Source organism: Cornus florida, unplaced genomic scaffold (assembly GCF_030987335.1).
Source record: "Cornus florida cultivar Cherokee Brave unplaced genomic scaffold, ASM3098733v1 CherokeeBrave_3.0.0_Hap2_Chr01, whole genome shotgun sequence".
Classification (NCBI taxonomy): domain Eukaryota; kingdom Viridiplantae; phylum Streptophyta; class Magnoliopsida; order Cornales; family Cornaceae; genus Cornus; species Cornus florida.
The window spans coordinates 48,484,377-48,556,465 of record NW_026775571.1 but is presented as its reverse complement, the minus strand read 5'-3'; the positions used below and the strand labels follow the sequence as shown (position 1 = coordinate 48,556,465).

General features: G+C 37.3%; 3 protein-coding genes and 1 pseudogene across 3 annotated transcripts; all 4 read right to left on the bottom strand.

The window, feature by feature from the left end:
- Positions 1 to 23,032: 23,032 nt before the first annotated feature.
- On the bottom strand, positions 23,033 to 35,002 carry LOC132271757 (uncharacterized; the record flags this gene model as incomplete). The annotated part of the gene is made up of 4 exons (XM_059773229.1): positions 34,199 to 35,002; positions 24,616 to 24,862; positions 23,972 to 24,510; positions 23,033 to 23,494 (listed from the first exon to the last, which is right to left on the bottom strand). Coding segments are annotated over exons 1-4 (2,052 nt in total), but the record flags the coding sequence as incomplete, so codon positions are not given.
- A 195-nt stretch (positions 35,003 to 35,197) lies between these two features.
- LOC132271754 (disease resistance protein RUN1-like) lies at positions 35,198 to 38,694 on the bottom strand. Its single transcript, XM_059773228.1, has 3 exons — positions 37,990 to 38,694; positions 35,481 to 35,571; positions 35,198 to 35,433 (listed from the first exon to the last, which is right to left on the bottom strand). Exons 1-3 carry the CDS (start codon positions 38,692 to 38,694, stop codon positions 35,198 to 35,200), a joined length of 1,032 nt encoding a protein of 343 aa, XP_059629211.1.
- A 3,712-nt stretch (positions 38,695 to 42,406) lies between these two features.
- Positions 42,407 to 43,234, bottom strand: LOC132271740 (disease resistance protein L6-like; annotated as a pseudogene).
- Positions 43,235 to 49,168: 5,934 nt separating this feature from the next.
- LOC132271733 (F-box protein At1g53790-like) lies at positions 49,169 to 49,720 on the bottom strand. Its single transcript, XM_059773206.1, has one exon. The coding sequence runs from the start codon at positions 49,718 to 49,720 to the stop codon at positions 49,169 to 49,171; it is 552 nt and encodes a 183-aa protein (XP_059629189.1).
- Positions 49,721 to 72,089: the final 22,369 nt, after the last annotated feature.

Below are 72,089 nucleotides of genomic sequence, written 5' to 3'. Positions count from 1 at the left end.
TGTCGTCGCCATGCCGCGTTCTATCGGAGTCATTAGCACCTATTTGTTTTATGTGGAGGAGAAAACGGAGGAGGGGACTACTGTATCATTGGATAGCATACTGATTGTACAGGATTTCTTGGATGTATTTCAGGAGATTCTAGGGTTGTCACCTAGTCGCAAGATCGACTTTGTTATAGACTTAGCTCCAAGCACTATGCCTATTGCTAGGGCACCCTATAGGATGGCACTAGTGGATATGCGCGAGCCGAGGGATCAAATTTAGCAGCTACTCAGTCAAGGTTTTATTCGCCGGAGTACTTCACCCTGGGGAGCACCAGTGTTATTTGTGAAGAAGAAGGATGGTTTGCTCCGTCTGTGTATAGATTATAGGGAGTTGAACAAGGTTACGATTCGTAACAAGTATCCTTTACCCAGGATTGATGATCTATTTGATCAGTTAAGGGGAGCCACATACTTCTCCAAGATTGATCTGTATTATAGATATCATCAGTTAAGGGTTAGGGAGCAGGATGTTCCTAAGATAGCATTTCTTACGAGATATGGATCTTATGAGTTCCGTGTCATGCGGGTTGGGATGACTAACACACCAGCAGTTTTCATGGACCTGATGAATTGAGTCTTCAGGGCTTATTTGGATCAGTTTGTCATTGTTTTCATTGATGATATTTTGATCTACTCTAAGTCTGAGGACGATCACGCTAGACATCTACGGATAGTCTTACAAATGCTTCGTGAGCACCAGTTGTATGCCAAGTTCGAGAAGTGTGAATTCTGGCAACGGAAGGTGAAGTTTCTGGGTCATGTGGTGTCAGAAAGGGGAATAGCGGTGGATACAGCCAAGGTTTTAGCGGTGGTTGAGTGGGGACATCTTACTTCACCTACCGAGATTCGGAGTTTTCTCGGTCTGGCAGGGTATTACAGGAGGTTCATCCAGGGGTTCTCAAAGATAGCAGGACCACTCATTCATTTGACTAAGAAGGGTGTACGGTTCGTGTGGATGAACATTGTCAGAAAGCTTTTGATGAGCTGAAGACTAAGTTGACTTTTGCACCGATTTTGTCTACTCCACAGAGCGGGATAGAGTATCTTGTCTACACGGATGCTTCGTTGCAGGGTCTTGGATGTGTTTTGATGCAGGAGGAGCGACCGATTTTTTATGGATCTCGGAAGCTTAAGCCTCATGAGCTTAATTATCCAACACATGATTTGGAATTGGCAGCTGTGGTCTTTGCCTTACGCATTTGGAGGCATTATCTGTTGGGTGAGTCCTTCAGGTTGTTTAGTGATCATAAGAGTCTGCAGTATTTGTTCACTCAGCGGGAGCTGAATATGAGACAGCGTAGATAGTTGGAGTTTGTGAAAGACTATCACTTTTCCATACAGTATCATCTAGACAAAGCGAATGTGGTGGCGGATGCACTCAGTCGCCGACCTATCGGTAGTCTTTCTGCTCTATTCGCTACTGAGTGGAATGCGTTGAGGACAGTGGATGAGTTATCGGATGCTTTCATGGCTTGTATGGTAGTTACACCTTCTATCATTCATAAGGTTTTGACGGCATAACTCACTGATCAGCAGTGCATTGATAAAGTTGCAGAGATAGCTTTCGAGGAGGTTCCATTCTACTATGTTGGGACTGATGGAGGTTTGAGGTACAAGGGACGGTTAGTGGTACCTTCTGCTGATGATTTGAGGAAAGATGTGATGACTGAGACTCACCACTCTGAGTTCTCTGTTCATCCAGGAGGAGATAAGATGTATCAGGATATGAAGCGGCAGTTTTGGTGGGCAGGTATGAAGAGGGACATTGCTCTATTTGTCATACGATGTAGTACTTGTCAGATAGTTAAGATTGATCATCAGAGGCCGCCAGGAGCTCTACAGCCATTGTCGATACCGGAGTGGAAATGGGAGAGCATTTCTATGGACTTTGTGGAAAGGTTGCCAAATTCATTCAAGGATCACAACTCTATTTGGGTTATTGTGGATAAATTGACGAAATCAGCTCATTTCTTACCTATTCACACTAACTTCACCTCAGAGCAGTTGGCAAGGTTTTACATCTTAGAGATTGTGAAGTTGTACGGCATTCCATTGTCTATTATATCAGACAGGGATTCAAGCTTTGTGTTGAGATTCTGGAAGAGTTTTCAGCAGGCTTTATGACGAGGTGAAAGCCGTTCCTACACGCCAAATTGATGTAGAGAATGTGCGGTTCAAGAAAAGCCTTTTGGGTCAAGTTTAAATTTATAAAACCCACTACCAACACTACTACTAAAGTAGCAAGAGTGAGTAAGGATCGTCCCAAGGGATTGGAGTCGTACTTGATTGTGGAATCACAATTAGGGTTAGTAGGTCGAGTGATCAAACAAATAGTTGGTTGGTTAATTAAACTAGAGAGCAACTAAATTAAACTAAGTAATTGAATGTAACAAAGAGTAAGTAAGAGAGAGAGAAATCATGGGGTTTAGAGGTCACCACCAAGCAATGCTTTTCTACACTTCTAACTAGTGACTAATGAGGGTAATGTGTGTTGCAATATTGGTGTATGAGTGTGTTTGGTTGATTCAATTAGCAGGGGTGACCAATTAAGCATACATTGTCTAATCAACATGTGAAAAGCACAATATATCTAGTAATTAAGTATATATTGTCTAAATAGCATGTGAAAAGTACAACATATCTAGCAAGTCATTAATCCTTTCATTAAGCTCATAAGCCAAATACACCACAAGTTTAGAGACATATGCTACTTGCATTCAAAAGTATGGAACATCAAACAACTAGCATGGATTGTCCTCTCATCTAACAACTATACTATCACTACACTACAATTAAGCTAATGACATGAAATTAAACTAATTAAGCTAAGGGAGAGGCATAATCCATCAAGAAATGAGCATGGACCATCTAGAAAATCACAAGAGCATTCTTTTAAGTACAATGTTTTGACAATCTCTAAATCTATAGCATTAATACACATAGACATGCATCAATAACATAAGAAATAGAGGCAAACATATAAACATCTATTTTAGCATACATAGACATATGGATAGAATGAAATGATCAATTGGAAGCATTAAATCACATAAATCATTGAATAAACAAGATCTACGTATATTAAGGTGTTAAAACATCAATTACAACACTAATCCCTCAATAATACACAAGATTAAGATATAGAAAGCATGGTTAGGGCTAACTCTAGCCCCAAGAGGATGTATAGTCACTCATGGTGATGTTGCTCCAACCCTCAAGGGCTAACTCCATGGTTGAAATCTGCTCCTTGTTCATGAAGAACTCCAATGGTGTCTCTAGCCTCCTCCTCCTCTAAGCTTGCTCTCCAAGAGAATAAACCCTAGAATTGTGTATATACTCAAAAAGTGCATCATATTCCTTTTATAGGTAGGTCAAGTGGCACACAAAATGAGCTGGGGTCATGTAAAGAATATTCTCTAATGATATATTGGATAGAGGACGGATTGCATAAGTTGGAAATTTAACTTTTTCACACTGGAGGAAGTTCGATCGATCGAACCTTAGACTTGGATCGATCGAACTGGCCGAGATCTATTGAACTTAGGCTGGATCGATCCAACTGGTTAAGCTTTCTGGGAAAAGACAAATCCAAGATATTTTGGGAGATATTTATGGGAAAAGGACAAAAGTGGTTAGTGGATGGTACAGCTGTGGATAGGATCAATCATTTGGATAAGGACAATAGTGTTCGATCTATCGAAGGGTGGTGTTGGATCGATCAAACTTTTGGACTTTATGCTTTTGGGTCAAGGCTTAGATCTATCTTAAAGTGCTGAGACCGATTATTGTTCAATCGATCGAACCTTGAACTTGGATCGATTGAACATTGCTACTTCCCACCTTTGGCTTCATTTGCTTTCTTCTTTCTCCACTTTGCTCAAGCTTAAGGGGTTTAAATACGCACTTTTCAGCGCTCATCACACCCCCAAACTTAAATATTTCTAGTCCCTAGCAATGAACTACGAAGTAAAGAAATGAAATAAACAACTATACAACTTTGAACTAGAAAATAATAAATGGATAACGCCACTTTCGTAGGGAATACGATTGCACTTAGCATATGCAACAAGCCTTTTAAACCCCTAGGTTACCCCTAGTGGACGAGTGAAGTCTCGTGAGGGTTTCCAGAAATGGTACCCACAAACATTAAGCTTATTCTTTCAAAAGAGGCACCAATATTGCAAACAAGCATTGGGACCAAGTATGCAATTTTTCAAACATTTCTGAGCAATCTCCCAAAATTTTAACATCAAGCAAGCAAGTTTGGTCCTCCCCACATCAAGAAAATAATCATGCAAATCAAAACAACTCTAGAATCCTTTTTTAGTGGACCGGCATCAAATATGTTGCTATCTAAGCCAACTAAAGAATTAATCACATCATTACCCTCAAACCAGCACACAAATCTAGTACCGATCATCAAGACAAAAATTGGACCTTTTATTAAAGCTTTATTGTTCTAGGTGTGCTTATTCTTTTCACTCGATTTTTTTTTTTTTAATTTTTTTTTTAGGATTAAAGATGGAAGCACGGTGCAATGTGTTGATCTATTAAGCTTTCTAGTGATTCATGAGATCGAGCGTTAGGTCTATGACTCCCAAACCAGACGACTTTAGGGCATTAGGCGTTCAAATACCCCTACAGACTTACAAGCTCAAATCAACTAGGCTACAAATCAAGACAACCTCCATCTAATCATTTCCCACTTCTCACCTTTTGGGTGAAGTCCTCAATTTTTTATTGCTTTTGCAACTACTTCTTCTTCATTTTTTTTTTTTTTAAATTCAATTATTAACCTAGAGTTCGGGCCCTCCATCTTTTGGCGTGAGAAGTTCAGTGCTTGATGAGGCTATAATCCCAGCTACTTAGTGAAAAGGGGTTGTTATCCACCTTTATCAAGAATGAAAGCTTTCAATGCACTACTAGCCCAATTGGCATATAATCAATTCAATAATCAACATAGCATGTACCCCACAAATGAATGCTAGTGTGCGCCTGTGCTAGTGTAGAATCCTAGAATGAATCTCAAAACAATCACAAAATCAAGATGATGTGGACCATAAATACAAACAAGATATTAATCTTTCAAAAAATTTACTCTTAAATGGCTTCCACAAGGCATACAAGGAGTATTGGACTCTCAAGTCAAGCAATTTTTAAATTTTAAGCAATATAGTCCTCTAAAGATCAAAATCATAGCTAGATATGGACCAATCATAGAAATATCCCTCAGATACACAAGTCATGCTCAAAATTTGAATTTAAAACTAACACTGTAAAGCACCATTCCCCCCAAACTTAAATGGCACAATGTCCTCAATGTGCAAAGAGAACAAAGGAAAGAGTATACCAGTGTAACTAAGGCATAGCAAGATCGGGACTGAAGTATCCGAAGTGGGTGGCATGGCCCCCCCAAACTTATGATGAATTGTGGTCCTGAAAATTGGCACTTGGATAAACTCATCAGATAACAACATGGGATAATCAGTGCACAGTGGACATGCAAGTGTAAATGGGATAAACAGATAAAGAAATGAGAGAGGTATAAGGGTGGTCCTGAAAATTGGGTAGCACTCTCTCACTGAAGTCACTGAGATGCACCTGATGGAATTAAAAGGACAGATGTATCAATAAAAACATACGACATCCATCATAGATAAAAATAACAATAAAGTGCAATACATCCAGTGTCAAAGCCGACAGACCCGGCTGCAAAAATAATAGTATCACAAGTGTAACAGACACATAACATAGATAGATGATAAGCGCCGAATATTGTATATTCAAGCGCCCTAAATTGCATTAGTTAAGTTCTTTATTTGTGTATTTTATATAGATTATCTCCAATTGTATGTTTTTGCACATTTTCAGGTTAAATTGCAAAAAGGAAGCAAAAATGATGCCTTGTGGAATTTTGAACAAAAAGGGTGCCAATTCTGAAATTCTGGAAGCAGTAGAACCTGACTTTTGTCACCCTTTTCGACCTAGCAAACTTAAGAACTGGACTTCCATCATAGCATGAAAGATTTAGAGCTCTGAATCAGCTTTCCAAATCTTTAAGCGGTTTATCATTCGGAGTTCGGAGCAGAGAGTTATGATCTTCTTACCAGAGGTGCGCAGAACTGCCTGGCAGCACTGAAGTGCTGCCTTTCTCCCCATTTTAGACTAACTAGACTTGAGAATTGGGTCTTCATCAGAACATGAAGTTTTTAAATCTCTAAATCAGCTCTCCAAATCTTCAAACAGATCATCATTCGGAGTTCGGAGCACAAAGTTATGGTCATTCTTCCACAGTGGGTTAGAGATGGGCAAGAGTTGCATGTTGCTCATTACACTAATTTCGAGTGCTCGAGGCCACCCTTCGAGTGCTCGAAATTTGGCCAGATTGCAGCTCGGAAATGAACTCCTCTTCAGCCCACTTGTGCATTGGTTTCCACATTTCCACCCTCCTTCTTTATGGAGTGGTTGGGAATATCTTTGGAGGAGAGAGAGAGCTTGGTTGAAAGATATAAGGCAACTAAGGGCCACATGCATCATATCCTACATTTTCTACAAGATTAGAGGAGAGAGAAGAGAGCAAAAGAGGTGTGTTCTTCAAGCTCCAAGAAGGTTGCACGAAAATGGCCATGAAGATGGAGCTTCTTCCTTCTTCTAGCTTAGCAATGGGTAACTAACTCTTTCTCTAGGGAGGTGATGAAGTCCCTCCCTTGTAAGCATGTCCTAGGGTAGTCTATATTGGGGGATTGCAATGTATATTTATGGTCTTTTTCATAGCTAAGAGCACTTCATTTGGTGTAATGAATGTTTATATAAGTATGGATGATTTCTTCAAGCTCATTATCTTATGTTAGGTGATGTCTTGTATTAATATTTTTGCTTGAGTTTACATGGTGAGAATGGAAACAAGGTTATGAAATGATTTAATGGCATGTTGATAGGTGACTTTGATAGACCATTACTTAGGAAATCCTTTGATGGTGTATGCTTAATCTCTAGCTCCATGTGCTTCATCATTTTGTCAAGAATTTGATAGTCTTTCATTTAAGTAAACGTGTATAAGCTACACCTTAGTTAGGTAGTCTCAACATGTTTACCTTTTTGATGGATTATACTTGTTTGAGACCTAATGTACCTCTTGATTACTTACATGGCAACTATGTGTTGCTATGTAGTTTTTGACCATCATATGTTATTTTTCCCCTAATTTGGGTCTAATCTAGCATGTGTATAGGGATGGAGGCGAATTCACTTCCTTAGTCTTCTTTGCTCATCTGTCATCTCTTAAATTCTTGCAAGTTTTTCATTAATGCATATTTCAATTCATAGTATAAGTGACAAACCAACAAAACTCTATATACCCCCTCATCATTCTAAAAGTAGTCTAGACTCTTAGGTTGCCATAGACTAGCGCAGTCCTAGTGGTTCGACTTACCCGACCAATAGCCCTATTTTACAATGATTCGTGCTATTGCGAAGGTTGATGTATAGTTGATCAACCAATCAATTTTTGGCGCCGTTGCCGGGGACTGCAAACGGTTTAGCGACAAAAGTTCTAGGGTTAATTTTAGTTTGATTGTGAATATTGTGTCTTGTGAATATTCCTTGTGTGTTTTAACTATCTTTGTGTTTTAAGTGTTGTAAGATTCTAGGGACTTGAAGCGCCGTGGGAACACTAGCAAATTGTAAGTCTAGAGGACCCCAGGTAAGTCTCTTGACTTCTAGTTTCAACTTGTAGATACAGTACATGTGTTAATTTTAAAAGTAGTTAATTTAGTTGTGAAACCCTTGTAGAGGCTATTATCTTGTTTAATTTCGTGTACAAGCATCGGTCCTTGTCGTGGCCATTTATTTTCTGTCTTGATAATTGAGGAGAAAAGGAACATCGTATGTGGAGTTGATGATAAAGATTTGTTGTGATGATGTTGTTGTGAATTGTTGATGTTTGGCCGTAGGTCACTCTCTCTACCCACACTTGACTCGCCTATTGATATAAATTCATTTGAAAGAACTCTTAGACGGAACCTTAGGGAACCCACTCTTACAAGGGATCTTGAAACTGAATTCAATACAATGGGGGATAACGTAGGAAATCCGGGGAATGAAAGGGCTGAAATTCCTAATGTAGAACCAATGACTCTTAGAGATCATTTCATTCCTACCACCTATGCTTCTCCTTCTTGCATAGTAATGCCAAACATCGATGCAGCTCAATATGAGATCAAATCAAGCACCATCCAAATGCTTCCATCATTTTATGGCTTTAATAATGAAGATCCATATAAGCATCTTGATGAGTTCCTTGAAATCTGTTCGACCATCCGGTTGAGAGGTTTTCCGGACAATGCACTTCATCTCCATCTTTTCCCATTCTCCCTAAAGGATAGGGCAAAATATTGGTTGAACTCCCTCGCTCCCAATTCCATTACTTCTTGGGCTCAATTGCAACAAGAATTCCTTAAGAAGTATTATCCGGTGAGCAAAACCAACCAAATGAGGCGTTTCATTCTAAGTTTTTCTCAAGTTGATGGAGAACAACTCCATGAGACTTGGAAGGCTACAAGATCATCTTCGAAAATGTCCTCATCATTTGATCCCAAAATGGCAATTAGTGCAAGCTTTCTATGCCGGCTTGACCGAAACCCATAGATTCATGGTTGATTCTTCTTGTGGTGGGATGTTCATGTCCAAGAGTGCGGATGAGGCTTGGACCCTACTTGAGAATTTAAGCGAAAATTCACTTCAACATAATTCTCGTAGGGCTCCGATTGCAACCATTGCAAAGAACACCAACCCTTGTCAACCAAAATCAATAAGGGAGGAATCATCTCAAGTGGATGCCATCGCTCATAAATTCTACCAATTGATGGCTCCACATCTTCCTCCTTCATTGTCTCAAAATTCGGTAAGTTCAGTTTGTGCTTCATGTACTAGTCCATTCCATCTCTCGGAAGATTGCCCCACACCGGAGCAATTTCCCAATCCCAACCAAGAGCAAGCTAATGCCATGTTCTCGCGGCCCGGGAACAATCCATATTCCAACACCTACAATCCGGGTTGGCGAGATCATCCGAATTTCTCGTGGCGGCAACAAGCCCCACAAAATTCCCAATTCCAAAACCAAGGGCGGCAAAATCAGCCCTCTTCTCAATATCAAGGTAGACCTTTCCAAGCCTCTTCAAGCTACCGTCCTCCTTACAATCCAAATGTCTCCAATCAACCTCCTGTGTGTCCAACTGATAAGATAGTAGCTGCAAACAAGCAAATGATGGAATCATTAAATAAGCAAATAATGGATGCCAACAAGCAACTCTTGACATCCTTGCAGTCTACTCTCCAAATGGTTCACTCTCATACTCAATCCATAGCTAATCTCGAAAATCAAGTGGGCCAAATAGCTAACTCGGTGAATCAATTGCTTCAAAAGGACAAGGGCAAGCTTCCCTCTCAACCTTTTGAAAATCCTAGAGGAATGCATGTGATTGATGAAACCCCTTCTCCGAGTGGGCCGACTCATGAACAAGTTCAAGCTATCATCACCCTTCGGAGTGGTAGAGTGGTTGACAACAAGGTTGATGGAGACACAAGTGAGAAAAACCCCAAGCTCTTCAAATCCAAATTCTTGTCCAAATACCATTCACGGAAATCCCACACGTCACCCCAAATGTGGAAACTACTTATGAGCCAAAAGCTCCATTTCCTCAACGTCTTCAAGAGTCGACACATTTTGGGAACAAGAATTGTAAAATTCAAGACATGTGGGAAGTTTTCAAGCAAGTGAAGATTAACTTGCCCCTCTTGGATGCTATCAAGCAAATCCCTCCCTATGCAAAATTTCTTAAAGATTTGTGCACTCAAAAGCGCACTTCTAAAAATCATTTGCCAAAAAAAGTGAGGTTGACTGAAAATGTTAGTGCTATCATTCAGCACAGCACTCCTCCGAAGTATAAGGATCCGGGTGCCCCCACAATCTCTTGCGTCATTGGTGACAGCAAAATCGAGAGGGCGCTCCTTGACTTAAGAGCTAGTATGAATTTAATTCCATATTCAGTCTACCTACAACTTGGATTGGGAGATCTTAAGCCGACTTCCGTGGTTTTGCAACTTGCCGATAGATCGGTCAATCATCCACGAGGTATTCTCGAGGACGTTATCATCAAAGTGGACAAATTTTACTTCCCGGTAGATTTTGTGGTTCTTGATACGGAACCGGTCCATGACCCAAAAAAGCACATTCCCGTGATCCTTGGTAGGCCATTTTTAGCCACGGCTAATGCATCAATTAATTGCCGAACCGGGGTGATGGACATTGCTTTTGGAAACATGCAAGTCAAACTCCACATCTTTCATGCAACTCAACATCCCTCCAATGAGGATGATTGTTTTCTTGTGGATGTCATTGATGAAGTGGTCGAAGAATCTCCCCCCTTCATTCTAAGCAAAGATCCTCTTGAAACTTGCATGTCCCATTTTGACTTCTCAAACTTTAATGTTGATCAAGCCATTCAAGAAGTCAATTCCTTGCTTGATATTAATGCTATCATGGATGTACCTCCTTGGAAAATTCCAAAAGAACCACTTCCCCAACTTTCCACCACTCCTCCGGTCCCATCATTGTTATCTCCGCCGCAACTTGAGCTTAAGCCGCTCCCGGCCCATCTCAAGTATGTGTTCCTTGGTCCAAAGCAAACCTTTCCGGTCATTATTGCCTCGGACCTTCAAAAAGACCAAGAGACCAACATTTTAGCGGTGCTCCAAGAGCATAAAGAAGCTATTGGTTGGACAGTGGCAGATTTGAAAGGAATTGACCCCTCCATTTGTATGCACCGCATTCATATGGAGGATGATGCAAAGCCTACTAGAGAGGTCCAGCGCCGGTTAAATCCAAATATGAAGGAAATGGTCATGAAAGAGGTGATCAAATTGCTAGATGCGGGAATCATCTACCCTATCTCTGATAGCAAGTGGGTGAGCCCCACACAAGTTGTCCCCAAGAAATTCGGTCTCACCGTTGTTAAAAATTCAGCGGGTGAGCTCGTGCCACAACGAACCACCACCGGGTGGCATGTGTGCATTGACTATCGGAAACTCAATTCATCAACTAGGAATGATCATTTCCCACTCCCATTTATTGATCAAATCCTAGAAAGGTTAGCCGGCCAAAGCTTCTATTGTTTTCTTGATGGTTATTCCGGCTATAACCAAGTGGTAATCGCCCCCCAAGATCAAGAGAAAACAACATTCACATGTCCCTTTGGTACTTTTGCCTATCGACGCATGCCTTTTGGTCTATGCAATGCACCGGCAATGTTCCAAAGGTGCATGATGTCCATATTCTCCGATATGGTTGAAAAGTTCTTGGAAGTTTTCATGGACGATTTTTCCGTATTTGGCTCCTCCTTTGACTCGTGTCTCAAAAATTTATCTCTTGTGCTCCAAAGATGCAAAGAGACGAATCTCATTCTTAGTTGGGAGAAAAGCCACTTCATGGTCCAAGAAGGCATTGTTTTAGGACATGTCATTTCTAAGCGGGGAATCGAGGTAGACAAGGCAAAAGTTGAGTTAATCTCTAATCTTCCTCCTCCGAATTCAGTCCGTCAAATTCGTTCTTTTCTTGGCCATGCCGGATTCTATCGTCGCTTCATCAAAGATTTTAGCAAAATCTCACGGTCCTTGTGTAATCTCTTAGCCAAGGATGTTCCGTTCAATTTTGATGACTCTTGCATGGAAGCTTTCATCAAACTTCGCACTCTCCTCTCATCCGCCCCAATCATGAAACCCCCTAATTGGTCTCTTCCCTTTGAGATCATGTGTGATGCATCCGACAATACATTAGGGGCGGTTTTGGGCCAACGTGTGGATAAACTTCCGCATGTCATTTATTATGCTAGCAAAACTCTCTGCGATGCCCAATTGAACTACACCACCACTGAAAAAGAATTGCTAGCTGTGGTGTACACCTTGGATAAATTTCGCTCTTATCTTCTTGGCTCCAAGGTCATCGTCTTTTCGGATCATGCCGCTCTTAGGCATTTGTTAGCGAAAAAAGAGACAAAACCCCGTTTAATTCGATGGATCCTCTTACTTCAAGAGTTTGACATTGAAATCCGGGACAAAAAAGGGACCGACAATGTTGTCGCCGATCATCTCTCTCGCTTACTTATTGAGAAATCTTCAGAATTCGCAGCCATCCGTGATTCCTTTCCGGATGAGCAACTTCTTCAAGTTTCACATTCTACTCTTCCATGGTTTGCGGATATTGTCAATTATCTTACGGTTGGCAAAATTCCAGCTCATTGGTCCAAACAAGAGAGGGACCGGTTTTTCTCCCAAGTCAAGCATTTCTTTTGGGAAGATCCGGAACTATTCAAGTATTGCCCGGACCAAATCATCCGGCGATGCATTCCTGAAACCGAGGCCACAAGCATTCTAAATTTTTGCCATACTCTTGCTTGTGGAGGCCATTTTAGTGCCAAAAAGACCGCTAGCAAAGTTCTTCAAAGCGGATTCTTTTGGCCTACCTTGTTTCGGGATGCATATAATTTTTGCAAATCGTGTGAACGATATCAAAAACTTGGATCCATGTCCCGAAGAGACATGATGCCCTTCACCAACATTTTAATTGTTGAAATTTTTGATGTGTGGGGGATTGACTTCATGGGACCATTTCCATCTTCATATGGCTATGAGTACATCCTTGTAGCGGTGGATTATGTGTCTAAATGGGTTGAAGCCGAGGCTACCAAAACCGATGATCATAAAGTCGTGATCCAATTCATTCAGTCCCATATCTTTAGTCGTTTTGGTAAGCCCCGAGCAATCATTAGTGATGGAGGATCTCATTTCCGAAATTGTTATCTCAAATCCGTCCTTACCAAGTACTCCATCATTCATAAGGTTGCTACACCTTACCACCCTCAAACGAGTGGTCAAGTAGAGATTTCTAACCGAGAGATTAAGCACATTTTGGAAAAAACGGTTAGACCGGACCGCAAAGATTGGTCATTAAGGCTAAACGATGCGCTTTGGGCTTACCGGACAGCTTATAAAACACCTATTGGCATGTCACCATATCGTTCACACGTGCTTATTGGGCCATAAAAAGGTTCAATTTTGATCTTAAACCAGTCGGCTCTAATCATGCGTTGCAATTAAATGAACTTGAGGAATTGTGTAATGACGCGTATGAAAGCGCAAAAATCTACAAGGCAAAGACTAAAGCTTTTCATGACAAACACATCGTCAAGAAGTCTTTTGCCCTCGGACAAAAGGTTTGGCTTTTCAATTCTCGCTTGAAACTCTTTCCTGGTAAACTCCGGTCAAGATAGGATGGTCCATACATTGTCACTACCGTCTTTCCTTATGGAGCAATCGAACTTCGTGATCCTGCAAGTGGATCACTCTTCAAGGTAAATGGCCAACGGCTTAAGCCTTGCATTGACGGCACAATCCTAACCCGAAGAGTTGAGGAAGTCCCCTTGACGGATCCAATTTATGAGGATTAGTGCCTGCTCTAACTTCGTCTAGCTATCGACATTAAATTTAGCAAAGCAAGGGAAGAAATTCTTTCGATGTTCCAAGCTTCCCTCCTTTCAATTGCCTAAGCCTTGGAATTTTTTTTGGGAAATGGCTTCGTTAAAGAAAGCCAAAATTTTGATTTTTTTGGAACGCTTTTCAATTGTGTTCTACAATTTTAGACCGGCTTCTTAGACTTTCTCAGCTCTTGTTTTCGTTCCTGGAAGTTTCCGGCTCTATCAGGCAATTGTCTCGGACTTTCGACATGGCACTCACATACATAACCTCTTATCTTCACTGCATGGTTGGATCATGGTTCCTCAAAATCATCCATGAATTGTTGAATTTGCAAAAAGCTTGAAGTGATGTGGATAGGTTTGAAAATTTTCCCAAATTGTTGCAAATTTTGAAAAATTTCCCATGTATTGGAATGGAATGAATTTGCAAAGTTAAAAAAAAAAAAAAAAAAAATGTTCCATGAAATTTTTTTCATGAAATCTTTGTTATTTTCCATGAAAAATTTCAATTTTTTCATCCATGCAACATTTCAACCTTCAAGCCAATGCATCCATGCAAATTGCAAATTGCATTATGTCTGTGCACTTCATCCAAGCACTGGAGAAATATTGCAAAATTTGAAAATTTTAAAGAATTTCCACCATCCATCCATGCAAGTACCATGCATGGCAATCCATCAAATGCATTCAACTTCCATCAAGGTTCATGAGTTCATGTATGCATGTATTCAATCCATGCATTTAATCCATGCAAGCTCCCTATATTCAAGTTGGCTGAAAACTTCACCTTGGCTGCAAATTTTGAGCACTCCCAAGCCCCATTCAAGTGCTCAAGTTTCCTTATTCTATCTGCCGAGCTTGCTTGAAGCCCTCACCTGAGCCCTCTCACTTCCCTCTTGAGTGCTTGAGCTTGCTTGAAGCTCACACCCGAACTCACTGCCAAGACTTCGAGCACTCGAAGTCCCATTTCGAGTGCTCGAAGTGTGAACCAACTTCTCTTCCTCCCTCACCCGAGCCCTCATCTCTCACAACTCACCTCACCAAACCATCACCCTTACCACCTCTCGGCATCTCACCAAACCAACCCTCACCCTTCTCCTTCAACCCACAACCCATCCCCAAGCCATGCATGCATGCATGTAAGCTCCATGCATGCATGCAACTTCAGCATCAAACCCTTCCCATGCAACCACCTGGAGAGTGCTCGAGCACTCTCCAGTAACACCAACCAAACCATGCATGCACCAAACAACTACAATCCAACACCACCCCACTCAACCTCACAACCCCTCACCTTTCGGCTTCCCTCTTCCTCTCTCTCTCTCAACCCCAGCAACCACCATGCAACCATCTTCACTCTCCACCGAACCACCCACACCTCCCCAACCAAGCATGCAAACCATGCATGCTCCATCAACCCTCACTATTCACCCTCCACCCTCGGCACCAACCAAACCAGCCTCTCTCTCCATCAAACCATCACCCTCGACATCAACATCACACACATGGTGTCTCACATCTCATACATCAACCTCACACACACATCTTACACACCATTCTTTCTCCACCCTTACCATTCACACCACTACACAACACTTCACTCTCGGCCACCTCAACTCCAACCCACCAACCTCTCACCATGCATGCCCTCAAGCACACCTCCATGCATGCACACTATGCAAGCCACCACCATCCCTCATCAACTCTCTCTCATTCCACAACCCACCATCACCAATCTACACCCCTCCAACCTTTCCCTCACTCACTGCCAAGACTTCGAGCACTTGAAGTCCCATTTCGAGTGCTCGAAGTGTGGAGCACAATACACCATCCTCAGCCGAGCCCACTGCCCCAATTTCGAGCACTCGAAGACACCCTTCGAGTGCTCGAACCAAGCTTCCCTCTCTCTTTTAAAACCAAGTCTCTCTCACTCACCCCTCTCGGCTCCAACACACCCATCTCACACCCTTCCCTCATCTTCTTCATCCCCCCATAAACCCACTCTCAATGCAACCCATAAACCATGCACCATGAAGCAACCTATAAACCCATAAACCCATGCACACCCACGCATGCCCTCAACCTCTTCCTGCCTTCCTTTTTGCTCTCGGATACACTAAAATTCAGATCTGTGTCCTCGTCATTTGTTTTTCTTTTCCTTTGTTCATTCATGGTGTTTTTACAAGGAGGATGGGCTTGTAATGTTGGAGTTTGGTTCTGTGTTGCTTGTTGTTGATGTTGCTCTATGCTAGAGCCTTGTTTGTGCACAAAATTTTTGGGCTTCATCATCCACCCCACTCATTTTCACCTTCTCCTTTTTGTGGTGCACGCCAGGTGTTCGCTGAAATTCCTCAACCAAGTCCACCTCTCTAAATGTCTCGTGCCGGTCCTTCTCGCCCTCCTAGACCCTCTGCGGGTGCCCGTGCTGTCAATCGTGAGCGACCACGTGATCCTTGGGATCGCAAACAACTCAACTATGAGCTTTCTTTTCCGCTCACGGATGCCTTTGATATTCTACCCACAACTTCATGGGCTGTAGCCGAATTGACTAACCGGCTTCTGCAGCACATTTGCGCGCCCCTTACCAGGGTTGCCTACCCCCGTGTAGTGCGCCTCTTCTACCAGAATCTCCAATGCCCTGAAGAGCCACCCATTTCTCTCACTACATCCATTGATGGCACCACCTATGCTTTCACTATGACTGACATCATTCAGGTTTCTGGTTGCCCCATTGAGTGCCCCGATGACATTGTCAATCGTAAGAATCTCCCTTTATATGAGGAGCCGGATACATTAACTGTGGAGCAGATTGCCGCTGCCATTTGCAATGTTGACGATCCTACTAGGCCCCGGTCTTTTATCCGCAAAACCAATCTTTCGGAACGCCTCTGGTTCATTGACACTGTCTTCAAGCACAATGTCTGCCCTTTGGTGCATAGCACCGAGCGTAGGGGCCTCCTTTTGCAAGCCTTATATGCCATGGACCAAGGCCAATGGTTCTCCATCCCAGAGCTCATTTGGACCACATTTATGAAGTTTTGGCATGACGCTCATAATGCACGGGTTCCGCGAGTTGAAAATTAGAAATTGCCTTTACCGTTTTTCATCACTCGGCTCCTTCAGCACAAGGGTTTCGTTGTTCCTCCCCATGAACCAAAAGGCGAAAAGATTAAAATTTTTACCAAGCGCCGGTGGATCAATGTTCTTAGCCATTCTAGTACCCCTTAGCCTGCTGCCCCCCTGTTCATCCAAGCTCCACCTCCTCCTCCTTCTGAGGATGCTTCCACCGCAGCAGTCGCTGCAAGGGTAGAGCCTCCGGTCGACTCTCACCAGGACCAGGCTTTCATCCGGGCTAGCATTGCCGGTATTCATGAGCGACTGGATCGTTTTGAGAATTCTTTGTCCGCGTACACTCGGACTCTGTATGAGACTTCTTCACGTGCCGAAGAAGATCGTCGTCTTGCTGCTGAAGACCGTCGTGTCGCAGCTGAGGAACGTCGTTTGGCTTCTGCTGAACGGCGTAAGACTCAATCTCTCCTCCATTCCATCCTCGCCCGTTTACCCTCTGGACCGTAGCTTGTTGCGAGTGTTGGACCTTATCTTTTTGTTTCATATGTAACTATTTCTCTTGTATCTTTTGTTTTCCTTTTGAACTGTAAGAATTTGCTATGTATAGGTTGCTCTAGCAGACATGATCCCTGTACAGCTCTTTTTGTAATCATGTAAACTCTTTTTGAAATGCAAATTCTTTCTTTTCTGTTAACTTTAGGTACATTCTTTTTTCTGTATTTATGCTTGTGCTATTAATGCTGTTTGTGGTTGTTTCTTTTTGTTCTTCATGATGCTCTCCAGGTTGCGCAGTCCAATTCAAGTTTGGGGGTTTTTGTATCACCATGTCGTTTCCTCCCCCTGGGTATTGTTGTTCCTTTTTATACTCTTTGTCATTTTTGTCTCTAACTTACATCCATGTCCCACATTGAGGACACTGTGTAGTTTAAGTTTGGGGGTGCATCAAAGCATTCTTGGCATAGTTTTGGTATCATATTTTTATAAAGCAATGATAGTGTAACTTGGAACTTGTCGGAGACAAAGCATATGTTTAATACCTTGTGTATAGAAGCAATTGAGAAATTTTTGAAAATAAAGAAATTTGAATTTGAAGTGATCATGCAAATACAATGTAGTCTGTATAAATGCCTCAATTAGATTTTTGCTGGATTTACACTCTTATAAGCTTCCCAATGCACAGATGCACATTGGAAACTTAACTGTGAGGCATGCAACTTGATTGACCTTGACCTTGGCCTAGTTAATCTGATTTGATGAACCTAATAGATGGATACCTTTGGCATGTATATAAAAAAAAAAAAAAAATTTGAAAAGATAACCAGTTGACGTTCGTAACCTTTCCAACTCGAGCTATTAAGCCCTAGGAGTGTCTCTACACTTAGCACCCTAAAGCCATCTGGTTTAGGATTTGTTGGCCTAACGCTTGCTACAAGGGTTGGTTAGAAAGCTTAAGGGACTTAAACATTGCACGGTCATTCAAAAAAAAAAAAAAAAAAACTAGTAATAAACATGGTTCGCTAGAGTTCGTAGCCTTTCCAACTTGAGCTATTAAGCCCTTTGGAGTGTCTCTGCACTTAACACCCTAAAGCCATCTGGTTTGGGAGTTTTTGGCCTAACGCTTGCTACATAGGTTGGTTAGAAAGCTTAAGGGACTTCAGCATTGCACAACCATTCTATGTTTCGCTTATGAGTTACAATAAATTGTCAACAAGCAACAAAAATTGTCTTGTAAATAAAACCATGCCTTAGGGACCTCATTTAAAGGGGAATTCAATGATTTGAAAACTTGTGCTTTGGAATTGGAAAAGAAAGTAAAAGCCGCATGTTGAGAATCCAATTCACATTCACTGAAGCTAGAGTTGATTTCCATTCAAGAGATGATAATTGAGTTATTTATATAGACTTTGATGTTGATGCATGTATGTGGAAATGTATTTAGCCAATTTTTGTATCAATGCTTCATATATGCAAGGTAGTTTTTCCAATGACCCCATCTCCAGTTTTTGTCTGTTTCAAGTTGTATTTGAGCTATGTATCTATTTTATTTTACCATGGTAGATATTTTTGTAGTAGCAGTCCCATGTTTGTCATTCCATTGAGTTTTGCATTTTGGTTTTGCTAAGGGACTAGCAAAATGTAAGTTTGGGGGTGTGATAAGCGCCGAATATTGTATATTCAAGCGCCCTAAATTGCATTAGTTAAGTTCTTTATTTGTGTATTTTATATAGATTATCTCCAATTGTATGTTTGTGCACATTTTCAGGTTAAATTGCAAAAAGGAAGCAAAAATGATGCCTTGTGGAATTTTGAACAAAAAGGGTGCCAATTCTGAAATTCTGGCAGCAGTAGAACCTGACTTTTGTCACCATTTTTGACCTAGCAAACTCAAGAACTAGACTTCCATCATAACATGAACAATTTAGAGCTCTGAATCATCTTTCCAAATCTTCAAGCGGTTTGTCATTCGGAGTTCGGAGCAGAGAGTTATGATCTTCTTACCAGAGGTGCGCAGAACTGCCTGGCAGCACTGAAGTGCTGCCTTTCTCCCCATTTTCGACCAACCAGACTTGAGAATTGGGTCTTCATCAAAACATGAAGTTTTTAAAGCTCTGAATCAGATCTCCAAATATTCAAACAGATCATCATTCAGAGTTTGGAGCACAAAGTTATGGTCATTCTTCCACAGTGGGTCAGAGATGGGCAAGAGTTGCATGTTGCTCATTACACTAATTTCGAGTGCTTGAGGCCACCCTTCGAGTGCTCGAAATTTGGCCAGATTGCAGCTTGGAAATGAACCCCTCTTCAGCCCACTTGTGCATTGGTTTCCACATTTCCACCCTCCTTCTTTATGGAGTGGTTGGGAATGTCTTTGGAGGAGAGAGAGAGCTTGGTTGAAAGATATAAGGCAACTAAGGGCCACATGCATCATATCCTACATTTTCTACAAGATTAGAGGAGAGAGAAGAGAGCAAAAGAGGTGTGTTCTTCAAGCTCCAAGAAGGTTGCACGAAAATGGCCATGAAGATGGAGTTTCTTCCTTCTTCTAGCTTAGCAATGGGTAACTAACTCTTTCTCTAGGGAGGTGATGAAGTCCCTCCCTTGTAAGCATGTCCTAGGGTAGTCTATATTGGGGGATTGCAATGTATATTTATGGTCTTTTTCATAGCTAAGAGCACTTCATTTGGTGTAATGAATGTTTATATAAGTATGGATGATTTCTTCAAGCTCATTATCTTATGTTAGGTGATGTCTTGTATTAATCTTTTTGCCTGAGTTTACATGGTGAGAATGGAAACAAGGTTATGAAATGATTTAATGGCATGTTGATAGGTGACTTTGATAGACCATTGCTTAGGAAATCCTTTGATGGTGTATGCTTAATCTCTAGCTCCATGTGCTTCATCATTTTGTCAAGAATTTGATAGTCTTTCATTTAAGTAAACGTGTATAAGCTACACCTTAGTTAGGTAGTCTCAACATGTTTACCCTTTTGATGGATTATACTTGTTTGAGACCTAATGTACCTCTTGATTACTTACATGGCAACTATGTGTTGCTATGTAGTTTTGACCATCATATGTTATTTTTCTCCTAATTTAGGTCTAATCTAGCATGCGTATAGGGATGGAGGCGGATTCACTTCCTTAGTCTTCTTTGCTCATCGTCATCTCTTAAATTCTTGCAAGTTTTTCATTAATGCATATTTCAATTCATAGTATAAGTGACAAACCAACAAAACTCTATATACCCCCTCATCATTCTAAAAGTAGTCTAGACTCTTAGGTTGCCAAAGACTAGCGCAGTCCCAGTGGTTTGACTTACCCGACCAATAGCCCTATTTTACAATGATTCGTGCTATTGCGAAGGTTGATGTATAGTTGATCAACCAATCAATAGTGAGCATAAAAAAATAAAGAGACTGGGAGTCTCAGGTAGAGGGAGCTCCGCGGATCTCCCTTGCTAAGTCATCAATGGCAGTCAAGATCTCCATACGGAGGTGAGAAATGTCAGCTCGGATGGCAGCCATCATATTCAGGCGAAGGGTACTAATGTCAGCTCTAAGGGCAACTAGCATATCCTCCAAACTCTGGAGGTGCTCCTCTAAGTGACATATCTGATCATGAGCCTCAGGTGTGGCTGAAGTAGAAGAATTGTCATTCTTAGTCATGGTCCACAAAAAGAAAATCTTGCAATGGGATTAAGTGCTGGAATAATGAATTGAAGGCACAATAGAAACAGGTTTGTCAAATAGGATAGACAAAACATATATGACATGAATCTATGCAAGTGATAGGATGTGAAGTATGCTAAGCAATGTAAGTATGAAATGCATCCAATGTGGAATATCACAGGCATTGGGCATAGATATGATAGCATGAAGTAAATACAAGAGCAATGAAGTCTGTGTATGAGATCTCTAAAATTTGATCGATCAGGAAAAAGAAGTGAGATCAATCATAAAAGTTGGATCGATAAAAAATAAATGAGATCGATCTCACAACTTCGATCAATCTGAGACACAAGTTTGATCGATTGAACGGTGTTCTGTGAAAAACGAAAAGTCACAGATCTGTGACTGTGGGAGCACGGGACCCACACGAACATGTTCGTGGGCCCATCAACACCACAATCATCAATCCCAATCACCCAGAATAGCTCACCCTCCCAAAAATCAATGTAATTCATTACAATGGATATGACATAAAGACGAATATAGACATAGGACATGAAAAGCTTGAAACTTCATCCATAGCCAACAATCATCATGAATATTGGAACTGATCAAATACTTAAAGCATACTGCTAACAAATCGAGGTTTGACATCAATAATGGTGTCTCAGATCTTACCTTGAAGCAAAGAGAGGAGAGATGAAATGTGAAGGGGAAGAAGATCCGAGAAGAGGAAGAGATCGACACCTGGTTCACTATGGAGATCTCGCCGGAGATGGAGGAGATGGGTGAGGTTACGGCGGCGTAGGAACTAGGGTTTGGAAATGGGGGAGAATGAGATGTTATCCTCTATTTAAAAACTGTCGCATATAAGTTCGATCGATCGAACTTCGAATGATTTTTTTTTTTTTTTTTTTCAAATAAACAATGAAAATAAAATAAAATAAAATAAAATGAAAATATTTTTGGATTTTTGAAATTTGAAAAGTCAAAACAAATCAAACAATAAAATGGAGAACTGAGATCGATCGGAACAAGAGTTCGATCGATCAGATAGAGAGCAAAAATATGCAGATTTTTGGTTCAAAATTTGGCTAAGTGTTGGAACTTGAAGATCGATCGAACTTGGAAGTTGGATCGATCGAAGAACTTTAGATCGATCTTGGAATGTTTCGATCGATCAGACAGAGAGCAAAAATATGCAGGTTGATGCAGGCTCAAAATTTTTCTAAGTGTTGAATCATGAGATCGATCGAACTTGGAAGTTGGATCGATCGAAGGTCTCTTGATCGATCTAAGAGTTAGTTCGAATGATGGGACAGAGAGGTGATTTGGATGCAGGTTTCTGCAGGTCGAAAAATTTTCTAAGTGTTGGATGCAGAGTGGAGTTTGATCGATCGAACTCAGGTTTGAGATCGATCGAACTATGCAAAATGCTCAATAATGACATGAAAACTCATGCAATTCTCACCAAAGTTCCTTTCAATGTATATGAGAACCAAAAACAAGTATCTAGAATTCGCATGAAATGAAATGAAAGATAGAAATGAGGGAGGAATACGGTTTTGACACCCTACGAATGCTTTTACTAGTCTTTAACGTCTCTAGCAAGACGTTGGGCCCTTTTAGCCTAGATCAAAGATCTTGTTATGCATCCCCTCCTTATTGGGGTGATGAATGGTTCTTTGAACTTTTCCAAACAAATGGTTCTTTGAAGAACTTGTTGGTTTAAGCTCAAAAGGAGATTTTGGTTCCTTGCCAATGCAATCTTCTATATGCTCATACACCGGGTGAACTAGATGTGCAGCTTCCAAATGTCTTTAAAAGACTTGACCCTCTACGTAAGGTTTCAACCTTTGACCATTAACTTTGAAAATGTTCCCCTTCTTCAAGTTTTTGATTTCAACCGCCCTATGAGGTGCAACAGAGATGATTTCATAAGGACCCTCCCATTTGGTTCTCAATTTCCTAGGAAAGAGTTTTAGTCTAGAGTTGAAAAGCCAAGCTTTTTGACCGGGTTCCAAAGACTTTTTCATAATATGCTTATCAGGAAAGGCTTTGGTTCGTTCGTTGTAGATTTTAGCATTACCATAAGCATTGTGTCTCAACTCTTCTAACTCACTCAATTGAAGTAGCCTATTCTTCCGGTTTTATCGAGGTCAAAATTGAGTTTTTTAACTACCCATAAGGCTTTATGCTCTAGCTCAACCGGAAGATGGCAAGGCTTTCCATATACAAGTCTATAAGGAGACATGCCAATGGGAGTCTTGTATGCCATCCGATAAGCCCATAAAGCATCATTTAGCTTTCTTGACCAATCTTTACGGGTGGTGTTAACCGTTTTCTCAAGAATATGCTTAATTTCCCGGTTAGACACTTCAACTTGCCCGCTTGTTTGAGGATGGTAGGGAGTGGCTACCTTATGAGTGATGGAGTACTTAAGAAATAAGTGCCTCAAGAATTGATTGCAAAAATATTTTCCTCCATCACTTATTATAGCCCTTGGCATACCAAAACGAGCAAAGATATTGGATTTGATGAATTGAATGACCACGGAGTGGTCATTCGTTTTGGTAGCACATGTTTCCACCCACTTGAAAACATAATCAACGGCAAGAAGAATGTATTGAAAACCATGGGACATAGGAAATGAACCCATAAAATCAATGCCCCATGTATCAAAGATCTCAACAACAAGTATATTGGTCAAGGGCATCATATCTCTTCTAGACATTGTCCCCATCTTTTGACATCTTTCACATGATTTGCAAAAATTGTAGGCATCTCTATGAATAGTGGGCCAAAAGAGCCCACTTTGAAGAACCTTCAAGGCGGTCTTCTTTGCACTAAAATGCCCACCACATGCAAGAGTATGACAAAACACTAGGACACTTGGAATTTCACTCTCTGGAATCCATCTTCTCACAATTTGATCCAGACAATATCGGTATAAGACAGGGTTTTCCCAATAGTAATTCCAGATGTTGGCAAAGAAACGATTCTTTTCGTTCTTCAACCAAGAAGTTGGTAGCTTGCCTATTGCCAAATAATTCACAATGTCGGCAAACCAAGACATTTTTCCATTAGAAATTTGAAAGAGTTGTTCATCATGAAAAGAGTCACAGATTGGTAGACTGGGGAAAGGCTCTATTGATAACCTAGAAATATGATCGGCTACCACATTTTCGGTGCCTTTCTTATCCTTGATTTCAAAATGGAATTCCCGAAGAAGCAAAATCCATCTAATTAGCCTAGGTTTTGTTTCCCTTTTTGTCAATAGATGCCTCAAGGGGGTATGATCAGAAAAAACAACAACCTTGGACCCTAAGAGATAAGAGCGAAATTTATCAAGAGCATATACTACGGCACGTAATTCTTTCTCAGTAGTGGAGTAATTCAATTGAGCTCCCGAGAAAGTTTTACTTGCATAGTATATGGCATAAGGTAGTTTACCCATTCTTTGTCCCAAAACTGCCCCCATGGCATAATCAGAAGCATCACATATGATCTCAAATGGCAATGACCAATTTGGAGGTTGCATGATAGGAGCAGATGATAACAATTCACGCAATTTATGAAAAGCGTCTAGGCATGCTTGGTCAAAGACAAAAGGAGTTTCCTTGGCAAGAAGATTGCACAAGGGTCGAGCAATTTTGCTAAAGTCTTTGATAAAACGGCTGTAAAAGCCAGCATGACCTAGAAAGGAGCGAACCTCCCTCACCGTTGAAGGTGGAGGCGATTCAGAAATAAGCTCGACCTTCGCTTTATCAACCTCTATTCCTCTCCTTGAGATAACGTGACCCAAAACAATACCCTCTTGAACCATAAAATGGCTCTTTTCCCAGCTAAGTACAAGGTTGGTTTCACGACATCTCTTAAGCACTAGATCTAAGCTTTTGAGACATGGATCAAATGAGGACCCAAAAATAGAAAAATCATCCATAAAGACCTTTAGATACTCTTCCACCATATCTGAGAAAATTGACATTATACACCTTTGGAATGTGGCGGGTGCATTGCACAAACCAAAAGGCATCCGTCTATAAGCAAATGTGCCGAATGGACATGCAAAGGTGGTTTTCTCTTGGTCTAATGGGTCGAGGGCTACTTGATTGTACCCCGAATAGCCATCAAGGAAGCAATAATATTGTTGCCCGGCCAATCTCTCTAGAATTTGATCAATGAAAGGCAAAGGGAAGTGATCCTTTCTAGTGGCAGCATTCAATTTGTGGTAATCAATGCATACACACCATGAATTGGCGGTACGCTTAGAGATTTCCTCACCCTTTGCATTCTCAACCACCGTAATCCCTGATTTTTTGGGAACTACTTGAGTTGGACTCACCCATTTGCTATCGGAGATTGGGTAAATGATTCTGGCATCTAAGAGTTTGACAACTTCCTTTTTAACTACCTCCTTCATGTTTGGATTAAGTCTCCTTTGGGCATCCCTAAAGGGTTTTACATCATCTTCTATAAGTATGCAATGCATACAAATAGAGGGGTCAATTCCCTTAAGATCCGTCATACTCCATCCTATGGCTTCCTTATTTTTTTTAAGCACACTTAAGAGAGCATCTTCTTGGTCTTTTCCAAGACTTAAAGAAATGATAACCGGAAGAGTCTCTTTTGGTCCTAAGAATGCATACTTGATATTGGAAGGTAGAGTTTTAAGCTCAAGAATTGGTGGAGAGACTAAAGATGAAACCGGTGGAGTGCTAGAGAGTGGAGGAAGAGGTTTCATTGGAGTTTTCCAAGATGAAAAATCTAAGATTGCAATAGATTCCATGAGATTGCTCACTTCATCCATTGATTTTTCATCATCAAATCCACAACTTTCATACATTTCAAGAAGGCAAGAAGCTAGAGGATCATCGGATAAAAGAGATGAAAGATTATCCTCAATTGGTTTTTTCATTACCATTGTTGGAATTGATTCCTCAACAACCTCATCTAACACATCTATAAGGCAACACTCATCTTCATCCATGGGATGTCGACTTGCATGGAAAACATTAAGTTAGATCATCATATTGCCAAAAGAGAGGTCTATAATCCCAGATCTACAATTAATTATTGCATTTGCGGTGGCAAGGAATGGTCTTCCCAAGATGATTGGGATGTGGTTGGAGGGATTAGCAACCGGTTCGGTATCAAGAACTACGAAATCAACCGAAAAGTAGAATTTATCCACCTTAACAAGAATGTCCTCAACCATGCCCCTAGGTGTTTTTACGGATCTATCGGCCATTTGAAGCACCACCGAGGTTGGCTTCAATTTATTCAACCCTAATTGGACATATACGGAGTAAGGAATCAAGTTGACACTTGCACCTAAGTCAAAAAGAGCTCTACGAATTTCATGAGTTCCAATTACACAAGAAATAGTCGGAGCACCGGGTTCTTTGAACTTAAGAGGAGTTTTTGTTGAAGAATGGAGCTCACTTGCTCCGTGAGGAACACTTTTTTAGGGCTTGGTCCCTTGCTCTTCCTCTTTTGTGTGCAAAGATCTTTCAAGAATTTTGCATAATGTGGAATTTGCTTAATGCATACTTTAGGTTGCACCGGTTCACTATCTTCCTTTGGTAGTTCAACCCTATTATCCACTTGCTTACCACTTCTCAAGGTGGTGATGGCTTGCGCTTGAGCTTGGGAAGAATACCCCGATGTAGGGTTTGCTTCCACACAAAATTGGGCCTTTGGATTCCTCTCGGGTTGACTAGGTAATTTCCCAATTTCTCTTGCATTCAATGCATTAGCTATAGTCCCAATTTGGGATTCAAGCTTTGATAGATTGAGAGTGAGAACACAACAAGTTGGTATCCTTTTCTAAACTACCCAAGGCCATTAAAACCTTGTCTTCAAACGTGGAATTACTAGAAAGTGCTTGAGGATAATGAAAGCCAACTTGGGAATCATACATTTGAGGATGTGAGAAGTTATTCATTCTTTGATGATGGAAAGAAGAAGAGACGAACCCTTGAGAAACTCTATTCCTTTTATGAGGTGGAATGTATTTTCTTTAAAGATTTTTAGCTTGATAAGGGCTTTCATTCCACAATGGAACATATGCTTTTGAATAAGGGTGAGCAAATGTGGCATTAACTTGTTCAAAGTGTTCATTAACAACATGTCCATGGGGACAATTGAAAGTAGTATGCAAAACACTTGAACATGTCATACAAGGCTCACAAAGATGAGTTGTATGATGAAAAGGAGATACATTGATAGCCGGTTATTGATTCAACAAGAATTGATTAAGTTTTTGAGAAAGATTTTTAACCTCGGCTACAATTTCCCTTGAATTTTCAATTTGACACACTGTTACACTTTTCTCTTTTTTAGTAAAACCATGATCAAGCCGAGAAGTGTAATATTTTTGCAAAGAATTTTCACTCATTTTTTCAAAAAGGTGCCAAATGTCATCTTCATATTTTTCAAAATATGAACCTCCACATGACGTATCAACTATGTCCTTTTGCATATCGGATAGGCTTTCATAGAAGTATTGGACAACTTGCCATTTTGGAATACCATGGTGTGGACACTTTCTTAGCAAGTCATTCAATCTCTCCCAAGCCTCATTCAACAACTCTCATTCCCTTTGAGAAAATTCTCTAATTGAAGCGCACATTATATTGGTTAAACTTACGGGGTAAATTTTTTTTTAAAACTCATTTTGCATTTATGCCCAAGATGTTATTGAATTCACCCCTAAAGTATTGAACCAATGCTTTGTTTTATTTTTAAGTGTGAAAGGGAAGAGGAGTAATTTAAGAACTTCCTCTGGGACATCCATGTACCTCACGGTGGAACATAGTTCAAGAAATTCATTAAGGTGCCTATATGGTTCCTCTTCATCCAAGCCATTAAAGAGTGGACACATTTGAATGGTCTCGGGCGTGATTTCATATTGATTAGCCTCAAAATTAGGCAACACAATGCAAGTAGGTGCATGGTATGCATGAAGATTATAATGATCACGAAGGACCATTGGAGGAATTGGAGCTTGAACTCCGGGGTCATGTTGACTAAGAGGTAGGTTATGCATGAAACGTGGGTCTATTAAGCCAAGATTACCCTCTAGATTTTTCATGTGAATGCCTAGAATTAATGGTATGACAAGGTCTATACAACACTACAAATGACACACAAATCACCACAAGATAAACAAGCACTCCTCCTTCGCAACAAATCAACAATCAACAAACTTCCTCCATATACAATGTTCTAATACTCCCATGCTTTGATAACAATGTAAAGGAAAGTAAATTGCCTCCACCCGGGCTCGCGATTTATCTAAGAAATTAAAAACTAGCCTCCACACGGGCAGACGATTTGACTAAGGGATTGAGTAAGAAAGTCTCATAAAGGTCCTTTAGCACTTCAACTCCAAATTTAAAGCTTAGCTTAGTAATTTTTTTTAATTTTTAGCTTTTTTCCTTACTTGCTTAGCTCCTTTGCTTGGATGGCTCCTTTGTTTACCTCCTAGCTCAATGCTCCTTGTCAAAGATGAACAAACACAATAAGTAATCTAAAGAAAAATAAAAACAAAGTAAAGACACGACCAAAAGAGTACTAATTCCTAATTGATTCCAAAAATACGACATTGCCTAATCCCCGACAACAGCACCAAAATTTGACTAGGTGAAAACTATTCCTACACACCAAATTGATGTAGTGAATGTGCGGTTTAAGAAAAGCCTTTTGGGTCAAGTTTAAATTTATAAAAACCACTACCAACACTACTACTAAAATAGCAAGAGTGAGTAGGGATCGTCCCAAGTGATTGGAGTCATACTTGATTGTGGAATCACAATTAGGGTCAGTAGGTCGAGTGATCAAACAAATGATTGGTTAGTTAATTAAACTAGAGAGCAACTAAATTAAACTAAGTAATTGAATGTAACAAAGAGTAAGTAAGAGAGAGAGAAATCTTAGGGTTTAAAGGTCACCACCAAGCAATGCTTTTCTACACTTCTAACTAATGACTAATGAGGGTAATGTGTGTTGCAATATTGGTGTGTGTGTGTGTGTGTTTGGTTGATTCAATTAGTAAGGGTGACCAATTAAGCATAAATTGTCTAATTAACATGTGAAAAGCACAATATATCTAACAATTAAGTATATATTGTCTAAATAGCATGTGAAAAGCACAACATATCTAGCAAGTCATTAATCCTTTCATTAAGCTCATAAGCCAAATACACCACAAGGTTAGAGACATATGTTACTTGCATTCAAAAGTGTGGAACATCAAACAACTAGCATAGATTGTCCTCTCATCTAACAACTATGCTATCACAACACTACAATTAAGCTAATGACATGAAATTAAACTAATTAAACTAAGGGAGAGGCATAATCCATCAAGAAATGAGCATGGACTATCTAGAAAATCACAAGAGCATTCTTTTAAGCACAATGTTTTGACAATCTCTAAATCTATAGAATTAATACACATAGACATGCATCAATAACATAAGAAATAGAGGCAAACACATGAAAATCTATTTTAGCATACATAGACATATGGATAGAATGAAATGATCAATTGGAAGTATTAAACCACATAAATCATTGAATAAACAAGATTTATGTATATCAAGGTGTCAAAACATCAATTACAACACTTATCCCTCAATAATACACAAGATTAAGATATAGAAAACATGCTTGGGGCTAACTCTAGCCCCAAGAGGATGTCTAGCCACTCATGGTGATGTTGCTCCAACCCTCAAGGGCTAATTTCATGGTTGAAATCTACTCCTTGTTGATGAAGAACTCTAATGGTGTCTCTGGCCTCCTCCTCCTCTAAGCTTGCTCTCCAAGAGAATAAACCCTAGAATTGTGTATATGCTCAAAAAGTGCATCATATTCCTTTTATAGGTAGGTCAAGTGGCACACAAAATGTGCTGGGGTCATGTAAAGAATATTCTCTAATGATTGGATAGAGGACGGATTGCACAAGCTGGAAATTTAACTTTTTCGCACTGGAGGAAGTTCGATCGATCGAACCTCGGACTTGGATTGATCGAATTGGCTGAGATCCATCGAACTTAGGCTAGATCGATCCAACTGGTTGAGCTTTTTAGGAAAAGACAAATCCGAGATATTTTGGGAGATATTTATGGGAAAAGGACAAAAGTGGTTAGTGGGTGGTACAGTTATGGATATGATCAATCATTTGGATAAGGACAAAAGTTTTCGATCGATCGAAGGGTGGTGTTAGATCAATCGAACTTTTTGACTTTATGCTTTTGGGTCAAGTCTTGGATCTATCTTAAAATATTGAGATCGATCATTGTTCGATCGATCGAACCTTGAACTTGGATCGATCAAATTTTGCTGCTTCCCACCTTTGGCTTCATTTGCTTTCTTCTTTCTCCACTTTACTCCTTTCTTTGTTTAATCCCTTAATTGCTTCAATTGAGCTCTTATGTGGCTGAGTTAGCTTATTTTCGGGATAAGTGCCTAAAAATGGAAATAATACGAAATCAATCTAAAATGGTAAAGTAAGATAGATAAAGGTACTAGAATGCCTAAGCTTAAGGGGTTTAAATACGCACTTTTCAGCGCTCATCACTTTGGGTACGGAGTTGTACCTTAGTACTGCTTATCATCCTCAAAGTGATGGACAGACTGAGCGGGTGAATCAGATTATGGAGGATATGCTTCGGTCGTGTGTTCTTGATTTCAAGGGCCACTAGGAGGATTATTTGCCACTTGTGGAGTTTACTTATAACAATAGTTTCCAGAAGACTATTGGGATGGCACCATTTGAGGCGTTATATGGCCAACTGTGTCGATCGCCTGTTTGTTGGATAGAGCTTGGTGAGAGCAGATTCTTGGGTCCTGAGTTCATCAAGGATACTTCCAAAAAGATAGCTCTTATTTGAGATTGCATGCGTACTGCCCAAAGTAGGCAAAAGAGCTATGCTGATCGTCGCACCCGTGCTTTAGAGTTTAAGGTTGGAGATCAGGTTCTACTCAAAGTATCGCCTATGAAAGGTGTCATGCACTTTGGGAAGAAAAGAAAGTTGTCACCGCGGTTTGTCAGTCCATTCATGATTATGGATCGAATTAGAGCTGTGGCTTATCGGTTGGCACTTCCAAATAACTTGGATCGCATTCACAATGTGTTCCATGTTTCCATGTTGTTGAAATTTCTGCCAGATGAGGATCGGGATCAGCATATCGATGTTGGGGAGACTGAGTTGCAGCCGGATGCGACTTATTTGGAGCCACCATGTCGTATTGTCGACCGTCGGGATCAGATCCTTCGTAACAAGGTTATCCCTTTAGTTCGTGTACAGTGGAGTCATCACAATGAGGTTGAGTCCACTTGGGAATGGGAGGATGTCATTCGCTCGCAGTTTCCTGAAATATTGGAAGAAGGTAAGAGCGAATTCCGAGGACAGAATTCCTTTTGTTAGGGGGGAAGAATGTAATACCCCTAATTTTAAAAGGATAGTCCTGGTATTTATTATATTGTTTACATTGCATTTATTTTTGTTTAATTGTTTATTTGATTATTTATTTAATTGTTGTTATTTGTTTTTTTAATTTAACTGGCGGTTTGCTTATATTTGCATTATTTGAAATTGTTTATATTTGCACAAATTGTATTGAATTAATTATTAGATAATTATTTTACTAATGTAATTTAGTTGTTTTAATTGAATTAAGTTAATTATATTTAAATTGTTTTAACGTGACTGTATGGAGGCACATATATATTTATATTAGGGTTTTATTGACACGGATGTAGCCAACTTAAGGTTGGTTTTGTATTAGAATTAGGGTTGTGCTAAAGCCTATAAATATAGTATTATACGTTGGTTTGGGGTTATATAGAAAAACCCTATTCATTGATACGTATACCGTGAGACAGAGAGATACAGAGAGTGAAAACTGGTAAGGTTGACGGAGAGGTTCAAGGATACACTGGACGGAGTGCTTTTGGATTGAACCAAGAGCACTTCAGATTTAGAACAAGAGTCTCGAACGTGGACAGAAGCTTCAGAGACAGTGGTTTAGAGTTTCAAAACTGAAACTCAAGGCAAGTCACTATTCTATTCCTTCCCTTTAATTCATGTTATGTGCATGCCTATTTAGACCCCAGGGATTAATCAAGCATTAAAATAGATTAAATTAAAGTTAATATTGATGTTGTAAGCATATTTGAATCAATTTTTAAATCATTGCATAAATCTATTTTTGTGTAAGAAGTTATTTTTGTTTAACAATCTGCTTGCACTGGTTGTAATCTTGCTTAAACTTTGTGTATTTAGGATTGAATGCATGCTTTTAATTAATTCTAGGACATCAATTGAACCCTAGAATAAGTTTTAAAAACTGTACGGTGACTTTGGACTTCGCCGGAGGCGAATAAGACGAACAGGTTAGGGGATACGGCTCTCAAAAGAGGAGAGCCGGCTCACCAAAAGGGTGGAGCCGGCTCTAGGGCTTGTAGAGCCGGATCCACATAAGGTTGAGGTGGCTCCACCTAGGGGGGAGCCTGCTCTAATGTTCTAGAGGCGGCTCCAACCCTATTTTCCTCTGGTTTTGTGATTTTTTTCAACTGTTTGGGGTTCTGTTGTGTAGTTTGGATTAATTTTAAGTTGTTTAGATTTCAGTTTATGGTCTATATAACTGTTACAAGCATGTAGAAATACTGGGAAACATGTTAATATAATTGTGTTGTAGCATGAAACAACATAGGGTTAAACAGGAAGCTTGCATGTGGAAGGTTGGACAGTTACTTTAAATTGCTTACTGAAATTTGTTTAGCAATTTATGTTTACATGATTTAATACTGTCAATCGTGTTGTAACACAATATTGAGCATAGTTGGTTACTTGAAATATTTATGCTTAATTTGGAGTGCTTGATGTGGAAATATACATAACTTTGTAAATCTATGGACTGGTTGGAGGAGTTAAATGCGTAGTTGTACTTCATTAATTTAAAGGATTGGAATAGGATTTCTAAATCTATTATTGGATGCATGATTCAGTTTTACGCATGCTAGATTGTACTTGTGCTTATTTTGGAAAGTAGTTGATAACTATTTAATTGTTTTGTCAACTATGGTAAATGGAGGATGGTGTGCACCGGTATGGGACGGTGGCATACCAGGTACAGACTAGTTCAGACACTAAGCCTACCTAATCTGGATTGAGGTTCGGATTAACAATAAAAGTTAAGTCCAACTTCTGTTGGTGTCAGGTTAGTAAATAACTGAATGACACAATCGGATTTCTGAGATGAATTGTTATACATATATCATGCCACTATATCAGATGGATGATATTCTGTATTAGGAGGACACGGACTTTATATATTTATGTTATGGTGCCATGGTATGAGCTTGAGTCTCAGGACCATGGTTAGGGTGCATATATCGCCTGGATGGATAACTGGACATAGGTGTTATTCCCTGGTAGGTCTAGGTACACATGACCACATTATGTGCGATTTGCATGGTATCTCTACTCAGGCTGAGACAGACTTATTGGACTAGCGAGCGTCCTATAGTGTGTATTATATATTTACATATGGACTATTCTAGATATTGTTGAGCCTTCCTAGGATGTATCTGCGTATCGGATTACTATATGGATTGTAGTAGAATAGGACTTGCATGTGGGCCTGACCCACTCTCTTATTTTTCAGGTATTCGTCAGTTTTGGGGTTAGAGATTGGACGTGCAGTGCAGATACAGACATTCATTCCTCCGACTGCGTAGGAGTTCTTTCTATGTTTAGCTTTAGATTTTATTTCTGTTATTTTAGTTCTATTGGAATTTTTAATAAAGGGTCCACTAGATGGATTCCCGAGTTGTTAACCTTATGGAGTTTTGGAGTATTGGATTTCAATAATTATATTTTAAGGATTTTCAATTAACATTCTTTCAGCTTATTATTATTATTATTATTATTATTTTCATCTTGTATTCTGTGTTTAATTACCTATTGATTGGTTGATATTTCCCTCGGGTTTTGGCCTGGGCCTGATCAACCCGTGTCTCGGATCCGAGGGGTATCACATTATGTCCATTCCTACCACAATAAGTGCAATGCAAAATAGTAGGCACATAAGACATATTAGCATGTGATGAATCAACAACCTTAGATTTATTTTTAGGCACATTCAAGTTAGTGGGTTTCACAAAAATAGTTTTACCCTCTTTACTACATGAAGCCTTATTAAAACTTAAGCCAATTTTGTCATTCACATTCTTACTAATATTAATCATCTCATCAAGTTTTAACTACCCAGAAGTAAATCTATTTGATTTCTCTTGTGACTTTTTCAATTCAATTTCAAGAAATTCTAATTTAGAAATAGGAGATTCATTTGCAGAATTAACTTGACTTACCTCACCTTCTAGGAATCTTATCTTTCCATGAAGATCTTCAATCTCCTTCTTTTTCCGTTCACTTTCCTTCTTCAGAGCATCTCTTTGCTTCTCAACTTCTTTCAATTCTCTAGCTTGCTTATTGAAACCTTTCTTTGTTTGAACATATGTAACATACAATTCATTGAAGGCTTTATCATAATTTTCCTTTGTTGCTTCCTTGTAACAATCTTCATCATTAGATTTTGCTATGTCATCAAAATCCAAGTCATCTGTGTCAGACAAAAACAATCTATTAGAAGCATCATTATTCACAAAAACAACAAAAGCAAGAGGTTTATCATCATCATTAGAAGAATCATCAGAAAAAGAAGCAATTTTATCTTTAGAAACTGAAACATTCATTTCTTTATCCTTCTTTTTATCTTTGGACTCTTTCCTAGCAACAAAGCTATTTTTAGGACTTGAATAAACTGTTGATGTATGACCTATACCACCACATGTCCAACATTTAATCGCAGTTCCTTTAGACTCCTCTTCTCTCCTTTTATCTTGTCTTTCACTTCCCTTAGATGGAAACTCTCTATTCCTAAACCTTGACTCTCCCCCTTTCTTAAATACATTAATCTTTTCAGACTTGATCAAAATTTTGAATTTCCTAGTTATGAGGGCAATTTCTTCATCAGACTCACTATCATACCTAACCTCAGACTTGGAAGAATCAGACTTTGAAGCTTTTAGGGCTAAGTCTTTAGGTTTTAGGGAATTTCCATAGTACTTCATCTCATAGTTCTTAATATGACCTACAACCTCATCAACTTGCATGGTAGTGATGTTTTAAGTTGCTTGCAGTATTTCAACTTTGATTCTGAACCTTTCAGGCAAAGACCTAAGAATTTTCTTGTTAATCTTCTTATCTGTCACTTTCTTTCCTAAGTTTCTAAGGCCAAACACAATATGGTTGAGTTTCATGTAAAACTCAGAAAAGGTTTCATCTTCTTCCATCTTAAAATTTTTAAATTAAAACACAAGCATCTCAATCTTTGAAGATTTGACTTCATCTGTACCCTCATGGGTAAGTGGAAGTATATCCCATGCCTCCTTTGCAATTTTACAATGAGCAATACGAGCTAACTCAGATTGGACAACATATTTGAATAAAGAAAACAAAGCTTTTATGTTTCCTTCTTGAGCATTATTCTCAGCTTGAGTCCACTCAGACTCTTCCTTTTCAATGATAACACCATCCTTTGTGACTGTAGGTTTTTTATAACCTTTTTCAATTGCAGCCCAAACATATTACCTTGAGTCATAAGAAAAGCTATCATGTTAGGTTTCCAAAAAGCATAGTTATCACCATCAAACAAAGGAGTACGTTGAATAGATCCACCTTCCTTAAGAACACTATCCATATCAAATTTTGAAAACAAAAATAGAGATTTTTTTTTTTATTAAAAAAAATCCACAAGGAACAACTCAATGTATAGAGGATGGCTCTGATACCACTTGTTGAGTGTGCGCAGCGGAATTGTTGTGGAATATATTATATGGATAGATAATCTAGAGAGATGGTAAATAGATTCAACTTGCTCTTTTATCCAATTTTGACTTATTTTAATTTTACTGAAATAAAACTAAAATAAACCACAAAGCAAAAATAAAGTGCAAGTAAAGTAAATAGAGTTCGAGATATGACACCAGGATTTTATCGAGGAAACCCTAATTGGTAGAATAGACCAATTGTAACAGGAAAAACCTCGTTGGACTTCGTAGTCCTGAGATAAACGATCCACTATGTTTGAAGCAAAGTATACCGAACTTTGACTCAGTCTCACACCCTATCGTTCTACCAAAAACCAATTGCTGACAATCCCTGGCTTTGCGACTCCCCCGTCCAACAGCTCTCGATCTCAGGCTTACTCTCGATCTCTGTAGAGGAGTTGCAGGTAGATCAGACAACACTCCACGAATGCTCTGACCCCTTCAAAGTGTGATCGCTTCACCCCTTTTCTTCTAGATCTGAATTTGACGAAGAAAGAGTGAATTCTGCTTTTTCGGAATTTCTAAATCTTCAATTATGCTTCAATTTCGATGAGATAGAGAACAACACTCCTAAATCACTCTTGTGTTTATATGTGTGCTCTCAAAAATAAAATCAGAAAAATCAAATTGATTTTCTGAATGAATAAAAAATATCTCTCAAAAGGCTCTCTCAAAGATCTGAAATTTTGTATGCAAAAGCCATGTCTAAACCAATGTGTATGACAAGGTTTATATAGAGTTTAGAAAGTCCTAATCCCTCAGAAAATATGATAAAATTCATACATAGGATTTGGAAGGAAGTTGGGGTTAAAAGGGAAACATTCAGAAGAAGGAAACTGAAGTTAGAATAGTACCAGGACTTCTTGAACCTGTTCAATAAATCTTGAACTGGTTCAAGATGGACAGACTCTAAAATCGCCACTCTAGTGAAGTTGAACCTGTTCGATAAATCTTGAACCAGTTCAAGTTGAACCTGTTCGATTATTCTTAAACCAGTTCAAGATGGATAGAATGTAAAATCTTGTTTCGAACAAAATGGAAAGTGTAGAATGTGTCCAACCTTTTTTAGAATCCTTCCTAATGTGTTGTTTTTACCTTCTTTAAAAAAAATCTCAGTTATGGTAACTTTAAACAACCCTTCCTTTTCGCAGTCGCTGTCGATCCAAATATAGTAACTTGAATTTACAACTGACTAGGACTTGTTTTGACACCGAAAGTTGCCAATAACAGAATATATATTATTTACAATCTTCCCAAAATATATATCTCACATTCTCAAAAACAACAGTTATTGGTGTTTATAGATAATTTTTGCTTTTATATATTAAAAAAAAATTAAAAATGAAGCAACTAAAGTTTAGTTATTATCTCCCAACAAAAAAATAAATAAATAAAAATGTCATTTTTTTGAGTTAAGTTGGGTTGGATTCAGGTTGGTTAATTCAAACATTCATAACTCCTTTTTTCTTTTTCTTCATCTTTAAATTCTTCTTCATTTTTATTTTTATTCTTTTTTCATTTATAACAACTCTAAATAACTAGAAATAATTGAAAGATCATGCATAACATTGTAGCCTATAACTTAATTACAAACGCTACACCAATCTATATTTACAACATGCCTACATTCCGTTGTAGCCAGGTGTACTAGTAACAAGAACATCTAAAATTCTTTTCTCAATGAGAATTTTATTTATTTATTTATTAGGTAAATACTCACCTCACAACTCTAAATAACTTAAATCGACCTTCATTTTCAATTTAAATCCGAGCTGACAGTTGTCCAAGCCCTTCATAGATGATGCTAGCAAATTCAGGCTGGTCAACAACTTAGCTCCCTAATTGGAACCTATGTGGATGCTACCATGAATATTATTTAGAGCATCTGTATTATGAGATGGAATGAAAGAGACTTAAGAAAACATTAGTCAATGCAAAAAATTTAGTGCTGTAAATTTTTACCATGCATTCTTCAAATACATACGAGGCTTCTTGTCGATTCCACAACCTGCTGCGCAGTTCTGGATTCTCAAAATCTTCTTGACGGACGATTTCTCTACCAAGATCTCTTAGTTGATCATGCATTGTCAATATATTATCATTTTCAAGTTTTACAAGAGATATGAGACAAAGAACTTTAATTTCTGTCTTTGGAAAATAACCACAGCCATCCCACATGTAAAATGGATATTTTATATCCATCCTAATAAAAAGACATGCGATATCAAGAAATATTTGTTTTGCTCATGGGTTAATACATCATAACTTACTCTCAATTTTTCCTGAACTTTATGATTTGGTATTTTCTTCAACTTCTTCAATGTATTTTCCCATACTGTTTTTGGCTTGTCAGATAGAAATGAACCTATAACCTCAAGAGCTAGAGGAAGCCCTGCAGTAACTGATACCACCTCTCTAGAGATACTATCAAAGTCTATTGGAGGAAACTTTTTCCGAAAAGCATGAATGTTGAGAAGTTGAAGAGATTGGTCTGGGTTCATAAATGGAGGTTCGTAAGTCTCATCCGCATCAAGAATATTTAAAACATGCTTGTTTCTAGTTGTAACTATAATCCTAGTTCCTGGGCTAAAACAATCACGATTTCCCACGAGCCAATCAAATTGAGACTTTTCATCCACATTGTCAAGAACAATGAAAACTTTCTTTTTGAGAAATCGATGTTTGATAGCGTCGATTCCACGGTTAACATTAGTAATGGGAGGGTGCGGTTTAAGAGTGTCGCTGAGAAGCTGGTTCTGCAAATCAATAATACCTTTATCTTTGTATTGTTTAACATTTTCCCGAACATCTGCAAGGAAGCTACAACAATTTTTAAAGTCTTGAAGGAGCTTGTTGTAGATGGACTTGGCAATAGTTATCTTGCCAATACCACCCATGCCAAGGATACCAACAATCCGTACATTATTTGAATCAACATTTAATAATCTCATCATTTCATTCAGATGATCATCCATCATAACTAAGTTCTCAATTGTAACTATGCATTTTTTGTTCAGGTTCAACGTGTTAAAAATAAATTAATACCATGCATGTTCATTGTGTATTTGGGTTTATTCATGTATTGTTATTGTACATGTATCAAGCAGGTATATGTATCAACTGTGTACATGTATCAAGTGAGTGCATGTATCATGTGTGTGGTTGAGAATTGTCTTGGAAAGTTCTAAGGTCTATGGGAAAATAGTATATATAGTGTAAGGGATTTGTTGTTAAGATATTAACACAACAAAGAATTCAATACAATACAATATTTGTTTCTCTCCTCTCTTCACTTAGAAATTATTTAGTTGGTTGAAACTATAGCCAACATAAGTGGTATCAAAGCTTGATTTCGATCAAGAATAAACTGGGCGTGAAGCTTATTGACGGGAAAAAAAAACCCGAAGAAGATCCATCGTGATGGTGACTACAGGCAATCAAAACCAAGGTGCCCATCAATCAGCACTTCCCATTTTTTATGGGGAAAATTATAATTTTTGGTATGTGAAGATGAAGATCATTTTTCTCTCATATGATTTATGGGATTATGTTGAAGATGAGTATGATGAGCCGGAGGATACAACAACTTTGACGAATGCTCAAAGACAACAATTGAAAGATCATAAGAAGAAAGATGCAAAAGCTTTAGGCTTGATTAAACAAAGAGTTGCTGATACAATCTTTCCCAGAATTATCAATGCTTCTAAAGCAAAGGAGGCATGGAATATCCTTGAGAAGGAGTATGGAGGCAGCACGAAGGTAAGAACTGTAAAACTCCAATCTTTGAGAAGAGATTTTGAAAATATGAAAATGAAAGAAATGGAGTTGTTAAAAGATTATTTTTCTAAACTTATGGAGGTGGCAAATCAAATGAAGACCTATGGGGAAGATATTTCTAATCAAAGAATTGTTGAAAAAATTCTAATTAGTTTGCCAGAAAAATATGACTCTATTGTTGCTGTTATTGAAGAGACTAAAGAGCTTGAAAACTTGAGTGTCGAAGAATTGATGGGTTTCATAAAAGCATTTGAGCAAAGGTTGAGTAGGCGCTCCGAAAAGACAATTGAAAGTGCTTTCAATCCAAGCTCAGTGTTAGTTCCAAAAATCAAGAAAAATGCCCATCAAGTTTTGATCGATCCAAAGGTGAATCTTTTAGAGGTGGAAGACACGGAAGAGGAAGAGGAAGAAATAATTTTGAGAGAAGTGGAAATATAGAGTCCACTCAACAAAATTGTGGAATTTGCAAGAGAAGTAGCTATGTTGACAAAGATTGTTGGTTCCGGGGAAAACCTCAATGTTTCAACTGTAAGAAATTTGGACATGTTAAAAAAGATTGCTGGTTGAAAACAAATCAGTAAGCTAATTTTTTCGAAGTGCAAAAAGGTGAAGCAAGCATGTTTTATGCTTGTCACTCGACATCGGAACAAAAGGATGATCTGTGGTTTCTTGATAGTAGGTGTAGTAACCACATGACCGGAGATAAAAACATATTCTTGGAGATTGATTCTTCATCCAATTCTCAAGTGAGGATGGGAAACGGTGCCTTAGTCCAAGCAAAGGGAAAAGGTACTATTGCCATAGAGACAAAAAAAAGGAAGAAAACATATTCGGGATGTGTTACTTGTTTCGGATTTGAAGCAAATTTTGTTAAGTGTTGGACAGCTTGTAGAGCATGGTTACTCCATTCATTTTGATGAGGACTCTTGCAAAATATATGACAAGGGAGGACAAAATCATATTGTGGCAGAAATCAAGATGGGGAAAAATAGAAGCTTTCCTCTCACTTTGTCATGTTAAAAAAATATGGCCTTGAAGATGGATGTTGTTGATGAGTCATGACTTTGGCATAAAAGACTTGGCCATTTGAATTTCCAAAGCTTAAAGAATTTACAAAAAAAATAGCATGGTGTATGGGCTACCAACAATACAAGAAGTTAAAGAAGTTTGTGAAGGTTGTACTCTTGGCAAGCATCACCGAGAGTCATTTCCGAAAGAGAAGGCATGGAGGGCTAAAGCACCATTGGAGCTTGTTCATACCGATGTGTGTGGACCGATGACAACACTAACTCAAGCGGGTAACAAGTATTTTATTATTTTCGTTGATGATTTTTCAAAAATGACATGGATTTATTTCATGAGACAAAAATCAGATGTGTTCTCTATTTTCAAAAAATTTCGAAAGCTTGTTGAAAGGCAAAGTGGCCATCTTATCAAAGTGTTAAGAAGTGATAGAGGTGGAGAGTACAACTCAAATGAGTTTGAAAATTTTTGTGAAGATATTGGCTTGGAGAGGCAATTAGCGGTTGAGTACACTCCACAACAAAATGGAGTGGCAGAAAGAAAAAATAGAACAATTATTGAGATGGAAAAATCAATGCTTCATGAGAAGGGGCTACCTAAATCATTTTGGGGTGAAGCCGTGTATACGGCTGTTTACTTGATGAATAGGAGTCCAACAAAAGCGGTGGAGAATAAAACTCCATTTGAAACATGGAGAGGAAAGAAGCCATCATTGAACCACTTGAAAGTTTTTGGGTGTATTTGTTTTGCTTATGTTCCAAGAGAAGTGAGGCACAAACTTGATGAAGCTAGTGAAAAATGCATCTTTGTGGGTTATAACTCAAAATCAAAGGGCTATAGACTCTTTAATTTGAAGAAGAATAAATTGATTATTTGTAGAGATGTTCTCTTTAATGAGAAGGCTGCTTGGGATTGGAAAGAGAAGAAAGTTCAAGATCAAATTCCCATTTTCAATGAAGAATCAGGAAATCAAGAAAGTGAAAATGAATATTTTCTTGAAGTTCCACAAGAAATGTCTCCTATATCTAGCTTACAATCAATCCCAACTTCTCCATCAAACTCAAATTCCTCATCTCCAAGTTCAACTCCAAGAAGAATGAAAAGTCTTAGTGATGTGTATGCAAGTTGCAATTTTTGTGTTGTTGAACCGAAGAACTTTGAAGAAGTAATTAAAGAAGTGGCAAGGAAGAAATTCAAGAAGAAGAGGAAGAGGATGAGATTCAACTCAAGTATTGCAAGACTGAAGACCAAGATGCGGACATTTTTACCAAAGCACTTCCAAAAAAAATAAGTTTGAATACTTTAGAGAATTGTTGGGTGTCACAACATGGCATTAAGGGGGTTGTGTTAAAAATAAATTAATGCCATGCATGTTCATTGTGCATTTAGGTTTATTCATGTATTGTTATTGTACATGTGTCAAGCAGGTACATGTATCAACTGTGTACATGTATCAAGTGAGTGCATGTATCATATGTGTGGTTGAGAATTGTCTTGAAAAGTTCAAAGGTCTATGGGAAAATAGTATATATAATGTAAGGGATTTGTTGTTAAGATATCAACACAACAAAGAATTCAATACAATACAATATTTGTTTCTCTCCTCTCTTTACTTAGAAATTATTTAGTTGGTTAAAACTGCAGCCAACACAACGACACTGTTTGAACAATCTTTTTTACTAATTCCCCATTCCTGATTAATGTCAAGATGAAAATGAAAAATAATTAGTGACCGAGTCGTAAACAAGCAGCTAAAATAATGATTGTTGTGTTAGCAGTTGAGTCATGAAACCAACATTTATCATATTGTTTTTCATCTTATAATTTTGTGCTTGTCCCTCTAATTTGATAGTATTAAAATGGTTTATCATATATTGGATTCCAATACTATATGTGCAAAGAATTTAACATAAGGGGGTTATCAGCTTCTTTGTTGACTTGCCAACCATTGAGGTCTCCAACCTCTTTGAGTGCCTCTTTCCATTTCATAATGGTGCATTCATCAAAACAGCTCTCGTGCTTGCGAAAGGCTTCCTCGAAACTCCCAGATTGATGCCTCACATCCCATGGTTCAACATCATAGAAGATTGGCAAAATCAATTGTCCAGTGCTTCTCTTGCAATCCACCATCTGAGCCAGCTCGCGGAGACACCATTTACTAGAAGCATAGTTCTTGGAGAAGATGGGGATGGAAATACTGGACTCCCTGATTGCTTTGAGGAGCTCAGGCCGATCTCTTGTCCTTTGTGAAGCTCATTGTCATCCCGAAAGGTGCGAACGCCTGCGTCATTGAGATACGTATATAGAAAATCTGTGAACGTGTAGTGATTGTCTGGACCTCTAAAACTCAAAAACACTTCGTATTTGCCTCCTGGAACAGCAAGAACGGACATGGCTGAAGAGCGCAAAACGATACTTGGATCTGCAGCCTCACCATCCATTTCAGATACAATCGTCATCTAACTTTTCTACTCGATCGATCAGAAACAATATTGTGGAAGATAAATCTTATACGAGTATTACCAACTCCAGTGTTTGTACTATGAAATGAAGCTCAAATCTCTCTAGCTTACTTCAGTGTTTGGCCTTTGGATCTGCAAATTGAGACATTCAAATACCCAAAATATATTTGCAAACCTCTCTCTATGATGTTTGGGTAATGGATCTGCAAATTCTCTTGATCGGGGAATTGGAGAGAGCTAGGCTCAACACAACCACACATCCAAATTAACTTTCCAAGTTAAGTCAACAGGAAAAAGGACAATTTATGTTTCGGCCAAAGAGGCAGTTTTTCCAAGCACTCACAGGTTAGGAAACTTCATAGAAATTTCCAACATCAAGACACAACGTACCTCACACACATATGTAGTATTAAGGCTGCAAATGAATCGAGCCGAGCCGAGCTTGGGTCTACTTGGACTCGGCTCATTTGTTTACGGGGTCTGCTCGGCTCGTGACGAGCTTAGAAAATTGAGCCCGGGCTCGGGCTCGTCTTAATTTTAAAAGTTCGGGCTCAAACTTTCTTCTCAAAATTAATTAATATTCTACAAAAAAATCAATGATTTCATGCTCCATCATTGTAATTATAATAAATCAATGCTAAAAATTTCAAGATACCATCATTGTAATCATAGAAAATCAATGATTTCATGCTCCATAATTGTAATTATAATAAATCAATGCTAAGAACTTTCTGATACCATCATTGTAATTATAAAAAACCTGGCAAAGACAGCAAACAGAGAGGACGGACGATGACAAAGAACGGCGAGGACAGCAGACAGCGATGACAAAGAACGGCGAGGATAACAATTTGTTAGACCCTACCTCTACTATTTAACCCAATTAAAGTTATAAAAAGAAAATAAGAAATATATTTTATAATAAAAACAAAATTGTGGTGTTTAGCTTTAGATCAACATGATGATGATTCTCCAATATTAGTTTATTTGATATTATTCTTGTGGTATTTAGCTTTTAATATGTAAATTATTAATTTAAAATAATTATCATTTCTACCGATAATGCTTAAAAAAATTGTAGTATAGTTATTGATTCTATTAAAATTGTATTTGATAATCTATTTAGTATGTATATTAGTATATATTAATCAATGTTATACTTTGAAGACACAAAGTGGATTAGTGGTAACCTGGTAGGAGTGTTAAGAGTTAAATTTTTTCATACCCAAGTTTTGGGTTCGAGCTATGCTAAGTTATGTTTTTTAATGTGTCAGTTATTATATATTATATTATATATATATATATATAGTGAGCCAAGCCCGAGCCTTGCCGAGCCCCTGATCACAAGCTTATACGAGCCGAGCCTAACGTTGTTCGAGCTCAGCTCGTTTAGTAAAGGAGCCTGAAAATTGGGCTCGGGCTCGGTTTGTTTAATAAACGAGCCTGAAAATTGGGCTCGGGCTCGGCTCATTTACTAGCGAGCCGAGCCCGAGTTGTTCATGAATAGCTCGGTTCATTTACAGCCCTATGTAGTATTATCAAAAGTATTCAAAATTTAGGAAAAATTACATATATCAAAGTAATAATGTTGGGATTCAAATTACAATCCAGAGCAAAACTCGTATTACTAAGACATGGACTTTAGTTTCAGAAAATTGTGATTAGATCCCAACTTCAAAAAAATTTGTGATTGAACCCCAGAGTTGGAGAAGAATAGTGATCAGACCCAGTGACCGACCCAAAAATTTTTGTGAGGGGGGCGGTTGTAACGACCCGAACCCGAGAATCCGAATCGCTACCTTGGTCTTTACCCGAACTCGAGGTCGTCTAAGGGCACTATAGTCAATTCCAAGGTTGATACATAGTATACGTGCCACCCCAACGCTTATATATATATATATATATATATATCTATATATATATATATAAAATGGGATCACAAATACAAAAAATGTCAAAACAGTCCACTAACCTATTCAAACTTGTGGAGGAGCGTCGTCCGCCACTTCCTTCCCGTGACCTGAAAAATGTAATAATATGATGGGATGAGCCAGCCGCTCAGTAGGAGGTGTCTAAGACACACATCTTAATGATCCCTTGAATCCACACAAAGTATAGGGTAAAAATAAATGGGATCATGTCAATCAGGGGAAAAAACACAATGACAATAATATCATCAACAACTACAAAACAGGTTATCTAACCATATGTATATAATGCATGCCAATGTAATGCAATGATGTGCCAATGTCGCTTCCCATTTCCAAAACATTTCCGTTTCACTGTTCCAAACCGCTAATGCAACCTGACCCATAGCACCTCTATGGCGTCGCAATAGAAGGATTGGCTAGCTATCCCCAACCACATGTCACCTCTATGCCGTCATTCAGGGCCTAGGTAGCTCAACCGCACTAAGGTCTCTCCCTAGTTCCCTTTAGATCATATTAACGCCATAAACCACTAGGCACCTCCTAAGCGTCCGGGTTTTCTCAAACCCTTTTCAAAACATTTTCCCCAAAATAATTTCCATTTGCTTTTCAAAACTTTTTCCCCTTTTCTTTCCCAATAGAATGCATGAATGCTTCGTGCTTCCCAAATGTCATAATTTTATACAATCCAACCTTACAACGTTGAATGCTTAATAAGGAAATTCTCATAAAAATATAACATGCTCATTAACAACCAAATTTCAGCAGCTAAGCATAAGGGATAAAAACACAATCACCTAAACATGCTTTTCGAATCAATTCAATAAACCACATGTACACATACCATTTACACATAAAAACTCACATGGATAAACAATATATATACACAACATTATAACAAATTCTCATAAAAATATCCACAATTAAGCATGTTATACATCATATATAGAAAAATGAGTCACTAGAATCAAAGAGATCATGGTTAAAACACCCCTACCTCAAAAGTAGCCAAAATGCATCCCCGGCTGGAAAAGTCAACGCGGCCAATGCCAATCAACGGAAGTCAACGTAGGTTAACGGTGGCAGAATGAAAAACTGTTCTGTGGGAACATAGCCGACGATGAGGAGATTCTAATGTTCCAAAGGCATGTCTCCAGAATCCGACTCCAAGTAGCCCAAAACCCCCTCCGAAACCTTAAATCTAAAAATTTCAAAAAATTTGTAAAATAATCACCGCTCCTCCGAAAATTAAATCCTTTTACCATGTGATAGAGAACGATGAGAAAAAAAAATTCCATTAAGGAACCAAGATCGAAAACCTAATTGATTGGCCGAAAAATGGAGGAGAAATATGAAAAAAAAAAAAAAAAAAAGGAGACTTGGAGAGAGTTTGGCATGAGAGATGAGAGAATCTGATGCCAGGCCATTATAATGGCTTAGTGAAATGGCAGGTCTCACTGACTTTAATAAAAATCTTACCTTTACTATATATATATATATATATATATATATTCTAATTAAATTACAACTATACAATCGACTATGAAACCACACAAAATGCATTAAATAACTATGCATGAAATGTAATGGACCCGAAACACAATTCTTGTGCTCAACAACTCCGGTAGTGAATCTTACCTATGACCTCTCGGTCCGAAAAATGGAAAAATATCAAAATGGCAACCTATGCATTTCGACAAGTCCTGAACTCAAGGAAATGCTCCAACCAACTCTTAAAAATGCCCGACACACCCCACGGTGTCCGGCACACCCTATGATGTCCGGCACACAAAACGAGACAAGACAAAAATAATTCAAAAAAATCTCAGAAAATGAAAAATGAGAAAAATCAGAATCATTACAACGGTCTTTTAATTTGTGGGACAAATTTATATAGTGGGTCCATTGTTGTAATTTTAATGAAGTTTTCTTCATAAATTTTTAAAAATTTAAAGTAAAATGCAAAAAAAAAAAAAAAAAAAAAAAAAAAAAAAAAAAAAAAAAAATTAGGGGGTTCAAATTGTAATATTAGTGGGGGCATCTTCAAAAATTCTCAAAAATTTAAAGTATAAAATGCAAAAAAAATAATTCAGTGGGGGCGAATTATAATTTTAGTGGAAGCATTTTCATAAATTCTAAAAAATTTAAGGTATAAAATAAAAATATAAAAAAACCAGTTGGGGCATCCGCCCCCACTAGTCCTATGCTAGGTCTGTACACCCTTTCGCCATATTTTCCATCTAGTATCATAGTCTTGGGAACAATTTCGGAAAAGAAATGCTACATGATTGACCGTGTGTCTATAACCATTAGAATACGGTAAAATAAACACATGCCCTACTTTTACTTTTCAGATAAGTAAAATTAATGATATTGATTTTTTAGTGCTGAAATAGAAAGTAAAATTATTTTTGTTAATGTCTCATCTTTTCAAAATTTTGAAAATAAAATAACTCTGATTTTTGCTTTTGTTTTTTAATAATTAAGAATATTTGTCAATTTTTTTAGTTAATGGTTTAAAAGTTGGTTCCTAATTTTATGATGGAAAGAGCAAATTACAAGTCATTTGATTCAATGAATTAATTTAAAGATGAGAATAAACACATTAATAATTTTTCATAAAAATTTGGGACAAAAAAATTAAAAATTATTCCCTCCATCCCAAAGATGAGTTTTAGTATTATTTTATTTTATTTTTTTTATCTAAGAGGATGAGTTTTAGTATTTTTAATTGTTTTGGTTGTGATTAAATTATCAAAGTACCCATAATGGGTCTATATGAATAAAAATTTCAAACAATATTTTATGTTTATTTTATTATGTAATTTACAATAATGAGCAAATAAAGAGTTTTTTTATTAAATAAAAAACTATCAATATTATGATAAATTTAATGTGAGATAATTTGATTGACTTGGTGAATAAAAATCTCTTATTAATTTCAGGAAAGGATATTGAAAATGAAAAAGGATTGATTTAATGTAATGAGATTATGTAAAAAAAAAAAAAAAAAAAAAAAAAAATGGAGGGAAAGAGCTTCTATAAAATGAGTAACATAAGTGTCACGAGGCAAAGTAATAGTTGTGTGAATTGGGCTGGCTCTTTGCCAAAAGAGTTGAATTGGCCCCAATTACAATGTAAGCGGTCCAGCAGAGTGGGCTGTCAGTAGTTAAATTTGGGCCGGTTTGCTGTCGGGCCGGTTTTTAAAAAATGGCCGGTTCATATAAAAATCAAAGACTGACTAAAGACAAGCAATCTATTAAGAATGGAACACAGTTTCTTAACCCTTTAATATTAAAAGCTACCCACCCAGTCACAAAGCTGATGGAAATCAAGATACACTAGCATTCAATTACTCAATCAAACATATCTGCTATTAACACAGTCACAACTCACAAGTACAACATCTAAACAAGATTCTACATTCAACTTGTTAGCTATTAGCATATATCTTGTCGCCTACGAGATAAAACAATATTTTTCCTTATTTAAAACCATATATACTTTGCCAACATTTCCGTTGTTTCTAATTAAATCCAACAATTCACTACACTTTAAACAATTCAATCAAAAAAGCTATGTAGACGAATACCTTTTTCCAAATATGGTTGTCCCTAGTGATTGAGCACAAATGAAAAATATCAAACACTTGAAATAACTCAACAAAGGTACCCAGAGTACAAGCAAATTAGTGTTTTTTTTATATATAGTTATACCTAAATTTAAAATATGAAAGACAAACTATATTGATCTGGATAAGAACTCGGTTAGCGAATTAGACCCTCTGATTCGTAGTTACAAAAATGATAAATATAAAAAAATTATATTGATTTTCAGATAAAAAACAATTAGGATAGTGAAGGAATGACATGGAGGGGCTGTCAAGGGTGGGTAGAAAGGGATAAGGATCTGTACACCCACCAACTATTGATATAACATCATTACTAACTAGCTTGGTTTTAAGGGTCACCCATTTAAGCTAGCCCATGAATCAAAGGGGATGCTACTTCTAAGACCACAATTCTGGTCTAATGGAAAGCTTGTCTCACTGTAATCACACGCAACAATGGATATTGTCAACAATCCTATAAAACCAATTTTTTTTTTTTTTTTTTTTTTTTTTTTTTTTTCACATAGTAAATCATAAACAAAAACAAATAAACAAATATTAAATGCATATATAAAACTAGTTACCAGTGGTTTATGCTATACATTAAAATATGCCAGAATGAATAAGATTATCTAGTACATTATAAAGTCTATGGTACGTGATATGGAGAAACAATGGTCTCCAGGTAAATCTCTAATTCCCACATTGTATCAGAGTTACAGTCAAACACATGATACCTGCAGTATGAATCTTTTTCTACATTGTACCCAACCAACCACCTTTTTTCAAATGAAAATAGATCTTCTTTATCACTGTTTGAGAAATCATCCAGTGACTTATTGCTATCACATGTCATGCTTGACCAATCATTCTTGAAATATTCCTTCATCACCCAAAACTCTCTACAAGGTAAACAATTTGGTTCCCATTTTAAGCAACTAATACAGAGACATCCTCTGAGCACTTCAAGCGTTGAGTACCGAGTATCTAGTGGATCATCACCTATAAGGCCTGGATGTAAACGCAAGAATCGAAATTTCTCCTCTACTAAATCAAAACAAATGATCTCGCAGTCATATGCATTTAACCAGTGAAGAACTCCGTGCAGAAGTATACCCGATGCCTTCAAAGGCAAATGGATACCAAGAGGGATGTCTTGAATCCTTCTCCAAGAATTTGTTTTTAGTGTATATACATACATTATTGGCCGCGGGCTCGCGGCCGAATACTCTATTAGAGGGTGAGGAGGAGATTACCACCACTTTGTAATCATCAATAGATTCATCATAACCAAATCCGTATGAGTCTGAGGCTATAATTTTTTCAATTGACAAGGGTAAAACTGGTAATATATTGTGTTTTCCGGTGGAAGGATTCAGCAAGCAAAGCCTGTCGGAGTGACGCCAACAAATAATTTTAGAAACTAATAATTTTAGGAAGGAACAGTTCCATATAATACCAAGCCATCACAGGAATCCAAGATGTTGAACTTTGTACCCCTGGTTTCAATATGGTGAATGGGTCTTGGATCATGATTCTCATCATCAGTACCACATGTTGGTACTACGAGGAGTGTAGGGCATGAAGTGGAAGACCGACATGAAACTATGAGTTTGGATGTTTGGGATCGGCTGAGATGTTTATTCACAAAGTCAGGATCGGTGAAGAAAGTGAACCATGACATGCACACACACTTGAATCGGAGAATAGACTTGACGGGTAACCATAACAGAATCTTGAATATGAGATCACAAGGAAGGAATGGTAATGGCGCCGACTCATCTCTTTTCTCTCTCTTCGTAGCTCTCTCAACCCTAACCGATACTTGCAAATATATGTGTGTATTGTTGTATATATATAATCGGTGCCGTATTGAGATAATCGGTCCTTGAAGGCCTTGACTAGGTCACAGATAATGCCCAAATAGCGAAACGCATTAACCAACAAGGGCTCAAATCCCTGCTGTTCCTTATTCTGCAGTCCCCAGCAGTTTAGTGCCTAATGCTGTATTTGTCTTGGCACAAGAAAAAAAAGGTCAACAAACGGCACAGTAAACTTAACGTGCCAACTGTAAACCAAAAAAAAAAAAAAAACAAAAAAAAAAAGAAAGAAAATACCAAAAGTTCCCCTCCCCCTACACTGTCACTTTCCCTTTCTTTCTTTCCTTTTGGTTTTGTTATTTCCCTCTTCCCCTTTTTGTTTTGTTCATTATTTCTTTTTAATTTCTTTAATCCAAACCTTAATTCGTCTTTCCTTATTCCATAAAAAACATATTGCTTTTGAATTCCTTTTTTATTTAAAACCCTAATTCCTCCCTCCTCTATTTTTACTTTTTTATTTCCTTTTTTGAATCAAAACCCAAATTACAGTGATTTCCTTCCAGAAATTGATGATTTCTTTAATAAGATTCTCCTCTTCATCTATAGAAAAGAAATCTACAATGGATCTGAACTGGTATCTACAATTGACCTAATTAATGCTTGATGGTTGGTAAGTCTTAATACATGTTATTAATATTGTGCATTTAATAGTATTGTTCATTATTTGTTCAAAATACAGTGAAATTTTGGTTTTGAACTGAACATTGTAGATTTAGAACTTAATTTATGATTCTTTCATTTGTCATTTGTCATTGTAGTGAATATAAAATCTTCTATAATTGATTTTTTGAATTGAGTTAGCTTCATTAGGTACCAATGTGTCATCCAAAAATTTTGGTATTAAATGTATGCGGTAATTACACATTTCATAGGTTATTATTTGATATTTATGAGAAAATAAACATTGCGAAGTTTCATAAATTATAACACTGATGACCTTTACCATTAAAACAAGGTATTGACACAATACTAACTAACTTATGTCACACATAAATGTAACAATTTATAATTCTTTCATTTGTCATCTGTTAGTGTAAATATGATTTTTTTTTTAGTTGAAATTGACATTGGTTAAACATTCTAGTGAATCTTTAATCTTGGATAATTATACGGCTTTCTTCTATAATCTTCAATAAGCATTCTAGTGAATGTAAAATCTTCCATAATTGATTTTTTGAACTGAGTTGGCTTCATTAGGTGCCAATGTGTTATCCAAAATTTTAGGTTTTAAATGTATGCGCCAATTACACATTTCACAGGTTATTATTTGATATATATGAGAAAAAAAAAAAAAAACGCTGTGAAGTTTAATAAATAGGCATACTGATCACCTTTACCATCCAAATAAGGTATTCACACAGTGCTAACTGACTATTGTTACACATAAATTTGAGAATTTTTAATTCTTTCATTTGTCATCTGTTAATGTAAATTGTGATATTTTTTTAGTTGAAATTGACATTGGTTAAGCATTCTGGCCAGTGTATATGAAATCTTGGATAATTGTAGGGTTTTCTTCTATAATCTTTAATAAGAATTCTAGGGAAAATAAAATCTTCTATAATTGATTTTTTGAACTGAGTTGGCTTCATTAGGTACTAATATTGTAACGACCCGGTCATTTGCCTTCCTTTCCTTTTTCCTGAAATTTTATGAATGAATTTTTTTTGTTTAATTTTCTTTTCTGAGCTTTGTTTCGTGTCGCTTAGTGTCATCTCGAGTGCTCGAAATTAGTTCCTGAGACTCTTTTCCGTGGATTGACAACTTTATTTAAGGACCGTGTCATTTTCACATTTTCCGTTTTTCGACACTATGCGCCTCTCGTCCTTTTCTTTGTTTCGTCTTTTTTCCTATTCTGTCTTTTCCCCGTTTGTCACATTGTTGGCATAACCTCACTTCTCATGGTCGGAGTTGGTTTTTGACTTCACGTGTCTTCATCTTGAGTGGTTTCCTCGAAATACGTATATTTACTTTTGCAAGAAAGTACTCTGGTTGCTCCCGGTGTCCATAGTGGCATGGATGCACAATTCTTCAGAATCTTTTTCTTTTGTTGGGGTATTTTTCATAAATATCTTTTGAAGATATTTTACTTCAGGGGTATCTAAGATATTTTCATTTTGGGACAGTTTCGCAGTTAATCCTTTTTGTAGGGGTCATTGTACAATTAACGAAAGTTATTGCAAAATTTCTCATCTAGAGCCTGAATCCTCGTACGGGATTTATTTTCACATTTCGTTGAGTCGTGGACTCTTAGAATTTCCTTTTGGTCGTTTTTCTCCAGTTTCAGAGTTTCTAGACCCAGTTGCCGTCGAACTTGTTCGGGGCATAACTTTTTACTCGGGACTCGATTTTTTACGCCGTTTCTTCCGTTGTTCATATTTTTTTATTTTGAATCTTTTTTGTTCATGGAATTTTTCCGTTTGAGTGCCTTTGCTCAAAATTCACTTTTCTGGACAAATAGGGGCCTTTTCGGGGCAGTTTTTGAGACTTACTATAAATAGGAGGACTTAAAGTGAAAAATCAGATTTCACTCATCTTCCGCACTCTCCTTGCACGACCAAAAGCAGCTATGGATGTCCATGGAGCTGCCACCTACTCTCTCCTCCTTTGATTTACTTTCCTAAGTGAAAAGTCTTTGGCCTTCACGGTTTTTGTTCCCCTCGACGTGTTCTACCATTTCCCCTTATTAGAATTCATTTTCGACCATTTCTTGAGTTTGGGTTAAGAGTCAAGTTGTGATTTTCATAGAGCTTCCTTCGGATTCATGTAGATCGTGTTGTCCTCAATAAAACCCCTCGATTTTGGCAGATTTGGAACAATTTTCTTCCGGTGGGGATTTGGGATTTTCATCTCAAAATGAGGTAGGGGGTGTTGTAATTTACTTTCTTGCTCTATTATATGTTTGTGATGCTTATTCAACTCAATTGCATGCTTGGATATTAAATCTAGAATTTTTTATTATTTATTTTCTAGTATGAAATTTAATTTTTCCGGTGAATTATAGCATGTTTTAAACTTGTGGCTTGACATTATATTACACCTTGATATGTAGATTGACATATATTAAATCTAGATTATTTGGACAAGTATTGAAGATTTTAATTAATATTTATCTTATATAAAATATTAAATCATGTGGCCTTATCTAGCTTTAAATCAACATATGATAGCATATTATATTAGGCCCTAGTATGCTCTTCAACATATGTTAATTTGAGAGTAATCGGAGAAGTTTTGAAGCCTAGTAATATTTAATTAATTAGCTTAATTAAATTGCTCCGAGTGTACTATTCACTCCATTTGAATTCCGACTTGATACTCTTGATTTACATGCCATATAGTTTCACATATATTTGATTTAGAATATTTGGTTAAGTTTTTAGAACCCTTCATTTGATGAATTTCTTGTTTAAGATTTAATCCCCATGATGATATACAACTTGGAATTTGATTGTGGCATGATGATAAATTAAGTTTTGGTATGGTTGCTCATATATATTAAATTGGGACTAATTGTATGAGAAATACAATTTTTATTTAATATTTATCTTTGGTGAAAGTTTAATTTAAATGGAGGTAACTTGGATGAAATAAGCTTGTAATGTGATATTACAATAGGCCTTGGCATGTTCCCTAACATAGGTTAAATTGAGAGCATTTAGATAAGTTTGAAAATCTAGGGATTTTAATTAAAAGTATTAATTAAAATTTATTTAATGGCCCCCTTAGCTTAATTAAGTTTTTAACTTGATAATTGTATTGATCATGACTTGTTTACTAGCATATATTAATTTGGGACTATTAGAAGTTGTTTTAGAACCTTGGGATTTAAATTAGCATGATTTAATTAAAGCTCTACCTTATTGTTGTATATTCATTTGGTTATGTTTTGAACATTGGATAACATAGTTGTTATGTTTATACTCATGAGAATATGTTTTCCTTATTGAGTATATTGTTGCCTTGTGTAATAATTTGCACACTTCGTATTTGACATCTTTCATGCATAGCGTGTAACGAATCGCACACTGAAGATTCGACATTCATCATATCATATTAGTTGTGGACTTAGAACATGTATTGTATAGATTTCCAAATTTGGTTGTGCTTGGTAGATAGTTAATTATCTAGTATATAAATGCTGATATATACGTTGTTACATAACTTGTTGATTTTAAAAACTTTGGGATGTCGTTGTTTGACTATGGCTAGAACTTGATTCTAGTACGGAGGGAAAGTCCCTCTACAATCTAGTGCGCACATAGGGAGGTTTACCATAGGCTAGTAACCCTAAAGTAACCAAGGTGTCGGCCTGATCCGATTGACGTCCGAGTATCCACTTTGTATTAGAAGTACGGGGCGAAATTGTGCTTTATGCGTTACATTAGAAGTTCCAATGTTAATTAAATTGCATAAGTATTGTAAATTGTGTTTTGATGTTCTAATATATCTTAGGAGTGATCCTATAGATACATTATGAACATAGACGTTAAGTGGCATGACCCACTTCTGTTAATTTCATGCTTTAGATTTTAAGTTGAAGGCTTTAAGAGTTTATACTTTGTTGCATTGTATAACTTGCTCTTAGGTTGTTGAATTGCATGGATAATGTAATTTTTGTTAACTTGTATTCAAATATGCTTTTGTCATGTTGTATGGATTACTCTAGACCTAGTTCAATTACATTGAATGTAATGACCCGGATTTTCACGGATATTTTTTTTCTGTTGTCTTTCCTTTCCGAGTTCAGTTCCTCTTCGCTTAGTGTCGTCTTGAGTGCTCTGGAGTGATTTTCGAGACTCTTTTCTGTCGATTGACAACTTCCTTTGAGGACCGAGTTGTTTCCACATTTTTCGTTTCTCGACACTATTCACTTTTCGTCATTTTCCCTATTTCATCATTTTCCTTATTTTGTCTTTTCCCCGTTTGACACTTTGTTGGCGTAACCACACTTCTTGTATTTGGAGTTAGTTTTTGACTTCATGTATCTCCATCTTGAGTGGTTTCCACGAAATACGTATTTTTACTTTTGCAAGAAAGTACTCTAGTTGCTTCCGGTGTCCATAAGGGCATGGATGCAAAGTTCTTTGAAATTATTTTCTTTTCTTGGGGTATTTTTCATAAATATATTTTGAAGATATTTTATTTCAGGGGTTTTTAAGAAAATATTTTTGGAAGATATTTTCATTCTGGGCCATAAGTGCAGTTTTCACTTTTTGGAAGGGCCAATGTGCAATTAATGAAAGTTATTGCAAAATGTCTTGTTTTGAGCCTGGATCCTCGTACAGGATTCATTTTCACATTTCGTCAAGACATGTACTCTTAGAAATTCTTTCTGGTCATTGTTTTCCAGTTTCAGGGTTTCTGGCCTCGGTTTGCGCCAAACTTATTTTGGGCATAACTTTCTGTTCGGGACTCAGTTTTCAACGCTATTTCTTCTATTGTTCATATTTTATCATTTTGAATCTTTTTTGTTCACAAAGTTTTGCCATTTGAGCACGTATGCTCAAATTTTACTTTTTAGGACCCGGTAGGGCCCGTTCGGAGCACTTTTTGAGATTTCTATAAAAGGGGGGTGAGATATTTCATTTTTCATCTTCTCCCTTCTTTATACATGACCTGGAGCTCCCATGGCAGCCCAAGGGGTGCTGCCATCTTCTCTCTCCTCTTTTTGTTCACTTTTCCTTGATGGAAAGTCTTCGGCCTTAACGTTTGTTATTCCCCTCGCCATGCTCTACCTTTCCCCCTTATTAGAATTCATTTTTGACCATTTCTTGAGTTTGGTTTTGAGGTCAAGTTATGATTTGGATGGGGCTTTCATGGGAGTTATGTTCACGGTGTTGTTCCCGACAAAACCTAGTAGTTTCGTCGGATTCGTAGCCGTTCCTTTTTTATGGCTTTTGAGATTTTCATCTCAAATTGAGGTAGGGGATGTTCTAGGCTTTTGTGTGTGTTGTATTGAGTGTTTAGCATGATTATACAACTTAATTGCATGCCTTGTATCGATTCTAGAAAATTAGTATTAATTATTTCTTTGTATGAAATTTAATTCACAAGGATGTGTATAACTTAGAACGGAATTATGGCATGCTAGAAAATCATGTTTTAATATGTTTGTTAACATATATTAAATCGGAATTAATTGAATAAGAATTGCATATTTTATTTAATATTTATCTTTTGTGAAAGATTAAATCCCATGGCCGTACCTAGCATAAAATTGACTTGTGATATGCTTTTAAATTATGTCTTGGCATGTTGTTTAACATAGTTTAATTTGAGAGCATTTGGACAAGTATGAAAATCTAGAGATTTTAATTAAAATGATTAATTAAAATCTAATTAAGGGTTCCATTGGCCTAATTAAGTGTTTAACTTGATATTTGTGATAACTATGACTTATGTTCTAGCATATGTTAATTTGGAACCATTTGATGTTGTTTTAGAAGTTAGGGATTTGATTATCATGATTTAATTAAATTTCACTTTATTGTTCTTATGGCCTAATCGAGTTTTGATGTGGTGTATGTAATGACCATGTTATATTGTTTATCATGTATTAATTGGAGGCCATTTGATTGAGATTTGAAACCTAGGAAATTTAATTAGTTTATAGATTTGAAACCTAATAGTTTCTACGAATAAACTTGTTTACTCACCCCGAAGTTACTAGGGGTTTTGATCAGGTATGAAGACATGGTTCGTGATGCTTGCTGTTCGTTGGGATGGTTTCTAACTTTTTAGTTTCTATTTTCATGCAAATGTTAGTAAGGAATATCATTTTATAGCCTTTTGTATAAAACTTGTATTATGTGCTTAAGCACACTTTTTGGTATTCATTCTATGTATATAATATGTGGCCAAGGGCTAAACTTCATTTGTAATCCTTGTATATTGAAAAATGATGAATTTTGCCTTTAATGTGAAAAGCATGAAAACTTGGGTTTCAATATGTCATTTTCGCACCAGTGCGTGCATTGTGTATGTAATTTATCCTTTAGCATTCATTTGCCATGTGTGAGGTGTGACCAAGGGTCAAACACCATGTAGTTTTCATTTTTGCATTTCAATTCACATATTGCATTTTGGTCTAAAATAGTAGAATCCTAGCCTTTAAGGGTTCATTTTCAAATCGGGTGATACAAAGTGTGTTCCGGCACCTCCACTAGGTCTCATTTATCTTGTATGAAGTGTGGCCAAGGGCCAAACGGTCATTTGAAACCATTTCCTAATTTTGGTTTTCATATTTTCCATTTCAAGTCCATTTTTGCCTTTTTGGCCGTTAGGGGGTCGAATTTTGTATCGATGGTATTTTTAAGTCGTGGACCATTGTAGCATGTGCAAATAGGTAAGTTACGTCTGCGTGCAAGATCGTTTCTGGGAAAAACCCTTTCCTTTGTGAATTGAGCCTCCTAGGAATTCATTTTGATATTTTGTTGCATAATCTGGTTCAGGGGCATTTTGGGGTTTTCCTTCAGGAAATAATTTTCGGTCTTTATATGGTCACTTAGAAAACGTGATTTAGGGGGTGGGGGCTTCTTTTTCGTGTTTTTTCAGAAAATGTCGTCTTGGTGCCGGAAACCCATCGCAAAGTTTTGCTTTCTATTTTTCATTTAGCAGCTTTTTAGACCTTCAAGATCAGATTTCATGGAGGGCATTTTGGGCATTTTATAGTGAGCTTTTTTGATTCCGTACATGTAGTCGGGTAGAAAACTCAATTTTAGGGGGGGTTTCTTCTTTGTGTTTTTCCAGAAAAATTCGTTTGGTAGCCCGTTTCCAATTTCAGATCATGTAGCAGCTTTTTACCCTCTTGGTCTAGACTGACCTAGGGGCATTTCGGGAATTTTCTTTGAAAAATAAATTTCGGTCCTAACATGGTCACATAGAAAATGTTATTTTAGGGGGGGTTTTCTTCACAACATTTTTCTAGAAAATGTCATCTCGGACCGAAAAACCCTGCGTCAAATCTGTTTTCCTGTGCGCATTTGCACTATTTGAAAAAGTCTGTTGTAAGGGCATTTTGGCGATTTCACATCAAAAATAAATTTTTATTTTGATATGGTCAGCTTGGAAAAATTATTTCAAGAGGGGTTTCTTCTTTGTATATTTCCAGAAAATATCGTTTAATACCTCAAAACGGCACACGAACTTCAGTATTTTGCCCAAGTTGTTATTCACAGCCCCGGCAACATCAAAACTTTGTTTTGACTTTTCTCTTCCGTTTGGACTCTGAATCAAATGATTCTTGAGTCTAATTTAATTAATTTTTCATTTTCTTCCCAGTGGTATGTCGGTAGCACCCAATTTTATATTTTTTCAGAAATGACCATTTTGCCCTTGAGGCTATTTTTGTCCGGTTTTCTTGTAATTCTCTTCCACTACTTTCTTTTGAGTTCCGTGACTTCACGGGAAGTCACGGATGTGTCTCGAGAATAATTTACATTCTAGGGACGTCATTTCTATGTAAAATGACTATTTTGCCCCAGGGGGCTTATTTGTCATATTTTTTTGATCTTTTGCTTTCGCATCAGTTCTCATTGAGTTACACGACCTAATGGAAAGTCACTTTGACTTCTTAGAGTCTTGTTTTTTATTTTCGCTTCTGCATTTTGGATCCGTTATCGGATCATCCTTTCTGTTCATCACTAACGCACTGGCCTAAAAACCAAGGCCGTCACAAATATGTTATCAAAAATTTTTGGTTTTAAATGTATGCGCCAATTACACATTTCACAGGTTATTATTTGATATTTATGAGGAAAAAAAAAAACATTATGAAGTTTAATAAATAGGCACACTGATCACCTTCACCATCCAAATAAGGTATTCACACAGTGCTGATAACTAATATCACACATAAATTTAAAAAATTTTAATTCTTTCATTTGTCATCTATTAGTGTAAATTATGATATTTTCTAGTTAAAATTGACATTAGTTAAGCATTCTAGTGTATCTAAAATCTCGGATAATTGTAGAGTTTTCTTCCATAATCTTCAATAAGCATTCTAGTGAATGTAAAATCTTTCATAATTGATTTTTTGAACTGAGTTGGCTTCATTAGGTACTAATGTGCTATCCAAAATTTTAGGTTTTAAATGTATGCGCCAATTACACATTTCACAGGTTATTATTTGATATTTATGAGGAAAAAAAATAAAACATTGTAAAGTTTAATAAATAGGTACACTGATCACCTTCACCATCTAAATAAAGTATTCACACAGTATTGATTAACTAATGTCGCACATAAATTTAAGAATTTTTAATTCTTTCATTTGTCATCTGTTAGTTTAAATTATGATATTTTTTAGTTGAAATTGACATTGGTTAAGCATTCTAATGTATCTGAAATCTTGGATAATTGTAGGGTTTTCTTCTATAATCGTCAATAAGCATTTTAGTGAATGTAAAATCTTCCATAATTGATTTTTTGAACCGAGTTAGCTTTATTAAGTACCAATGTGTTATCGAAAATTTTAGGTTTTAAATGTATACGCCAATTACACATTTCACAGGTTATTATTTGATATTTATGAGAAAATAAAACATTGTAAAGTTTAATAAATAGACACACTGATCACCTTCACCATCCAAATAAGGTATTAACACAATGCTGAATAACTAATGTCACACATAAATTTAAGAATTTTTAATTTTTCCATTTGTCATCTGTTAGTGTAAATTATGATATTTTTTAGGTGAAATTGACATTGGCTAAGCATTCTAGTGTATCTAAAATCTTGGATAATTGTAGGGTTTTCTTCTATAATCTTCAATAAGCATTCTAGTGAATGTAAAATCTTCCATAATCTATTTTTTGAACTGAGTTGGCTTCATTAGGTACCAATGTGTTATCCAAAATGTTTTAAATGTATGCACCAATTATACATTTCATAGGTTATTATTGGATATTTATGAGAAAAAAAAAAGACATTGTGACGACCCTGGATTTTTTTTAAACGCAATGTGTCCTGTGATGAACCAAAAGATGACCCGATAACGGATCCAAAATGCGGAAATGAAAGAAGTAAAATGGCCTCAAGAGATGTACGTCATCCCTAAGGCACCAAAGTGACTCCCCATGAAGCCACGGAACTCAGTTGAGCCAACAAATGAAGCAAAAATGCCAACCCGAAAAGAAATGAACCAAGGGTAAAATGGTCATTCCAAACTGAAATGGGTGCCATCGTACACACAATTGGCAAGACAACAAAAAATGAACGAATTTAGACTCAAGAATCACCTGATTCTGAGTCCGGACGGAAAAGATATGAATTTTAAACAAAGTGGCTTTTCCCTGTTTAAGACATACCACGACACTATCTTACTAGAACTGGAATAACTCTCACTATAGGTGGAGTTTTGATGAATGGTTGGTACCATTGGAAAGCTAACTTCAAGCTCTTAAACTTAGACTCAAGAATGTACCGATTTGGACAAGAAATAAAAGAGATATGGTCTTCCAAAGTTGGAACAACAAGGCTGTCCAAGAGAAGCTGAGAAGGGGTGGTTCCAGGGAGAATCAGCTAACCGAAATGTAACCATTAGCAGGCCGAAACTCAACCATCAGCTGGCCGAACCCCCATGGTTAGCTGACCGAAACACCTAAAGTCCCAAAAAAGGCTACTGGAATGGTCTCGAGGGATTCATCAGCCGACCGATGAAGCTCCATCAGCCGACCGACACACCTGCTATGAAAGGTTGCTGTAATGTGTGAAAATGGTACTTGGTCCAGCTCCAAGGTTCTACATGCTTTCTACATGATCCAAACACGTTCAAAACATTTCCTAGCCTCATTTAAGCATCTAAAACATGCCAAACCAAAGAGGAACTCAATTGACACCCCAATGCAAGGTTTTTTTGCATAAAAACTTATAAAATCACCCAAAAATAGGTCAAAAGTTGGAACTTAAGAGTTTTGTGAGATATGGACATGCATGCAAACGTAAAACGACATTTAAGACACGTCCTAATAGTCCGCGGCCTCAAAATGTCCCCAATGCAAGATATGACCTCTCAACAGCCGAAAATGCCTAAAAATGGAATAAATGGAACCAAAATGCAAAATCTAAAATGAAATGGTGTTTAGCCCTTGGCCACACCTCAAACATGATCATAGAAACCCTGTGAAAGAAAAAGAATATAATTCCCACACCCGATGCAAAAGCTATGAAGCAATGACTTAGCATTTTTCAATATTTTCATAAATAACCTTAAAAATGAAAGTGCATAGATTACAAAATACATGTCATTGATCTTCGGCCTCATCTTATACATATTGAATACATTGAAAAGAGTGTACTTATGTACACATTACATATATGAAATCCAAAAATACATGTTTTGATATAATAGGTTACAAAATGACATTTCATGCTAACATTTGCATGAAAATGATACTTCAATTCTACGAAACTTCCATGGCATAGTGTGCATCCCAAACCAAGGTTCTTGTGCCTGAAAAATGTCCCCACTACGTGGGTGAGTAACATAAAGCTACTTTAGGAGATGAGCATGCATCGACCTAGCATTTTACAATTATATCACCTTAAGGTGAAACATATCAAAGATGCTCATGCCACCTAACGTGTAGGTCACAGTGAGACTCAGGGATCATCCTAAGCTACTCATGCAATTGAAATGAACAATGACATACAAGTATACATGCTCAAGTACACTAGCAATGTTAAATCATGTTGTACAACATATAAGCATACATTTCCAAGTATATTAACCCGTATTAAGACAAATCATGCAATGTCTAAGCATATTTACACAAGTATATGTTTTATGTGGAAATCTTGTGAATTAAGTATACGAACACAAGTATACTAAGCTAAAAGAGGTACGCCTAAAACAAGTATATATGGCACAAGCATACTAAATGAAATTTAAACTCACGGAGCAACTATACAAGTTTAAGTATACTAAATAGGAATCAAATATCCAAGGCAAGCATTAATTTTTCAAGTTACAAGTAATCCATGATTAATAACTTGAAATTAAATGCGAAATCAAATAGTGGAAAGATTAGGATATGTGGTCCCTAGACCAAGCAAGTATTTTTGGGTAACTACGACCCATAAGGTACCACCTAGTGCGCACTTATGACTTAGAGGACACTTGTCCACGTACTAGAGCCAAACTCTGGCCATCACATCAATTATGTCCTCACAAGCTTTCCAAAATCAATAAGTTCAAAATTTATACAAAATCAAATGCAAGTTACCACATTCCATGCACAAGTAAGGTTGAATCCACATAATTCATGTCCTAGAATTCAAGTCTAAATAGCATATGACATGTCATGTCCTTAATATACAATTTATACACAAAGTAAGAATATTTTACAACAATTGAACCACATTACCATCCTAAGCCACAAGTACTAAATAGGCTGCAATTTAGTATCAAACTTTCAAGGTAAACAATTGTAATATTTTAACAAGCTATATACCTACACAAGATATATTTAAACAAGCTATTCAAGACAATGATATCTCATATCATGCTAAGTCAAATCACCTTCTTTAGAGGCTACAAGTACTACTTCTACAATAAGTTAGCAGTATGCTCATAAGGTAATTAAACATATTTCATTTCAAGAGCTAATCAACCTAACATGAAAAGTCTCTAGATTTCAAGTCAATTCCAACTATGCTCAAATTAATATATGTTAAAGGTCATAATATGGTCTTCACATACATTATACCCAAAATCAATTTAAGTGACCACAACACTTAAAGCAAAATTAATTAAGCTAAATAATTAATTTTTCTCTAGATTTTCAAACAACTCCAAATAACCTCGATTTAACATATGTTAAAGAACTCACCAAGGCCTACTTTAATATTACAATACAAGTTGATTTCATGCTTGTTTCAACTATGTAATTTAATCTTTCACAAAAGATAAATATTAAATAAGTTTTGCAATTCTTATTCAAATGCTCCAAATTTAATATATGTTATATAACTCACCAAGGCCTAATTTATTAGCATGCCACAATTTAATTCTAAACTATATACCATCATTAGAATTAAATCCTAAGCAAAGAAAATAAACAAATTAAATTCTAAAAACTTGAACAAGGCATGCTCACAAGTTGTATATGCTTATAAAATAATCAATACAACAATAATATAAACCTAAGACATCCCCTACCTCAATTTGAGACGAAAATCTCCAAAGCCACCGAAATGAAACCGCTCCGAATTCGACAAAACTTCAGGATTTTGTCGGGGAAAAACACGATCTACATGAACCCCCCCAAAAGCCCCATCAAAATCACAACTTGACTTCAAACCCGAACTCAAGAAATGGCCAAAATGAGATTTCAATTAGTGGAATCGAAGACCTCGCCAAGGAGAACATAAAACACTAAGGCACGACAACATTTCACTCGAAGGAAGTGGCCAGAAAAATAAGAAGAAGGGTGGCAGCCCCTTAGTAGCCATGGCTGCTGGCCAAGACAGAGGAGAGAGAGAAGAAAATCTAATTTTTTTTACCTTTAAGTCCCCTATTTATAGAAAAACCCTAAAAGTGCCCCGAAAGGGCCCCTCCGGGTCCAGAAAAGTGGAATTTGAGAAGACGCTCTCAAATGGTGAAACTCTGTGAATGAAAAAGATTCAAAATGAGAAAATATGAATAACAAAAAAAATGACGTCAAAAACTGAGTCCCGACCAGAGAGATATGCCCCAAACAAATTCAGCAACGACTAGGGCCAAAAACCTTGAAGTTGGAGAAAAATGACCAGAAGGAAATTCTATGAGTACATGACTCGAAGAAATGTGAAAATGAATCCTGTATGAGGATTCTGGCTCAAAACAAGGCATTTTGCAATAACTTTCGTTAATTGCACAATGGCCCCTACAAAAAGGGTTAACTGCAAAACTGCCCTAGAATGAAAATATATTCTAAGAGATATTTTCTTAGATACCCCTGAAATAAAATATCTTTAAAAGATATTTATGAAAAATACCCCAAGAAAAGAAAAAGATTCTGAAAAACTATGCATCCATGCCCCTATCGACACCGGGAGCAACCAAAGTACTTTACTGCAAACGTAAAACTACGTAATTCGTGAAAACTACTTAGAATGATGATACGTGAAGTCAAAAACAAATTCCGAACACAAGGAGTGTGGTTATGCCAACAAAGTGACAAACTGGAAAAAGACAAAATAGGGAAAAGGACGAAAATTAAATAGTGTCGAAAAATGAAAATTGTGGAAATGACTTGGTCCTCAAAGGAAGTTGTCAATCCAAAGGAAAGAGTCTCAAAAACCATTTTCAAGCACTCAAGACAACACTAAGCGATGAGAAACTGAACACAGAAAAGAAATTTCAATGAAAAAAATTCATCCGTAAAATTTTGAGGAGAAAGGAAAGGAAGGAAATGACCTGGTCATTATAGACATTTTGAAGTTTAATAAATAGGCACACTGATCATCTTTACCATCCAAATAAGGTATTCACACAGTGCTGATTAACTAATATCACACAAATTTAAGAATTTTTAATTCTTTCTGATGAGCACTAAAAAGTGCGTATTTAAACCCCTTAAGCTTAGGCATTCTAGTACCTTTATCTATCTTACTTTGCCGTTTTAGATTGATTTCGTATTATTTCCATTTTCAGGCACTTATCCCGAAAATAAGCTAACTCAGCCAAATAAGAGCTTAATTAAAGCAATTATGAGATTAAACAAAAAAAGGAGCAAAGTGGAGAAAGAAAGAAGCAAAAGAAGCAAAGCAGCAAGTTTGATCGATCCAAGTCCAAGGTTCGATCGATCAAACATTGATTGATCTCAGCATTTCAAGATAGATCCAAGCCTTGGCCCAAAAGCATAAAGTCTAAAAGTTCGATCGATCCAACATTACCCTTCGATCGATCGAGCACCTTTGTCCTTATCCAAATGATTGATCTTATCCACAGCTGTTCACTCATCAACCACTTTTGTCCTTTTCCCAAAAATATCTCCCAAAATATCTCGAATTTGTCTTTTTCCAAAAAGTTTAGCCAATTGGATCGATACAGCCTCAGTTTGATAGATCTCAGCCAGTTCGATCGATCCAAGTCCAAGGTTCAATCGATCGAACTTCCTCCAGTGCAAAAAGTTAAAATTCCAGCTCATTGAAACTTGTCCTTTATCCAATCATTGGAGAATATTGTGTCCACGATCCTAGCTCATTTGGGGAGTCATTTTAACCTACCTATATAAGGATAAGGATTGCTTTTGATGAAGGGGTGAATATCATTTTTCATACCATATCTCTTAAAGGCAAGCTTAGAGGAGAGGAGGCTAGAGATACTATTGGAGTTCTTTATCAACAAGGAGCAAACCCCTTCCATGGAGTTAGCCCTTGAGGGTTAGAGCATCATCACCATGAGTGGCTAGACATCCTTTTGGGGCTAGAGTTAGCCCCAAGCATGCTTTCTATACCTTAATCTTGTGTATTATTGAGGGATTAGTGTTGTAGTTGATGTTTTGACACTTTGATATATATAGATCTTGTTTATTCAATGATTTATGTGGTTTAATGCTTTCAATTGATCATTTCATTCTATCTATATCTTTATGTATGTTAGAATAGATGTTCATGTGTTTATCTCTAGATTTTGTGGTATTGATGCATGTCTATGTGTATTGATGCTATAGATTTAAAGGTTGTCAAAACATATTGCTTAAAGGAATGTTCTTGTGATTCTCTAGATAGTTTATGCTCATTTCTTGATGGATTGTGTCTCCCTCTTAGATTAAATTAGTTTAATTTCAATGGCTTAATTGCAGTTTAGTGGTAGTATAGTGTTAGATGGGAGGACAATCCATGCTTGTTACTTGATGCTCCATACTTTTGAATGCAAGTAGCATATGTCTCTAATTTTGTGTTGTGTATGGTTATGAGCTTAATAAAAAGGATTAATGATTTGCTAGATATGTTGTGCGTTTCACATGTTATTTAGACAATATATACTTAATTGCTAGATATATTGTGCTTTTCACATGTTGGTTAGACAATGTATGCTTAATTAGTCACCTTTTCTATTTGGATTAGCCAAACACACACATTAGTATTGCAACGCACCAATTGTCCTCATTAGTCACTTGTCAATGGTGTAGAAATGCATTGCTTGGTGGTGATCTCTGAACCCCAAGATCTCTCTCTCTCTTACTTACTCCTTATTGCATTCAATTAGTTAGTTTAATTTAGTTGTTATTTAATCAACCAACCAATCATTAGTTTGATCACTCGACCTACTAACCCTAATATCGATTCCACAATCAACTCCGACTCCAATCTATTGGGACGACCCCTACTCGCCCTAGCTATATTTTTAATGAAAGGTAGTAATGGCTTCTATAAATGTAAAACTTGGCCCTCGCCTTAGTGTACACTCCTTTTAAGCTTTTGGTCACCGCGACCAATTGTAGGACCAACAAGTTTTTGGCGCCATTGCCGGGGATTAGGGAACTTTGTAGTTGTGGAATCAATTAGGAATTAATACTCTTTTGATCGTGTCTTTACTTTGTTTTTATTTTTCTTTTAGTTACTTATTGTGTTTGTTCATCTTTGAAAGGTGCATTGAGGTAGAAGGCAAGTAAAGGAGCATCCAACCAAAGGAGCTAAGCAAAGAAAGGAAAAATGCTAAAAACTTAAATTTTTTTTGCTAAGTTAAGCTTTAAATTTGGAGTTGAAGTGCTAAAGGACCTTTGTGAGACTTTCTTACTCAATCCCTTAGTTAAATCGTCTGCTCGCTTGGAGGCTTGTTTTTAAATTCTTAGATAGATCGTGAGCCCGCGTGGAGGCAATTTACTTTTCTTTGCATTGTTAACAAAGCGTGGGAGTATGGGAACATTGTATGTGGAGGAAGTTTGTTGATTGTTGATTTGTTGCGAAGGAGGAGTGCTTGCTTGTTTTGTGGTGATTTGTGTGTCATTTGTAGTCTTGTATAAACCTCGTCATACCATTCATTCTAGGCATTCACATAGAAAATCTAGAGGGTAATCTTGGCTACTTAGACCCACGTTTCATGCATAACCTACCTCTTAATCAACATGGCCCCGGAGTTCAAGCTCCAATTCCTCCAATGGTCCTTCGTGATCATTATAATCTTCATACATACCATGCACCTACTTGTATTGTGTTGTCTAATTTTGAGGCTAATCAATATGAAATCAAGCCTGAGACAATTCAAATGTGTCCACTCTTTTATGGCTTAGATGAAGAGGAACCATATAGGCATCTTAATGAATTTCTTGAACTATGTTCCACCGTGAGGTACATGGATGTCCCGGAGGAAGTTCTTAAACTACTCCTCTTCCCTTTCACACTTAAAAACAAAGCAAAGCATTGGTTCAACACTTTAAGGGTAAATTCAATAACGTCTTGGGTACAAATGTAAAATGAGTTTTTTAAAAAAATTTACCCCGTAAGTTTGACCAATGTAATGTGTGCTTCAATTAGAGAATTTTCTCAAAGGGAAGGAGAGTTGTTGCATGAGGCTTGGGAGAGATTGAATGACTTGCTAAGAAAGTGTCCACATCATGGCATTCCAAAATGGCAAGTTGTCTAATACTTCTATGAAAGCCTATCTGACATGCAAAAGGACATTGTTGATACCTCATGTGGAGGTTCATATTTTGGAAAATATGAAGATGACATTTAGCACCTTTTTGAAAAAATGAGTGAAAATTCTTTGTATAAATATTCGATTTCTTGGTTTGATCATCATTCTAAAGAGAAAAGTGAAAAAGTTTGTCAAATTGAAAGTTTAAGGGAAATTGTAGCCGAAGTTAAAACTCTTTCTCAAAAACTCGATCAATTCTTGTTAAGTCAAAGACCGGTTATCAATTCATCCCCTCTTCATCATTTATCTCAATCTTGTGAGCCTTGCATGACATGTTCAAGTGTTCTACATACTACTTCCAATTGTCCCCATGGACATGTGTTTAATGAATATTTTGAACAAGTCAATGCTACATTTGCTCGTCCTTATTCAAGTGCATATGTTCCAATATGGAATGAGAATCCAAGTCCTTACCCTATCAAAAATTTTTAAAGCAAATACATTTCTCCTCATAAGAGGAATGGAGGGTCCCAAGGAATTGTTTATTCTTCTCATCACCAAAGAATGAACCACTTTTCACATCCTCAAATATATGACTCCCAAGTTGGTACTCATTATCCTCATGCATTTTCTAGCAATCCCATATTTTCGAAGATAAGGTTTTGGTAGCTTTGGGTAGCTTAGAGATGAATACCAACTTGCATTCCCATTCTCAATCAATTTCAAAGCTTGAATCCCAAATCGGGACCATAGCTAATGCATTGAATGCAAGGGAAGTTGGGAAATTACCTAGTCGACCCGAGAGGAATCTAAAGGCCCAATTTTGTGTGGAAACAAACCCTACATCGGGGTGTTCTTCCCAAGCTCAAGCGCAAGCTATCACCACTTTGAGAAGTGGTAAGCAAGTGGATAATAGGGTTGAATTACCAAAGGAAGGTAGTGAATCGGTGCAACCTAAAGTTGTCACCCATCCAATTTCCAATCCTATTCCTACTTCCTTGAATGAATGTGTTCCTAACCAGAATTCTCAATCTTCGCCATCATCCCTTCAAAATACAAAGTCTTGTGAGCCAAAAGCTCTATTCCTTTATGCTTTAAAAGAAACTTCGCCTTTAGGAAGGCAAGAAGGGAAAACGCATGACATGATGGAAGTTTTTATGCAAGTAAATATCAGTCTTCCTCTTTTGGATGCCATTAAGCAAATTCCACCTTATGCAAAATTCTTGAAAGATCTTTGAACACAAAAGAGGAAAAGCAAGGGACCAAGCCCTAAAAAAGTGTTCCTCATGGAGCAAGTGAGCTCCATTCTTCAACAAAACACTCCACTTAAGTTCAAAGATCCCGGTGCTCCGACTATTTCTTGTGTAATTGGAACTCCTGATATTCGTAGAGCTCTTCTTGACTTAGTTGCGAATGTTAATTTGATTCCTTATTCCGTATATGTCCAATTAGGGTTGAATGAGTTAAAGCAAACCTCGGTGGTGCTTCAAATGGCCGATAGTTCTGTCAAAACACCTAGGGGCATGGTTAAGGACATCCTTGTAAAAGTGGATAAATTCTACTTTCTGGTTGACTTTGTAGTTCTTGATATTGAGCCGGTTGCTAATCCCTCCACCCACATCCAAATCATCTTGGGAAAACCATTTCTTGCCACCGTAAATGCAACAATTAATTACAGATCCGGGATCATGGATCTTTCTTTTGGCAATATGATGGTTAAACTCAATGTTTTACATGCAAGTCGACATCCTGTAGATGAAGAAGAGTGTTGCCTTGTTGATGGGTTGGATGAGGTTTTTAAGGAATCAATTCCAATAATGATTATGAAGCAACCAATTGAGGATAGTCTTTCATCTCTTTTATCGGATGATCCTCTTGCTTCTTGTCTTCTTGAAATGTATGGAAATTATGGATTTGATGATGAAAAATCAATGAATGAAGTAAGCAATCTCATAGAATCTGTTGCAAGCCTAGATTATCCATTTTGGAAAACTCCAATAGAACCCCTTCCTCTACTTTCTAGCACTCCCCCGGTCTCATCTTTAATCTCTCCACCAACTCTTGAGCTTAAAACTCTATCTTCCAATCTCAAGTATGCATTCTTAGGACCAAAAGAGACTCTTCCGGTTATCATTTCTTCAAGTCTTGAAAAAGATTAAGAAGATGCTCTCTTAAGTGTGCTTAAAGAAAACAAGGAAGCCATAGGATTGAGTATGGTGGATCTTAAGGGAATTGACCCTTCTATTTGTATGCATCGCATACTTATGGAAGATGAGACAAAACCCTTTAGGGATGCCCAAAGGAGACTTAATCCAAACATGAAGAAGGTAGTTAAGAAGGAAGTTGTCAAACTCTTAGATGCCGGAATCATTTACCCAATCTCCGATAGCAAGTGGGTGAGTCCAACTCAAGTAATTCCCAAAAAATCAGGGATTACAGTGGTTGAGAATGCAAAGGGTGAAGAAATCTCCAAGTGTACCGCCAACTCATGGTGTGTACGCATTAATTACCGTAAATTGAATGCCGCCACTAGAAATGATCACTTTCCTTTGCCATTCATTGATCAAATTCTAAAAAAATTGGCCAGGCAACAATATTATTACTTCCTTGATGGCTATTCGGGGTACAATCAAGTAGCCCTTGACCCATTAGACCAAGAGAAAACCACCTTTACATGTCTATTCGGCACATTTGCTTATAGATGGATGCCTTTTGGTTTGTACAATGCATCCGCCACATTCCAAAGGTGTACGATGTCAATTTTCTCGGACATGGTGGAAGAGTATCTAGAGGTTTTCATCGATGATTTTTCTATTCTTGGGTCCTCATTTGATGCATGCCTTAAAAATCTAGATTTGGTTCTTAAAAGATGTCGAGAAACAAACCTTGTTCTTAGTTAGGAAAAGAGACATTTTATGGTTCAAGAAGGCATTGTTTTGGGTCATGTCATCTCTAAGAGGGGGATTGAGGTAGATAAGGCAAAAGTTGAGCTCATTTTTGAATTGCCTCCACCTTCAACGGTGAGAGAAGTTCGCTCCTTTCTAGGTAATGCCGGCTTCTATCGCCGTTTCATCAAGGACTTTAGCAAAATTGGTCGACCTTTGTGTAATATTCTTGCCAAGGAAACCCCTTTTGTCTTTGATCAAGCTTGCCTAGATGCCTTCCATAAATTGCGTGCTTTATTATCATCTGCTCCTATCATGCAACCTCCTAATTGGTCATTGCCATTTGAAATTATGTGTAATGCTTCTGATTATGCCATGGGGGCAGTTTTGGGGTAAAGAGTAGGAAAACTTCTTTGTGCCATCTACTATGCAAGTAAAACTTTCTCGAGAGCTCAATTGAACTACTCCACTACCGAGAAAGAGTTACTTGTTGTGGTATATGCCCTTGATAAATTTTGATCCTACCTCTTAGGGTCTAAAGTTATTGTCTATTCTGACCATGCTGCTTTGAGGCATCTTTTGACAAAAAGAGAAACAAAACCTAGGTTGATTAGATGGATTTTACTTCTTCAAGAATTTGACTTTGAGATCAAGGACAAGAAAGGCACCGAGAATGTGGTTGCCGATCATCTTTCTAGGTTATCGATAGAGCCTTTCCCTAGTCTACCTATTTGTGACTCATTTTTGGATGAACAACTTTTTCAAATTTCCAATGGGAGAATGTCTTGGTTTGCCGACATTGTGAATTATTTGGCAGTAGGCAAGCTACCGACTTCTTGGTCGAAGAACGAAAAGAATCATTTCTTTACCAACATCCGGAATTACTATTGGGAAGACCCTGTCTTGTATCGATATTGTCCGGATCAAATTATGAGGAGATGCATTCCGGAGAGTGAAATTCCGAGTGTCCTAGTGTTTTGTCACACTCTTGCATGTGGTGGGCATTTTAGTGCAAAGAAGACCACCTTGAATGTTCTTCAAAGTGGGCTCTTTTGGCCCACTATTCATAGAGATGCTTACAATTTTTACAAATCATGTGAGAGATGTCAAAAGATGGGAACAATGTCTAGAAGGGATATGATGCCTTTGACCAATATACTTGTTGTTGAGATCTTTGATATATGGGGCATTGATTTTATGGGACCATTTCCTATGTCCTATGGTTTTCAATA

Bases quoted from the DNA above. Each gene is read 5' to 3' on its own strand.
- LOC132271754 (XM_059773228.1), bottom strand. From the start codon at position 38,694: ATGGATGATCATCTGAATGAAATGATGAGATTATTAAATGTTGATTCA. The intron at 35,572-37,989 runs GTAAGTTATGAT...AGTGTTCTTAAG, and splicing joins AAGTTCAGGAAAAATTGAGA to GAAGGTGGATCTATTCAACG. The intron at 35,434-35,480 runs GTAATATGTTTG...AAAAACCTACAG, and splicing joins AGCTTTTCTTATGACTCAAG to TCACAAAGGATGGTGTTATC.
- LOC132271733 (XM_059773206.1), bottom strand. From the start codon at position 49,720: ATGTATGTATATACACTAAAAACAAATTCTTGGAGAAGGATTCAAGAC.